Source organism: Lactuca virosa, chromosome 2 (genome assembly GCF_052849685.1).
Source record: "Lactuca virosa cultivar CGN04683 chromosome 2, Lactuca_virosa_CGN04683_v6, whole genome shotgun sequence".
Lineage (NCBI taxonomy): Eukaryota > Viridiplantae > Streptophyta > Magnoliopsida > Asterales > Asteraceae > Lactuca > Lactuca virosa.
This window is the reverse complement of record NC_136427.1, coordinates 12619212-12691300: the sequence shown is the minus strand read 5'-3', so window position 1 is coordinate 12691300 and position 72089 is coordinate 12619212.

Here is a 72089-nt window from a genome sequence, read left to right as displayed (position 1 = left end):
GATATCTCTCGTATTTAAGTTCCTCTATTTCTCTACGCATAATATCAATATGTTCATGTAGATTTTTGACATTGTCAATGCAAGTTTGAGAGCAAGAATTTTCAGTGACCGGAATGTTTGAGGAACTCATTGTTTAAAAATATGCCCTTTGACTTAAAACCTCAAAAGTCAACCTTAAAAGTCAAATTTAAAAAGTCAAACTTAAAAAGTCAAACTTAAAAGTCAAACCGAAAAGCTAAATTTGAAAATTTGAAAGTTTAATAAGAAAGTCAAAGTTTAAAGTGAAAGGTCAAACTTGAAAAGTCAAAGTCAAAATTTGAGTCAAAAGTCAAAAATTAAGTCAAAAATTAAAAACTAAATTTTTTTGTAGAAAATGGATTTTGAAAAAAAAAATTAATTTTTTAGGTTGAAAGTGTTAAAATGCGAAATTAGGATCGCATGGGAGTCCTTTTGAATTAAATTGCGAAGGATTGGAACAAGGTGCTTGCTAGTCCAACTGGTAAGACGCGTTGGCTGATGAGACGGGGCACCCGGGTTCGAATCCTGGCAGCTCCAAAAATCCCTCCTTTTTTTAATAAGCGCTGAACGAGAAAGAGGCTGCTGCTGATCGAGACCTAGACTGCTGATCGAAGACTCGCTGGGCGGGACACGTGCGAGGCTAGCCGCACACCGAGGACCGTGATCGTGTGAAGGCCGGTCGTGAACCTCGGACCGCAAACCCTCGCGGGCCGTAAAGAAACTTCGGACTCGGCGCCGTAAACCTCAGACCGCAAACCTTCTTGGGCCGTGAACCCTTCAAAGGTCATGAACCCTTCAAGGGCCGTAAACACTGCTTCAGATGCGAAGAAAAACGACAATTTTCACCCTTTTTGCTCCAAATCTCCTTTTTATGAAAAACACGAAGAACAAACCCCCCTTATTTTGCCAAGATATATCCAAAAATGCAGAAATCCTTCAAAAATAAGATCAAATACGCTCCAGATCTGACAAAATTGCTTGATACGATCCAAGCTCTGATACCACTTCTAAGTCCCCAATCTGCTCGTTTATCAATCGGCTTCGTTTAATGGTGCGGAATCCCAATCAAATGGATGATGTCGGATCCAATTAGAAGAGAAGGAGAAGAAGAATAATATGAATCTTGTTGAATTATGATATGAATGAAGTTCCCTTACAAGATTCACACACACTTACACACACTTATGCTCCTTTCTCTCTTTTCTCTTATGTCCTCTACTCTCAGCCGTAAACCCACATGCACTCGTCACCCTATATATATATATATATATATATATATATATATATATATATATATATATATATATATATATATATATATATATATGTATGAGACATATGTCGTGAACAGGTTCACGATCGTGAACTGTTTACGGCCGTAAACACAACCGTGAACACCACCTGGGCCGTCAACAGATTGAGACATATGTCGTGAACAGGTTCACGACCGTGAACTGTTTACGGCCATAAACACAACCGTGAACACCACCTGGGCCGTCAACAGATTTCGGTCCTAGACGGAAAATTACAATTGCCTAGAAAAGCAAAGTATAAACCAATATTTTAGACCCAACAGTTTGGTTTATTAATTTGTTATGAAAATAATATATTTTTAGGGTTTGGACCCTATTTAAGTACCATTATAGCCTCATGCAACCCCTTCCTCATCTCGAAACCCTAAAGTGTGTGAGTGAATTTTGAATCTTGAAGAACCGTTTTTGGTGTCATTTTAAAGCGTTTGGAGTAGTAGGAAGAACCTTTAGATTGTGGTGTTTCACTCAAGGCCTTGGATCTAACATGTACTTCCCTTGGTGCATCTTTTGGAGGTAAAAATTTTCAACCTTGATTTATATTTCTTATCGATTTAGTTGTAGCTCAAAGTTGCCACCTTTTTGTCCCAAACTTGGTCTTGGTGAATAGGAGTTACTCCAAGACATTTGAAGTGTTCTTCCAAAGGTTTTAGGGGGGTGTTAAGTCATAAAAATGTTTTCTTGGTCATTAGTTTCTTTCTATGCAAGAGCTAGTCTTTCTTAATGGGTAAAGAAGCTAGGATGTTTGAAGCTGAGATCTTAGTAACCATGCTAAACCATAAAGTTAGAAACTTTATGGTTAATGATATATTTTTGAACATAGACCTGTATTTTTAGATTTTAGTGCTTAAGGATTAAGCACTTGATAACTTAAGTGGTGAGCAGCCGCATACGCTAGGCATACCAAGGGTTACGTTATGCGTACATGGCATGACCGCTCATGTCCTGTTTGATTCGGGTGCTACCCGATCCTTTGTATTTCTTGTACTTAACAAGAAGTTTTGATTATAGGCTGGGAGGCTTGTGTCAAAATAAGATCACTCTCGGATGGGAAAGAGCTTAGAGTGGCAACTGGAAGGGGAGGAATCCTTGAAGTTGTATCCAAATTCGCTGAAGTATCAACCATCTCATCAAAAGTTGGAGGTGTCACTTTGAGAACACTACTAACTCCCTCCGTCTCCTTTGCAGGTTGTACAACATCATGGACATTGTCAAAGAAAACATCGAGATCCTCATTATTTAGCCTTAAACCATCATTCTGCTCAAAGTCGAAAAATAATTCATCGTCATCATATCCAGATAGATCACCACCTAGATCCATATCATATTCATCATCATCATCATCATCATCATCATTATTCACCTCCACATCAGTCATTTGAACATGTTCCTCAACAATGATAGCAACAGGAGGAACATGCTCTTCTTCATGCTCTGAGGCAGTAATAACATCATCTTCAACATCTTCATCATCAGATGAGCTTTCTAATTTTGATGCATCATTAATCTCCGCAAACTGGCCAAATTTCTCCAGTGGGTATTTTCCTTTGAATTCAAATTTTGTACCCTTGCGGTTCTATTTCATCAACCCAAAAGTATTTGCTCCCAAGGACTTCAAGTCCAAATTCTCTCCTTTTCTTTCCAACTCTGGATATTTACTATCAAAAATCATTTGAAGAAACCTTGGGAACATTAGAAACTTGTCCTTCCTCTTTCCTTCCAAGTTGCTCATCATTTCATTTAGAATGTATCTTGAGAAGTTGAAATCAAGACCCGTAGCAAGAGCAGCTATAGCACCAGTGTTTAGTAATGAGATCTCATCAGTACCAGCTCTCCTGCCTGAGATGCTCATAATGAAGGAGTGTGCAAAAAATCCCCAATAAGGAGGCAACAACTTCTTTATAGTAGGAGGAAACACTCCCTCATATCCCATTCTTTCGACAATTTCTTCTGTTTGTTCCATGGAAATCTCAGTAGGAAACTCAGGATGGTCATTGATCTGCAATGCTTCGCGAATGGCTTGCTCCGACACCACGATCTTCTTTCCATTTATGACTGATTCCATTGAATCTTCACTATCTTCTCTTTTTTGCACAGAAGCTTTGTTCCAGAATTGCTTTATCAAGTCTTGACAGATGATCGGATTTGTTCTAAAGGCATGTGCAAGACATCATTTATTGAGTCCACGAATCAAGGACTTGAATTCTTAGTGTGAACCTGGTGGATCAAACAGGAAAGCAGCTATGTTGTGGTTTTCAGAAAATTTCAAATCTGCCATTTGATCTACACCAAACAAGCCAAGTAAGAAAACTAATGATTTAATCAATTAAAATTAAGTTTTCTCATTTATCAATTTATTTGGCCTTAATGAAAAATGATTTAAATGAAAAAGAAATTTATGGCCAAAAAGAGGTTCACGGCCGTAAACGGGTTCACGAGCATAAACGGGGTTACGGCCGTAAACGATTTGCAGCCGTAAACGCTGTTCATCGCCAATAATCGTGTTCGCTTCAATTGACCCACAAAACGCAGTCGATTCAAGATAATTTTAGCATGGTGAGGATCGCCTTTGATGTACCTACAAGAATCACGGTTCAATTTATGATAATAGCAGCAAAAAGATAATGAATCGGAAATTCGAGAAAGAGAATCTGAGAAGTTTTTGCGGCCGAAAACGCGAAAATGGAGGGTGGAAGGGTTTACAGCCGGGAACCCTACCTTTAAACTCGGGACCATAGCCGGTCCATAACCCATGGAATGCAAACCCAAATGCCTCCAATCCAAGCCCAATACATCTAAATTTTTAAAAAAATATGAAAACATTTTTGAAAGATTTAAAAATAAAATTAAAATAAAATAAAATAAAATCTAAAAATTAAATTCAAACTAAAATTTTTTTAAAATTTTTAGAAAATAATATAAAAAATAAAAATAAAATAACACTCATTTCTTTTCACCATTGTTAATATTCCTTTGACGATTTTGGGATCAAAGTTTTTGGGACAACTTTAATCTTTTTTTTGGTACCTAGACCTTCATGACTAGATCTGGTCAATTGCCGGTATTGTGGTACACTTAAACACGAAAGATTGTGACGAATTTTGACATGTTACTAGTGACAAGACTTTTGAACTAGATATCTAAATAATACTCCTAGAGGACCATTTAACTGACGACGACCACATATATTGTAGTCCACCTAAATTTAGCAGCGAGATCTACAGACAACCTGATCAATGTTCAATTTTACATGTACTAGAATGTGTTTCTCATTTCCTGATATACCCCGGTAATCAAGAACTTCCAAAGTACTCCTTACTTTAGATGAGCAGACAATTATTAAGAGGGAAGTCAGATTTAGAAATGCATATGTCTTATTCCAAGGTCGGATATCTTCCAATCATGCAGAGGGATTGACATATGACTAACTGAATTAGAGAGATTGAGAAATAGAATGTTGCATATGCTGTGTTCCAGGTCGGATAAGAACTTATCACACAAATGAGACAACATATGACTAACAGACAGAAAGAATTGCATATAGAAGGAGATGCACAGAGATAGAGTTGCATATGTTGCAGTCCAGGTCAGATATCTTCCAATCACGGAGAGGAGGCAACATATGACTAACAGACAGAAAGCAAGAAAATAACCTTCTACAGACCTACTTTATCGGAATTTCTCAGTCGCCCAATCAGTATCGGAATTAAGGACATGCGTCCATACATCGAGGAAAAAGTATGCCATAGTTCTAGATACATAGTACTTTAGTGTAGCCTGCAGATTCCCATGTATATCTCACTGCTCAATCTACCCGAGCGTCGTATAGTCAGACCAAAGGAACTATCTAAGTCAATACTTGTCAAGTCCGTTTAAATGTCCATCTATACCTAGTCTGGTCCATTGAAATCTTTCGTGCCTACCAGCGCATTGAACACAGAGCCTAGACAGTTCAGCTTTGGTACCCTACACAAATTAAAATTGCCTGTTATCACTTGGTTGATATCACTTCCCAACACATCACCTGTAGACAACCTCCATTAAAATATATTTTTGGATTTTTTTTTGAATTTAATGATTTTTGTTTTGTTTTTATTTCTCCCCCTAAATTTGTGCATATGAGAGAAAGGAAATTAAATGCGCAAATTTAAACTAACCTAAAACAAAAATCATTCTTCAAAACGTATCATTTTGAGAAAGCCCACAAGCACATCGAATCGAGCTTTGTTGAACGGTTTGGTGAACAGATCCGCCACATTATTATCAATGTGAGTCTGCTCCAACCGATTGAGCGAACGCTCATAACAATATCTGATAAAATGAACTTTGATGTCGATGTGCTTGGTTTTGGAGTGTTGGACAGGATTTTTAGCGATTTGGATTGCAACATCATTATCACAAAATATAGGGGTTTCAAGAAAATTCAAACCGTAGTCCAACAGCTGATGTTGAATCCAAATTACTTGAGAGCAACAGGCAGAAGCAACAACGTATTCCACCTCCGCTGTTGAGGTTGAGACAGTTTGTTGTTTCTCGCACTGCCAAGACACCAGACGGTCGCCTAAAAATTTACATCCCTCAGAAGTTGATTTCCTGTCAAGTTCACAACCTCCATAATTGCTGTCAGCAAATGCATATAAATCAAAATCAGAATTTTAGGATACCAAAGACCCAGTTTTGGGCTACCTTTGAGGTACCTAAAGATTCTTTTGACATCAATTTAATGAGAGAGTTTAGGATTAGCCTGATAACGTGCACACTGACAGACTGTGAACATGATGTGGGGTCTGTTCGCAGTTAGATACATCAAGGATCCGATCATCGATCTGTACTCTGTTTGATCTACAGATTCACCATCAGGATCTGGAGACAACAAGGGTTGTTCAGCCATCGGCGTCAAGGCAGCTTTGGAGTCCTTAAACCCAAACTTCTCAAGCAAGTCTTCAACATATTTTCCTTGATGCAAAAGGATTCCGGTTGAATCTTGACGGACCTGTAACCCCAAAAACATGGTCATTTCTCCCAAGGAACTCATCTCAAATCTCTTTTTCATAACAGTCTCGAACTCTTTGCACAACTTCGAACTTGTCGACTCGAAAATGATGTCATCAACATATATTTGTACAAGAATTAGGTCGGCTTCCACATGCTTGATGAAGAGTGTCTGATCAATCGTGCCTCTGGTATAACCATGTTGAAGCAAATGATCTGTTAGAGTGACATACCAAGCTCGAGGAGCCTGATGCAACCCATACAGATCCTTGTCTAATTTGTAGACATAATTAGGAAATTTTGAGTTGACAAAACCAGGATGTTGATCAACATAAATTTCTTCTTTCACAGCTCCATATAGAAAGGCGGTCTTAACATCCATCTGATAAATGGTAAACCCCATGTAGGAGGCATAAGCCAGGAAGATACGGATAACTTCAAGGCGCGCTACAGGAGCATACACTTCACTGTAGTCAAGGCCTTTAATTTGCCGAAACCCACAAACAACCAGACGGGCTTTGTTTCGCACAATCACCCCACAATCGTCTTGCTTATTACGGAACACCCAGCGCGTGTCTAAAGACTTTTTGCCATTTGGCAGCTCAACCAGTGTCCATACCCCCAGTTTCTCGAATTGATTTAGTTCCTCGTGTATCGCATGAACCCAACTAGGCTCATTCAGTGCCATTTATACGTTATTTGGCTCGATATGAGAGATGAAACAAGAGTAAAGACATGTATTGACATCTCCACTCTAACTCCTTGTTTTAACTCCGTCGCCTAGTTGACCAATGACATTTTCGATCGGACGATCGCGTTGAAGTCTAGTGGGAACTTCATGGCTGATGTCACTGAGAGTGATAGGAAGGTTGTTGATGTTGATGAGTCCGTCATCTGCTGAATCATCCACCTCAGACGATCTGGAACCGTGAGAGGTGCTTGCCACGTACTCATTTTCGATTGGCTCAGGAAAGAGAAGCTCCATGAAATATTGAGTAGCAGCGGAAGTATCTCTGGTCATGAACTCTTTTAGGGTTTCAAAGCACTCCATGGATGATGACAATGGGCCCCGTGATGAAGTGTAGGTTAAAAGCCCAAGACTTGTCTTTTCCCTATAAATAGTCATGTATTATTCATTATTAGGGTTAAGAGTGAGGCAAAATGTAGCCGCCACGGTGTGAGGTTTCTTATGTAGTGTTAGATTCTTTAATCTATGCTTAAAGTGTAATTCATTCCTCATGTTTTCAATAAATAGAGTGATCATTCGACATAATCTTCATATTTGTGTTTGTTTTTATTTTCCGCATCTTGTTCATCAAATCTCAATTAGGGTTTTAATCCTAACAAGTGGTATCAGAGCGGGTCTTTGAAAATCTATTGATTTTTGAAGTATCAGTTCTTGATTTGATGTTTTTCTGAACAAATTATTGAAGATTTTTAGTGTTTTGGTGGTTTGGAATCAAGTTTTTTTTTTGATCTACTGTTCGTGGAGACTTATGTATGCAGTCATTGTTCATCTACTGTTCATCGGGGTAATTTTAGTTCAATCTGTTTCATGCTCGTATCTTTGATCTAATCTTGATCAATTGTTTTGTCCAAAATAAATTGGTTGCTTCGTGGATTAATTTTCATTTACTTTAGCCCATAAATTATTCTGTCACTGTTCATGGTCCGTATGTCTATTGTCGATCCAGTTTTTCTTTGTCCCTAATATTATACTCAAGTTCCTGTGTGCGTCATCTGCTTTATGTATCGCTGCTTATATCATTATCGACTAAAGGATATTGATTTGTCTTCATCAATTCTGATGAATCGATTTCTGTTTGATTTTGTCCAAGTTCATAATTTTCATCGTTTTTCTTGTTCCGTTCTTACTATTGATTTGGTTTCATTCGTTTCTTGTTGAACTTTAAAATTATTGATGATCTCTGAATGAAATCGATCTGGAGTATTGACTTATTGTTGGATGGAAATTTTGGAGTCCTGTGATGATCAATTGAGAAACAGTCGGTCAATGAATAAAAAGTCAAAATTAAAATAGTGGTTTCTTTTGATCGGTGATCTCATCTGCTCGCAACTCGCTGATTCACATTTCTAAATGTTCGCTGTGTAATGGGTCTCGGAATTGGAACCAATGAAATCAGAATACGGAATTAAAATGAATGGAGTCGGAATCGAAGTGTGATGGTGAATTGTTTGGCATACGGAACTTGAACAGGCTTCGAAATTGGAACTCTTATCCCCATCGCAATTGGGTTGCTGTTGATTCGCAATCGGTATTGTGATGTGAAATGGATTGATTCGGCACTGAAGCTAGAAGCTATGCAATCGAATTTGGCATTTAACTAGATGGTCTGTAGTTGGTGTAATGGTCCTGCAAACAGAATGGTTTTTGCGTAGCTGTTCGCTTTTGCAGGTCAATTCTCAAGGTCAAAATTGGTATTGCAAAGCAAACTCACTGAGAACGAAAGAAATCGAGCCTCAATTGGAAGAACACCAGTCAAGGAAAAAAGTCAAAATTGACTATCTGAAGCGAACCACGAACGGACCTGGAACGATTTAGTGTTCACATGTTTGTGCTAGAAACGAAAAACGAGCCAGTGCTTGAAATGCTGGGGCTTAAATCAGATGTATGGTCATATCTCAAAGTCAAAACTTGGAACGAATGAAGGAAGACATAAAGCGAACCTGGGGTTCGACTTGGCTAAGGTTTCACTTTTTGTTCGGATTGTGATGCTTGATTTTGCTTTTGTATCAATGGCTTTAGTATGTACCTGGAACGAAATTGAGTTCGGTTGGTAGCTCTTGGAACGAAAGCACTTGGAACAAAAGTAATGGAATGAAAGGGGGATGAACCGAACGCGAACCTGTGCTCGGACCGAACTTGGTTTCGGTTGCTTGTACTCGGAGCGAACCTATTGGAGTCGATGTTTATATGTGCCAATTTCAAGGGTTCGTGTCTAGTTTGAGTCATCGTTGAAAGATCAACTGGAGTATGATGCAGTGTTCGTTCAATCTCATCTAAATGGGGAAGATGACTAATGATTACACTTTTGGTCCCTGTTGTTTTCACAGTTTGGCATTTTTGGACCATTTCATGTTTTTGTTACAAATAAAGGGGTATATTGATGCAGAATTACCATTCCAACCCCTGAGTTTCTGGAAAGTGACAATTTATGCCCAATATTCAGAAAAGTTTACAACTTTGAGGGCCGGTGAACAGTTTTGGATTTTTCAACGTACATATTTTTTCGTGAACAGAAAATTATGGATTCCATCAAGTCTTGGCGGTTCGGAAAGTCAATTTTCATGATAACGTCAAATTTTTCACGACTTTTTCGGGTTTTATACTTCATTGTGTGTATCATTTTGTCGCGAGGGAGCTTAGTAAATTTTTATCCATTCAAGATCATTCTCATGACCATAAGAAGGCTTTATAATCACGTTTTCGATTATAAATCGGGAGAGAATTTGGTAAGGCCATTCGAAATTGGATTTGTGACTTTTCAAAGTTGAAGATTTTTGATACAGTGGAAATTCTTCATCGAGCTCTGCTAAAGCTTTTACAGAGAAGTATCCTTTACAGCGGAAGTTCTTTATCGAGCTCTGCTAAGGACTTGTTATATCTTCGACTTCTAGTATTTTCTCGACCAAGTGGCATTACGAATCTTAAAGTTTGGGTTGTTACATGATATGTTTTGATGGCTTATATAATTAGCTTATTTGAAGATCATTGTGACTTGGAGGGGAGCTCTTGAAAGACAAGAAGTGATTCGGTTTCTTTGTTCTGAAATGGGTTTTCAAGGCGGGTTTGGTTTTCATGAAGATTTTTTGGGATTACATTCGAAAATGAAGTTTAAATACATTACTTCAGTGCTTGATTTATATATCCTAGAGCCCGTGTTTGAAGACTATTGAATAATCAAGATTCGTGGATTGCTTCATCTATTCCTCGTTGCAAAATCTTTTTATTTGATAGATGCTTGTTTTGGAAGTTAAAGCATTGTCATCCATTCCATACTTTGAGGGGGAGATTGTAGGGTTTCAAAACACTCCATGGATGATGACAATGGGCCCCTTGATGAAGTGTTGGTTAAAAGCCCAAGACTTGTCTTTTCCCTATAAATAGTCATGTATTATTCATTATTAGGGTTAAGAGTGAGGCAAAATGTAGCCGCCACGGTGTGAGATTTCTTATGTAGTGTTAGATTCTTTAGTCTATGCTTAAAGTGTAATTCATTCCTCACGTTTTCAATAAATCGAATGATCATTCGACATAGTCTTCATATTTGTGTTTGTTCTTATTTTCCACATCTTGTTCATCAAATCTCAATTAGGGTTTTAACCCTAACAACTCTCTTTCAGCACGAGTGAGTGGAGTGGCTTCAACATCATGATTGATTATTTGACTTGGAGAATCTAAAGAAGTACTTGGAACAACTTCATCCATCCTAGGAGTCGTAGATGGCACCAAAGGTAGTCTGTACACAACATCTTCCTCTTCATCTTCAATGACAACCTTCGTACCTGAGCAAGAACCTGACACATCATCTAAAACCACATTAAATGAGTTAAATAAAGAAGAATAATCAAATTACCAGTCAGGACCGACTCAGACATCTGTCTCATTCTCTTCCAACTAGTGCACATCGAAAGATTCAACAATTTGCTTGGTTTTCTTGTTGTATACACGATAAGCAGTGCACGCGACGTAACCCACAAAGTAGTAGTCATCGGCCTTCGAGTTGAACTTGGGGTTGGACTCTAAGTGAAGGAGGGTGCAAGGATACTCAAATATTCGGAAGTGAGCAACTGATTGCTTGTGATTGTACATAATTTCATATGGGGTCTTCATTTGAGCATTGTTGATCAGGATACGGTTTTGGACGTAGCAGGAAGTGTTGATCGCCTCTGCCCAAAAGTAGACTGGTAGTTTAGAATCACACAGAATCGTCCTTGCAGAGTCTATCAGAGTACAATTGCGCCGTTCCGCAACACCATTTTGCTGAGGAGTTCGAACAGCACTGTACTAACGTAGTATACCCTTGTCGGCACAAAAATGATCCAGAACTGCGTTCTTGAATTCTGTGCCATTATCCGTTCTAAGCGCCTTCACTTTCTCATTCGTTTGATTCTCAATCATCATGCTGAACTTCTTGATCGGATCAACGATCCCGCTTTTGTTGGATAAGAAGAAAACCCATGTGAACTGCGAGTAGTCATCTATCACAACCAAGCAATAAGAGCCCTTGTTGATGATAAGAACGTTGACCGGACCAAATAAATCCATGTGTAATAATTGGAGAACTTTGCTGATTGAGTTGACAGTCTTTGTAAAATGGGGCTTGCGATGTTGTTTGCCTTGAGCACACGCCACACATTTTTCAAAAGTAATAAAGTCTTTGACAGGGAGGCCACACACTATCTTGTTTTTAGCAAGACAATTCAGGTTCTTGGCGTTCGCATGGCCGAGACGACGATGCCAAAGCATGGTATTGTGTTCAAAGAATTTAGAGAAGAGACATGTGACTTGCTCCAGGATATTATGATTCATGTATATGATGTATACATTTCCATCCCTCTTCGATTTCACCATGATCCAATCTTTAGGGATAACGATTCCAGACTTCAAGATAAGACACTCTTTGTCAGTGAAGTGTGTTGAATAGCCTTTGTCACAGATATGTGAGACACTCAATAAACTGTGCTTTGATTCAGGAGCATAGTTGATGTTCTCAAAGCTAAGCACTCCATTTGTGACAGTTCCTTTCTGTTATGTGCCTAGAACAACCACTCCCGCGAAGGAAACATAGCCCCCATTAAAATTCTGAATGTCATGCAGCTGGGAGATGTCTCCTGTCATGTGCCTAGAACAACCACTGTCGACATACCAGGGTCTGACGACATTCCTCCGTAGCTGTTCCTGCACAAAGCGTGGGATTAATTAGTTTTTGGATCCCAGGTCATTGAAACACTGGGTTTTCCCTTTTTAGCAATAGAAATTTCTTTTTCATTTTTTGAAATTGATTTATTACCAGACGCACATACAGAAGACTGAGATGACTGGACATTTCAATTCTTGGGCACCCATTGGTATTCAGGTTTAGAAACATTTACAGGTGATTTTGAAACATTTTTCTTTGGTTTTGATCATTTGGGTTTCCGTCTAAGATTAGCCGAAGACCCAAATGAAGAATTTGACGAACCCAACCTTGGCTTAGCCACGTTCGGTTTCGTGAAAGTACCTGTTGTATTTTCATGTAAAACCTGTTTATTCTTTTCAAGCTCAGCCCGTTTTCTATTTTTATTGACATTCCAATCATCATCATGAGAACGAGATCTCGAGAAACATCAGATTTATCAAACACATCACCACAAATAACATCTGAATCATCAAACTTTGACATAGAATCATCACAAACCAAAACATAAGTTTTAGAGCTAGAAATAAAAGCATCAGTATTTGAAACAGAAACATTGGATTTTGAAACACTATGATTATCAGACACACTCTCTTCTGCTGCCTGCTTGCCATGACTTAATGGTGAATCTGCATAGGAAGTAGAAATGTTAGTATCCTTTCCCGTAGCACTACTCTCCGTCACAGGTATATCAGGTTTTCCATACACAAGAAATTCCTCTCTGTCCATCTCTTCCTAGGTTATAAGGATAGCAGTGTAATTGTGATTAAATGGAGGAGGGACACTCTCATACCCTATACCTACCTGTTTCTTGGCTTGCCATCTCAGTTGTTTCTCTATCATGGTTGCAACTTTTTCACTTGACACATCATATTTTTTGAAATTAAAATCAGCATTTTCAAATCGAATTTTTAATGTGTCAAGCTCATCAGTCACAGTGGCAAGTTGTTTCTTGATAAAATTGTAGTTTTCACACTTGTTGCTATACTCTTCCTGTAATTTCCTAAAATCCTTAGTTTTGGCCTCTAGTTGTGTTTTTAAAGGTTTTGGGGCCTTCCTAAGTGTATATCCTTCATATTTTAGGTCCTCATTTTCTCTACCCAATAATTCTATTTGTTCATGTAAAAATTTAACAGTATCATTGCAGGTTTGAACACAGGAAGTTTGACTGACCTCTTTCTTCTCAGGCTCAGGGGTAGTGGATATAATGAATGCGAACTACAACTCCATCATCTCTTCTTCAGGATCCTCTTCAACTTTCTCCTCAGGGATGTCACTGATCTGGGCCAAATGAGCATTTTCAGGTCCTGAAATGTTTAGGGCCTGAATTTGATCCTCCTAATCAAATGACTGAGCTACTACCGCCAGATTTGCAGTCTCGTTGTTAGCTGCAGCTCCCCTTGTAGCATCCGGGATTTTCCAGGTATTATTATTATTCAACCATCTTGAAGTGTGGTGTGGTTTGGTTTGGGCTTTGACCTTTGGGCCTTGCTAGTGGGCTGAGGAAGCTGCGTACACAGGGCGTACGTTGCCGTGTACGCCCAGCGTACTCGTGGAAAGGAAGCGCGAAGGCCAAGCACGTACGCCCAGCGTACCAGGATTACGCCCAGCATACGTGTGCAGCTCTTTAAACCCTAAAATTTGGGGTTTACTCCCTACATAAAGAACATTACCCCTGTGGTTCAGCCTCCCTTCACCCTCATACAGGCTCCACGAAAACCCTAGCCTACTTTTGTGTGTTCTTGTGATTTGGGAGCTATTTGAGAGTTTTTGGTGTAGTTTTGGTGCTTTGGAAGAGGAAGGAACTTGAAGAAGGAGCAAGGATCCACCAAGAGCTTGTAGATCTAGAAGATTAGCACCATTTCTGACTTATTTGAGGTATCAAGTTCCAACCTTGGCCATTATATTCTTAGATTTGTTTATGGGGGGTGTTTAAAATTACTTTGGACTCCATTGTTGAGGCTTCTTGCATCTTAATGATATCAGACCATAATAGCTGTTCTTTTGGGCTCTTAGAGGCACTAAGAGTCATAAAAATCGAACCTTGGTGGTTAAGCCACAACCATGCAAGTGTTTGTTGGTCTTAAAGTTTGTTAAAAGGACCAAAATCATGTTTTGACCCCAACCTTGCATGCACGCACATAAAGTTCGTGACTTTATGGCTTAGGAGGTCTAAAAGGACTCGGATCTGCATTTTGGACGTAAAGATTTAACGGATTAAGTCATAAATGGAGTCCCAAAGAAATTGGCCAGTATGCTGGGCGTACTCTCTGGTACGCCACACGTACTGGGTCAAACTCCCCGTCTTTGTCAAGGCCAGCGTACGCTGGGCGTACGTGCCGGGTACGCCGCACTTACGTATGCAGATTGGGAAAATTGGGCTTTTGGACCCTAAGAGGATGGACCTAGACTTTTGGGCCCCATGGCCTACTGTGAAGTATCATTTTTTACTTAGGAATAAGGAACTTGAGTATTGGGCCTTTTTGAGCCAATATTGGGCCCTTGAGGATTATTATATTGGACTTGGGAAATTTTGGGCCCATTTGGGGAAAATACGGTCTAATTCAGAAATTGAACAATGAGTGGGCCCTTAGGGAATCCTTAGTGGGCCGTAAGAAAGCTGGGCTTGATAAGCTAGAATTGGGACTTAAGTATGTCCCAATTGGACCGAAGGGTAAAACTGTCATTTTACCCTGAGTAGTGTTATAGACTCTGATTGAGTGTTATGTGTCTCTGATAGCCGGAAGTCATCGGAGCACGGGGACAAGTTATGGACTCCATTAAAACACATAAAGATCATGAATTAAACATTTAAAAAAGTAATTCCTATGATCTATCAAGAACTCATAAGAACATGAATATTCATATCAACATTTCAAGAACATATGAACACATATAATCATGAAAAATTGATATTAGCCATTGTAAATGGATTAGAATAACCATTACACCATCTAAAACAAGTTTTATAACACCAAAACAGTTTAGGGTAATGTTTCTAGTCCATTTCCAGCAGCACAAATCGAATTTCTGCATTCTGCATGACCAACTCGTCGAGTACACGAACTGACTCGTCGAGTTGGTTGCTTTTTCACTTGGACTCGTCGAGTCCTCCCCATGGACTCGTCGAGTCCCCTGAGCAGACAGCAAAAAAACGATTTTCAACAATATTTTGCATCAAGTATTCAGAAACAAGCCTAGGCTCTGATACCACTGATGGGTTTTGAGCATTCTAACACTTCCTAAGTGTACATGCAACCCTAATAAACCTTGGATCTATGTTTGTCTAAATACATGCAAAATATGATTTCCAAGGTTCATAATCCTATCTAGCATACATGGGGAACTTTTATCCTAAAAGAATGGCTAGAATTACATACCTTGTAGTTGATTTTGATTCCTTGAAACCTTGTGAGCCTAGCACCCCAAGTGTGATGCCTCAAATGCTTCACACAACACCAAATGCTTCTGGAATGACTTTTGAGAGAATACTCACACTCTAAAAATCGGCCTTGCCCTCACTTGTACTTGTGTAGCCGATTTTGGTGGATAGTATGTTCCTTATATAGTGTTGACACATCTAGGGTTACACCATGTAAACCCTAATGTGTCATGGCTCTTCATTTCCATGACCCATGGGTTTGTAACTCCCATGGAGAATCCTATGGGTTTAACCCAACTTGATAATCCATGGAGCCTTTTAGCCCACTATACAAGTTATGGATGATTTACATAATCAACCCATATATTTAATTAGTTATCTTTTGACCACTTAATTAATTCCAAATTAATTCTTGATCAATACTAATTAAATAATACTATTAATATATTAGAACTTATAATATATTAATAAACCACGAGTGTTATTTCTCTCATTTAGTCTATCCAAATGCATGATGCCATGCAACCCAAATGGACCATGCCGGGTCGGGTCAAGTACATACCAAAAATAGTTATGTACTTAGACACCTTATCCAACACAAACCACATTACTATTTAACTATAATAGGTATAGTTAAGGGATTACTACTCGCAACTACTATTACAAAGATACATACAAGATTCAGTACATTTACGAGTTGCTACATGAGTACTACAGTAAGAAAGAATACATACTATACACTATACAAGAGAACATACTATACACTATACAGGAACACACTATATACTAGTAAAGAGAAAACATCACTACACTATGACATACTATACAACCTTTTGAATACTATAAACCGAATGTGACATACTACTTCTCGATACGACACTTCATCGTGGTATCACTTTGTAACCAGGGTCTCCTGGAGGGAGAGCGGGCATTGTGTGTATTGATCTATACGGGACAGACACTCCCACATCCCGATTGCTAGCTACAGTCCCAGCCAAAAGGCCAAGGGGTGACAGAATGTTACCTCACTATATATGACCTGGAGGGTCATCAGTTATTCAGCCGTCGATCAGCATGGTTACATACGAGTTCACATTCAAACCTTTAATTAACCAATTAAGAATTAAAGGCAAAACGGACTCCCCGAGGTGTATTGTACATTTAATACTACCTGGAGTCTGCATTTTTATCACTATTAGTCAGCAGTGATAATGCTAGGGTAAAACATTAATTTGCCCTATTACATTTATTTTGAAATCACCTTACATGAGTGAAGTCTAAAACTATATTTTCATACAGATAGTTTCATTGGGGAAAACCCTTACATTTACGAAAGAACAAACATACAAACAATTGGGTCTTGGTAGAAGACTACTCTTTACTGGAAAATATAGGGTTTTCTAGGGAATATACTATTTACAAACATTTGAAATCAGTTGCTACACTACATTGTAAAAAACATTTTTATATAAGCAATGACACTAATTACTTATGAACTCACCAACTTTATGTTGATAAACTCTTTCAAAATAACTTGTATTCTCAGGTCATCAGTAGACAGGTATAGATGAAGCTTTTGACAAGATGGAGCACATAAAAGACTCATCTTTTATTTTGATTATACATTTGGTGTCTTACAAACTATACAAAACACACTTGTATTACAAGTATTATATCAATGCAATGGATGTTGTTGCTTGTCTTTACTATTATGCTATTGTTATGATACTGTACATGACGTCCTCCACCCCAGAACATTTCCGCCATTTCGGTCTTGGGGTGTGACATTCAGGTCCTTGGTTTGTAATCCAGCGAGCCTTCACTAACGGGATAAGACTTTGTTTGGTTCTTTTGATTTCCCTATCCATGATTTCCATTATTTCTTCTACAAAGTGTAGACTTTTATTTAACTTGATTTCATCGAGTGAAATAACAAGTGTTTCATCAGATAGACACCTCTTTAGATTAGCTATGTGAAAGGTGGGATGAATGTTATTAAGTTTTTGTGGTAGTGTAAGTTTATAAGTACAAGACCGATTCTGGTAAGAATCTCAAATGGTCCTATGTACCTTGAACTTAGTTTTCCACGCTTTCTCAAGCGTATCTTGTCCTTCCGGGGTGAGACCTTCATATGACAAGGTCATCAACCTGGAATTCCAAGGGTTTTCTTTTATCGAAGTCGTAGCTTCTCTGATTAACTCTGGAAGCTTTATGTCGCTTCCTGATTCGTATTTTGTTTTTGGTAGTTTCTCAGATGAATTCCAGATCAGCGAAGGTGTTGTGTGGAAATTGGATCTCCAGCTAGTTGCGTATTACCTAATTTAGTCCAATGCAGATAAGATCTGCACTTGTGACCACAGAAGGTTTTGAATGGAGCAACTTGAATGCTAGCATGGTAAAGGACTCGACTAATTGATAAATGGGTATCCCATACTTTACCATAGTCGATCACATAGGCTCATGACTACTCTAGTTCCCAGATTTTGGAAGTGACTGCCTGAACTGGGAGATGATTCAATTATCTCAGCGGAGATAACAGATATTCGAATACCGTGCACTCACATGTTCTAGTTATCTTCTCTACTTGCCACATTTTCAGGTTTCAAAGCTTCTTGTTGAGCCTCCTTACTTTGTGTGGACAGATTTGAATGGGTTATCATAGTCAATGATTGGCTATACGACCTGGGTACTCTTTTCGACTTAGGGTGTCAGCTACTATATTGGCTTTGTTGAGATGATAACGAATTTCGAATTCATAGTCATTTAGTAGCTTGACCCATTGTCGTGGTCTCACATTGAATTCCTCCTGGTAGAATATATGATGAAGGCTTTTGCTCCGAATTTCATGATCAGACTCATACTTGGCTCATCCACCATCACCTCGTGTATACAAGTCGTATGTAATTTAGATTTCACAAAACGTTCGGATGGGTGACTCTGCCCCAGGTCCACAACCAAACAAGGAACAGGAGATAGGGCGGAATTACACATCCTTAATATTGTTAAGTCTAAATTTATATACCACTCTCGTGTATACACTTAGCAGCGATAGATTAACTTAATGAGTTCTTAGTCTCTATTCTTGAACTTGACCTGCGGTACAATGATTTTCCTATGAGATCTATTGGGGTACTTCGGTAGTTACTGACTTCTAAGACTACTTCGGTGCTTTTTCGTTTGAAGTTTCATGTCTACTGAGTAGGCTAGAATGGCGTGGTACCCTTCACATGGGTACTTCTGAAGTTTTGAAATGAGAGACATCCTAAGGGTTTTGCGTTATGGATTGGAAGAATTTCATCTTACGGCTGATTAAGGAAAAAGTTCTCTTATACAGCATAAGAATTTTCACATGGTAAGGGCCAGGCCAAACCATGTCGAATGAGGATGTCAGAATTTTCTCGACGAAATAGATATAAAGTCATTCTAGGAGGAATGATTACTAGGATGATATCCTATGCACCTAAGTTTTCAGCGCTTCTGGTTTTATTCTGTTATTATCGCTACGAACCCCTTTTTGATTCGAAATTGGCGAGTACTACCAATACGAGGGTTCTGATAATTTGAAATTATGAACTTTCATGAAATGATCCTTACTAGGTCTCTCTATAATCTCTTGGTGTATACAAGTCATGTATAATTAAGATTGGTGAGACGTTTGACTGAGCAACCCTGCCCTAAATCTACAACCAAACAAGGAACAGGAAATGAGGCGGGATTACTCACTCTAAGTCTACAAATCTTAATTATAAATAACCCTTATGTATACACTAAATCATCATAGCTTACCTGTTAGGGTTTCAAATTTTATATAATTGTTGTGATTTAATTTGAACGGGAGAGTAACCATAATTAAGCGTACCAAAATATAGCAGGGTTCTTTGATGCTTTCACATGTATTGGGGTCAAAGTCCTCCTGCTCCCCCGTCGTTCTTCTCTGTTGGACAGTCCCTCTTGTAATGTCCTATTTCACCACAAAGGTGACATATGGGAATGGTTCCAACATTGGTAGTTGAAGTGATGAACTCAACCGGAGTTCTACAGATGCGGGCGGTATGCCCCTTCAGGTTGCATCTATTGCAATGTAGCTCTCGGCAAACTCCATGATGATGGTAGTTGCACTTGCTGCAGTGTGGGAGGTTTGCAAAGTACGACGTGGTTGGTGCTAGAATAACAGGGCTGATGGGGGTATTGACTGCCCCGGTTCGTTGCCCACTGTTAGGTTCTTGAGTTGAACAACTCCCTTTCTTGTTTTCGAACTTTCGTTTCAGGATATTAGGTTTGAATTTTGAAGTGTCCTTACAAGTAGGTGCTCGTTGCTGTACTTGGCCATTACCACGGTCGGGGTTACCGATAGCATTAGTACTAACATTTGCATTGTTAGCATTAAGTTGTGCCATGACAGCTGCTACAGCTGCTGTGACCGTAGCTTGAAACGTAGCCGCATCTATTTGAAGGATTGGTGTTTTTCCGGTGGGTTGGCTATATTCCTTCGGAGGCATGATTCTGTTTCATGATAAGAAAATGAGTTCATGAGCGACTATCGTTGTCTCTAGATGTATTCTAACCATTTGTATCTATGTATAAATCTTTCGTTTTGTTATATTGTTCTCAATGATTCGACCTGCATCCCCATGATGTAGTCCTGGTAAGGTACATAAATAAGTTTCTAGAAAGGTTATGAACCGAGTATCATCCGAACTAAGTTACCTTCGTTTGGTGGATATCGTTTTCCAATTTTTGAAAATATTCGAAAACAATTCATAACAGTGTCTACATAAATAGACTTATGAATTTGAGAAGTAATCACTATCAATTAAGATTTCGTGATCTGATTTATTGTTATTAGCCGTGATAGGAAAAGAGGATAAGCTCAAAACCTAATGTGAGTAATGCACGAGTAAATTACCAAGTAATATACGTCTCTTAAAACAGTAAGAAAAGATAATTACATCCTGACCAAATATACATTCTGTTAGTTTTTACTTACAGTAAAAGCTACGTATTATGAAATCAAGTATGGTAAATATACTTGTACTTCTAGTTTTTGAACATTTAAAACTACAAGGCAGTATTATGGATAATATAATATTTCCAGGATTAATACTAATGTTTTTACTGTAGAACAGATATAACTAAGAATACTTTTACAAAGGAAACGGTTTATGGGATTAAACCACTTTTACAAAGGAAACGGTTTATGGAATTAAACTACTTTTACGAAGGAAACAGTTTATGGGATTAAACCACTTTTACAAATGAAACGGTTTATGAGATTAAACCACTTTTACAAATGAAACGGTTTATGGTATTCAACCACTTTTACAAATGGGAACTTAGTCATTCACTTTCTATAAACTAGTATAACTTAAAGGACCGTTAGTGGTTCATTCTATAATTCCTTAGTTTTTACATCAGAGTTATACATAAGTAATATCCGATTGACAGTGAAATGTGTGACTTCCGCCTTACTTCCTGTTCCTTGTTTGGTTGTGGGCTTAGGGCAGATACACCCATTTAACTGTCCGTTCGATATTGGATTATATATAATCAGTATAAACTAAGTAATTACAGAGGGAAACTAGTGAGGTTATCAATCTATTACCTCAGGAAATATACGATTTTCTGGAGGAACCAGTGAACTTTTCCAAAGAACTTAGAGTATACTTAACAGAACTAAAATACTTATGAACTCACCAGCTTAAATGCTGATATACTCTTTCCAAATAACTTGTATTCTCAGGAATCCAGTAGACAGGTACACTCCCAAAGCTTTTGAGAAGACTACCTAGTACCGTACCGCGACTCTTGTCTTCTACTGTACCTACTTTAGTGTTTGAATATGTAATGTTTAAACACTTATGTAAAACTTATACTTATTAATCCAATGGTTGTTTGTACTTTTATTACTATATTGCAGGTGTTGTGATACTTACCTGAAGTCCTCCGCCCCCGAACGTTTCCGCGGTTCTGGTTTGGGGGTGTGACAAATTGGTATCAGAGCAGTGTTTATAGTGAACTCAGTATATCAGTCATAAAAGATATACAACTATAAACCCATTGGGATAAAAACACTCTGACCAAGAGTTATACTTTAAAAATATAACAAAAGTATAAGTACATGCAGAATATATATACTAGAATGAGTATCACAAGAAGAACAAAACAAAAGTATTTGGATGTTGGACATTGCAGTTAAACCTAGACAGTGACGTAATCATATCTGGGATCAATATAGCCTGATCAACTATATTCATTCGAGATATGCCCAACATGTGTTTGGGGAGTGATTGTAGTGTTGCAACAGGTCTAAAACTTGCCTATGTACCAGAAGAATTCTAGAACCAAACATAAAGATTAAAATACTATAGGAGTATTTTAGGATGCTATAACAAGAAAACTGAAAACTTGTCAGGTTCTTATATCTAGAAGTCCAAGAATCAAACTCATAACTAAAATAACATGGAGGTATTTTACATACCTTTGGGGAAATGTTAAAAATATCTTTTCTGATAAGTCTATAATTACTAAGTGGATACGTTAAGGTTATATATAGCCGAGATTTTATAGACTTAGAATATATGATTTTCACTCTACTTCCTTTTCCTTCTTTGGATGTGTTTTAGAGTAGGATTACTTATTCAAAGGTCTATTTGATCTGGATTATATACAATCGGTACACACCATGTGATTATAGAAGGACCAAAAAGAATCACCTTCGTAAAAATTTAAATTTTCTCATAGATTCTTTAGACATTCCTATTCTCGTATAAACCCCTTAGATAGATGTAGTCACTCCAGGAATCAATAGAAGAGTCAAGAAGGATCCAACAGAATTTCATTAGGATAATTTCAAGAAAGAAACAGATAAACTATAGAACTCATTTAGTGCCCTTACCCTATTAAGGACACCAATGTGAGATTCACATGAACTTCCAAGATTCAAAATCTTCATTACAAAGTAATGGGGATCAGTGTCAGAATCGGAAGTAAGACAGCTCGGGAATTCAATATACCTACAGAGGAGAAGGACACCCTATAGATACCAGGAGAGAACAAATCATTACCACCCAGAATAGAACAGAGAACAAAAGAAAACCACGTGTGATTCATGTGAAGTGTTTGAGCGCCATTTCATCTAAGTAATAACTAGTAAATCGATTCAACCTAGTGAGTTAGTGATTTCATTACTCACATTAGGTTTTGAGCTTATCCTCTTTTCCTGTCACGACTAATAACAATAAATCAGATCACGAAATCTTAATTGAGAGTGATTACTTCTCAAATTCATAAGTCTATTTATGTAGACACTGTTATGAATTGTTTTCGAATATTTTCAAAAATTGGAAAACGATATCCACCAAACAAAGGTAACTTAGTTCGGATGATACTCGGTTCATAACCATTCTAGAAACTTATTTATGTACCTTACCAGGACTACATCATGGGGATGCAGGTCGAATCATTGAGAACAATATAACAAAACGAAAGATTTATACATAGATACAAATGGTTAGAATACATCTAGAGACAACGATAGTCGCTCATGAACTCATTTTCTTATCATGAAACAAAATCATGCCTCCGAAGGAATATAGCCAACCCACCGGAAAAACACCAATCCTTCAAATAGATACGGCTACGTTTCAAGCTGCGGTCACAGCAGCTGTAGCAGCTGTCATGGCACACCTTAATGCTAACAATGCAAATGTTAGTAGTAATGCTATCGGTAACCCCGACCGTGGTGATGGCCAAGTACAGCAACGAGCACCTACTTGTAAGGACACTTCAAAATTTAAGCCTACTATCCTGAAACGAAAGTTCGAAAACACGAAAGGGAGTTGTTCAACTCAAGAACCTAACAGAGGGTGTCACACCCCAAAACCTAAGAACGGCGGAAACGTTCTGGGGCGGAGGACGTCATGTAATGTATCACAACAATGTAAAGTAGTAAACAAGCAACAACATCATCCATTGCATTAATAGTATAATTTTTTCTTACAAGTGTGTTCTTTCATAGTATAAAACAACATAATGAATACTCAAAATAAAAGACGAGTCTTGACTGCTCCGTCTTCTCTAAACCTCGCATCGGTACCTGTCTATTTGTGACCTGAGAATACAAGTTATTTTGAAAGCGAGTATCAGCAATAAAGCTGGTGAATTCATAAGTATTTTAATGTCATTACATTGTAAAGTTGTTATGAAAGACTGGTGAAAGTTTAATGAAACATTTAGTATAAGTGTGAAAACCCTAGAAAATCCCATATTTCCTACTAGTATAAAAGAGTAGTCTTCTACCAAGACCCGAATGTTTTGAAAGTATGAACCTCTACTTAAGTAAAATTGTTTTGAAAGTAGTCTTCTAACGAGACTCGCTGAAAGTAAGTAAGTAAGCAAGTAAGTAGTCTTCTCACGAGACCCGCTGTAAGTAAGTAGTCTTCTCACGAGACGCGCTGTAAGTAAGTAGTCTTCTCACGAGACCCGCTGTAAGTAAGTAGCCTTCTCACGAGACCCGCTGAAAGTAAGTAATAATGTGATTGATGGTCCCCATACCAAAAGTTCTCCCTAGAAGAGATTTTGGAACCTAAAGGTGACTTCCGCAACGAATCGCTAGGTCGAAATCCACATTTTTCTTACGTAATCATATACATATCCACAACTATAACTATAATATCTTAGTAGAAATATATGAACGTATACCTTTGCTACCCAAAGGTACTGAACTGACTGATTAGAACTATTATGTCTATATATGTATACATAATATATAACTAATATTTAGACGACCTTCGGACGGATAACCGATACCCTAAAGCCACATCCCAACGAGGAAAAGGAAATGAGGCGAGCTAGCCTTCCTAAGTCCTTTAAACATTACTTATATAACTATACATATATAGGCATGCTTTTAACAAAGTATCCATGTAAAAGTATCCATGTAAAGGTATCCATGTAAAAGTATCCATGTAAAAGTATCCATGTAAAAGTATCCATGTAAAAGTATCCAGGTAAAAGTATCCATGTAAAAGTATCCATGTAAAAGTATCTATGTAATCGTATAGACTCATGAATGAACTGACTCTTATGTGATTCCTTGTACTCGGAATGGCAAGTAATATAACCTAACTATACCTATTATAGTTACTAGTATTATATGAAAGTATACCTTTGCTACCCCAAAGGTACCGAACTGACTGATGGAACTTTTATGACTATATATGTATACATAATATATAACTAATATTTAGACGACCTTCGGATGGATAACCGATACCCTAAAGCCACATCCCAACGAGGAAAAGGAAATAAGGCGAGCTAGCCTTCCTAAGTCCTTCAAACATTACTTATATAACTATACATATACAGGCATGCATTTGACAATATAAAAGTATAAAAGAAGTTTTGTAAAACCTTTGAAAAGTTTAATAACTAAGAAAAGATGACTTGATGTCAGTTTATAAAACGATTTGAAAACAGTTTGATAAGACGATTTAAGTGTAGGAAAACCTTTGTTGGAAACACAACTGTAACAAATTTTGAAAGGAAACATACAGTATATAAGACAGCTTTGATAAAGAGTTTTAAACAAGTAAAAACGTTTTGGAAAGTCATTTGAAGTACCATGTTTGGTAAAACAGCTAAAAGTGTGGTAAATCCATTTGTATGCTGGTTATTAATCACATGTGATTGATATGATAACTAGCATGATTCAACTTGTATACCCCCCATAAAAGCATTTAAAAACATTTAAAAGGTTAATTAAAGGGGTATGAACTCACCTGTAGTTGGTGGTTCGGATGTATTGAATGATGTAGGATGCTAAGTGTCAAGTGTAGACTTGTACACACACAAGGATCCTAGTTGACATATAATAACACATATATGTATCTAATTAGTCTTTAAACAACTAATTAACAAAGTTAAGACATCCTAGGACATGTAAAACACCTTATTTAAGTGCTACAAGTCATAAGGATGGCATCTATGTGTTGTAGGACATTGCTATTGAGTTTAGGGTTCAAGGGAACCCCTTACTTGAGTTTACGGTTCTATGACCATAACTCATTGAGTTTACGGTCGTAAACCCATGAGTTTACGGCCGTAAACTCATGCTTCTTTGACCATGTGATGTTTTGAAGCTCTACAAGTCCTCACAAGCATTTCCACTTGAAGTATAAGCCTATGGAAGTGATTAGGGCACCATTTCACTCCTAAATGGAGTTTACGGTCCTTGGACCATTTGCCTTTGGTTTTACGGCCGTAAACCCAAATGGTTTATGGTCTTTTGATGTTTTCATGATCTTAACTCATTAAGGAAAGGATCCATGCTAGTTCCCAAGGCTTAGAAGGATAAAGGGCATACTTTGACACCCTTTTTAGGGTTTACGATCCAAGAACATCTTGGACCGTAAACACCTTTGATATTGCCTTTCTTAGGTGATTTCTTAATATATGGAAGTGTAACAAGCCTTAAGATACTTTAGGATATAAGTACTTACAAGATAGAAGCTTGAAAAGGTGTAAAAAGTCCAAGAATACTAGTGTGTGTTCTTGGTGTTCTTGGTGAAACTTGAAGATCTAACCTTTTCGAATGATTTCACGGATGGAAGTGTGTTAAAACACTAGATTAAGTAATATCTCAACTTAAAAAGGGCTAGAAACACTTACAAGTTGAAGATCTTGAAGAAAAAGTCGAAGATACTTGAGAGAGAATTGAGTTTGGATCTTGAGTTTGTGAAAAATGGTAAATAATGACTAAGTGTCATATATATACCCCCATATTAGGGTTTACGGCCGTAAACACCCTTGTTTAGGCCGTAAACTCCAAACTCTTGGAGTTTTGGAATAATATTGTTGCACAATATACCCTAGGGCATCCTCTCTCCTGATATCTCCTGAAGTGCTAATCCTAAAATTCTCAAACTTATTCCAAAAAGCTTGAAATTTAGCGGAAACTTTTCAGACTTCCATTGAATTGAAAGGTTGTACAGAAAAGAAAATTTCGGGTTGTCACATCATCCCCCCGTTAGATGGAATTTCATCCCGAAATTAGTTTTCTAAGCATTACTAATGGGGTTGCGCTCTTCTGATTGGCAGAATACCCACTCGTAGACTTGGCAACTTTGCCCTTCTGTTCATGATAGGATTCGTACTTGGTCCATCTATCATTACCTCGTGTATACAAGTCGTATATAATTAGGGTTAGTGAGACGGTCGGATGTGCGACTCTGCCCCAGGTCCACAACCAAACGAGGAATAGGAGATAGGGCGGAAACACACATACTAAATCTGAGTAATCATAATAATATACCACCCTCGCATGTACACTGAATAGTAATAGGTGGGTTGTATTCGTCCTTAGCCTCTGTGCTCGAACTTGGTCTGCTGGACGAGCGGTATTTTGTGACGGTCTGCGGATATCTGACGATAAAGCTTCGGAGGACAAAGTACTCTTCGCATGAGTACTTCGGAGTTCTGAAACGACGGTTTCGCTGGAAAGACGTTTACGGAGAAAGAGGTGTGCGCACGAAACTGGTATTGTGAGGATCGAATGGACTCTGGTTGTATGATAAAATCGGAATCACTTTGGAAGTAAAGGCACTAGATGTGATCATAAAGGCGTTACGGACAAAACACAACAGTGTAACTTTTAACAGAGTTATAGTACTATAGGTTTACTACAAGACTATTGCTGCGAACTAGGTATACTACAAAAGACAAGTATGCGCAGCACGAGGGTCCCTTAACTGACGGGGCCTCGCAAAAGATAAGACTCGAGTTGCACTGGTTTTAGACAGTTTTGAAAGTATACAAGATACTGTCGATTGGAAGCGCTCCTATACTATAGTAGGGTCCTTTGATGTCTTTTGTTGTTCGGCTGACTATTTCCAGATAACGACATGATTCTGTTATACGGAGAGAAAAGGGGTTCATGAGCTGATATGATTGAACCTATATTATTTTGATTCTGACTAAGAGAGGAGTTATTATTCATGAAAACTTAGCTTATACACATTATGATATAATCAAGATTAGGCGGATAGTAAAATGTGTGATTCTACTTTAGTTTCACATCCCAACGAGGAAAACAAACTAAGTTAGAAATCTCACATTCTATTGTCTACCAGGTCTTCGTTATATATAACTTGGGAATGTATAAGCGAGGAAATCATAATAATAACCTTCTTACGAATCCTTCTTCATGAACTAGAATTCCCAGTAAAGGCTATTATTGAACCTAGATGTATTTCGATCGTTCAACTAAAGAGTAGAAGTATGTTCTCGAAGGTTTGACCTACATCCCTATGATGCAGTCCTAGTACGGAGTAGAAGTAAGTTCACGGAATGGTCTCAAGACGTTCGTCGTTCAAACCCGGGGTACCATTGGTTGGTGAACAACATGATCCAACCTTTGAAAGAGAATTGGGAATGATCCCGGAGCTAAATTACCCTGGTCCAATCACTTGACTAGAGTGGGTTTTAGATAGACTCTAATGATAATACGGTGAAAGTATTTGATCAAAGGGTGACACAGAAATCAGCCGACTGTCAATATCCTTGATGTTCATGATGTAATATATTCGGGAAAAATTCACCTTGTAGAAGGTCTTACATCATATCAGGAGTAGAAGGGTTTTGGCCGCATAAAGGCCTAACTAAAAGTACTTACAGTACACGATAGTTACATAGAAAGATGCCACGTAGGACATAGATAGGAAAACGATTCCCCTTTAATAGGGAAAGAAAGTAAGACATCTACTACTGGGATGGAATCCAGCCATGATATCTACGCGAGAAAAAGGATAATAAGAACTAACTAAATAGACGAATTAAATAAGATAATTATAAGATGATCTTTATCAGTTGCTCCAACACTTGTTTAGTGCCTACCAGTTATATGTATTTAGCATAGGATAGACCCTCGAATAAGTGACCCTAACCCTAAGCCCCCAACCCAATGAGGACAGGACATAAAGCAAAGATTCACAGATTCTAAGTCTATGACATCCTAGTACATATAACCTTAGTGTATCCACTAAACAACTATTGACATACTAATAAAAATCTATTTAGTTCTCAGATAAGTAATTACAGTAACACCAAATACCCCTATGGTATTTCATTGTGGAAATGTTGGTAAGTTTTTAGACTTGTTGCCACATCACAACCATTCTTGGGCATATGCTAATCACTCCTGGGACAAGCATAGTTAATCAGGCTATGCCACTCCCAGGATTGACCATACATACCCAAGCTTACTTGTGATATTCAACGATCGTAATACTTTTGTTCTTGTCATTGTGACACTGATTTTAGTATGAATGCAGGCACGTATACTTAATTAAATATTTTATTATTTAAAAGTATAAACTCTTGGTCGGAGTGTTTTAATCCCATTGTATTTATAGTTACTATATCTTTTATGGGTTGATATACTCAATTCACTATAAACAATGCTCTGATACCAATCTGTCACACCCCAAAACCTAAGAACGGCGGAAACGTTCTGGGGCGGAGGACGTCATGTAATGTATCACAACAATGTAAAGTAGTAAACAAGCAACAACATCATCCATTGCATTAATAGTATAATTTTTGCTTACAAGTGTGTTCTTTCATAGTATAAAACAACATAATGAATACTCAAAATAAAAGACGAGTCTTGACTGCTCCGTCTTCTCTAAACCTCGCATCGATACCTGTCTATTTGTGACCTGAGAATACAAGTTATTTTGAAAGTGAGTATCTGCAATAAAGCTGGTGAATTCATAAGTATTTTAATGTCATTACTTTGTAAATTTGTTATGAAAGACTGGTGAATGTTTAATGAAACATTTAGTATAAGTGTGAAAACCCTAGAAAATCCCATATATCTTACTAGTATAAAAGAGTAGTCTTCTACCAAGACCCGAATGTTTTGAAAGTATGAACCTCTACTTAAGTAAAACTATTTTGAAAGTAGTCTTCTAACGAGTCTCGCTGAAAGTAAGTAAGTAAGCAAGTAAGTAGTCTTCTCACGAGACCCGTTGTAAGTAAGTAGTCTTCTCACGAGACCCGCTGTAAGTAAGTAGTCTTCTCACGAGACCCGCTGTAAGTAAGTAGCCTTCTCACGAGACCCGCTGAAAGTAAGTAATAATGTGATTGATGGTCCCCATACCAAAAGTTCTCCCTAGAAGAGATTTTGGAACCTAAAGGTGACTTCCGCAACGAATCGCTAGGTCGAAATCCACATTTATCCTACGTAATCATATACATATCCACAACTATAACTATAATAGCTTAGTAGAAATATATGAACGTATACCTTTGCTACCCAAAGGTACTGAACTAACTGATTAGAACTATTATGTCTCTATGTATACATAATATATAACTAATATTTAGACGACCTTCAGACGGATAACCGATACCCTAAAGCCACATCCCAATGAGGAAAAGGAAATGATGCGAGCTAGCCTTCCTAAGTCCTTTAAACATTACTTATATAACTATACATATATAGGCATGCTTTTAACAAAGTATCCATGTAAAAGTATCCATGTAAAGGTATCCATGTAAAAGTATCCATGTAAAAGTATCCATGTAAAAGTATCCATGTAAAAGTATCCATGTAAAAGTATCTATGTAATCGTATAGACTCATGAATGAACTGACTCTTATGTGATTCCTTGTACTAGGAATGGCAAGTAATATCTCTTAACTATACCTATTATAGTTACTAGTAATATATGAAAGTATACCTTTGCTACCCCAAAGGTACTGAACTGACTGATGGAACTTTTATGACTATATATGTATACATAATATATAACTAATATTTAGACGACCTTCGGACGGATAACCGATACCCTAAAGCCACATCCCAACGAGGAAAAGGAAATAAGGCGAGCTAGCCTTCCTAAGTCCTTCAAACATTACTTATATAACTATACATATACAGGCATGCATTTGACAATATAAAAGTATAAAAGAAGTTTTGTAAAACCTTTGAAAAGTTTAATAACTAAGAAAAGATGACTTGATGTCAGTTTATAAAACGATTTGAAAACAGTTTGATAAGATGATTTAAGTGTAAGAAAACCTTTGTTGGAAACACAACTGTAACAAATTTTGAAAGGAAACATACAGTATATAAGACAGCTTTGATAAAGAGTTTTAAACAAGTAAAAACATTTTGGAAAGTCATTTGAAGTACCATGTTTGGTAAAACAGCTAAAAGTGTGGTAAATGCATTTGTATGCTGGTTATTAATCACATGTGATTGATATGATAACTAGCATGATTCAACTTGTATACCCCCCATAAAAGCATTTAAAAACATTTAAAAGGTTAATTAAAGGGGTATGAACTCACCTGTAGTTGGTGGTTTGGATGTATTGAATGATGTAGGATGCTAAGTGTCAAGTGTAGACTTGTACACACACAAGGATCGTAGTTGACATATAATAACACATATATGTATCTAATTAGTCTTTAAACAACTAATTAACAAAGTTAAGACATCCTAGGACATGTAAAACACCTTATTTAAGTGCTACAAGTCATAAGGATGGCATCTATGTGTTGTAGGACATTGCTATTGAGTTTAGGGTTCAAGGGAACCCCTTACTTGAGTTTACGGTTCTATGACCATAACTCATTGAGTTTACGGTCGTAAACCCATGAGTTTACGGCCGTAAACTCATGCTTCTTTGACCATGTGATGTTTTGAAGCTCTACAAGTCCTCACAAGCATTTCCACTTGAAGTATAAGCCTATGGAAGTGATTAGGGCACCATTTCACTCCTAAATGGAGTTTACGGTCCTTGGACCATTTGCCTTTGGTTTTACGGCCGTAAACCCAAATGGTTTATGGTCTTTTGATGTTTTCATGATCTTAACTCATTAAGGAAAGGATCCATGCTAGTTCCCAAGGCTTAGAAGGATAAAGGGCATACTTTGACACCCTTTTTAGGGTTTACGATCCAAGAACATCTTGGACCGTAAACACCTTTGATATTGCCTTTCTTAGGTGATTTCTTAATATATGGAAGTGTAACAAGCCTTAAGATACTTTAGGATATAAGTACTTACAAGATAGAAGCTTGAAAAGGTGTAAAAAGTCCAAGAATACTAGTGTGTGTTCTTGGTGTTCTTGGTGAAACTTGAAGATCTAACCTTTTCGAATGATTTCACGGATGGAAGTGTGTTAAAACACTAGATTAAGTAATATCTCAACTTAAAAAGGGCTAGAAACACTTACAAGTTGAAGATCTTGAAGAAAAAGTCGAAGATACTTGAGAGAGAATTGAGTTTGGATCTTGAGTTTGTGAAAAATGGTAAATAATGACTAAGTGTCATATATATACCCCCATATTAGGGTTTACGGCCGTAAACACCCTTGTTTAGGCCGTAAACTCCAAACTCTTGGAGTTTTGGAATAATATTGTTGCACAATATACCCTAGGGCATCCTCTCTCCTGATATCTCCTGAAGTGCTAATCCTAAAATTCTCAAACTTATTCCAAAAAGCTTGAAATTTAGCGGAAACTTTTCTGACTTCCATTGAATTAAAAGGTTGTACAGAAAAGAAAATTTCGGGTTGTCACAGAGGGCAACGAACCGGGGCAGTCTATACCCCCATCAGCCCCGTTATTCTAGCACCGACCACGTCGTACTTAGGAAACCTCCCACACTGCAGCAAGTACAACTACCATCATCATGGAGTTTGCCGAGAGCTGCATTGCAATAGATGCAACCTGAAGGGGCATACCGCCCGCATCTGTAGAACTCCGGTTGAGTTCATCACTTCAACTACCAATGTTGGAACCATTCCCATATGTCACCTTTGTGGTGAAATAGGACATTACAAGAGGGACTGTCCAACATAGAAGAACGACGGGGGAGCAGGAGGAGTTTGACCCCAATACATGTGAAAGCATCAAAGAACCCCGCTATATTTTGGTACGCTTAATTATGGTTACTCTCCCGTTCAAATTAAATCACAACAATTATATAAAATTTGAAACCCTAACAGGTAAGCTATGATGATTTAGTGTATACATAAGGGTTATTTATAATTAAGATTTGTAGACTTAGAGTGAGTAATCCCGCCTCATTTCCTGTTCCTTGTTTGGTTGTAGATTTAGGGCAGGGTTGCTCAGTCAAAGGTCTCACCAATCTTAATTAAACATGACTTGTATACACCAAGAGATTATAGAGAGACCTAGTAAGGATCGTTTCATGAAAGTTCATAATTTCAAATTATCAGAACCCTCGTATTGGTAGTACTCGCCAATTTCGAATCAAAAAGGGGTTCATAGCGATAATAACAGAATAAAACCAGAAGCGCTGAAAACTTAGGTGCATAGGATATCATCCTAGTAATCATTCCTCCCAGAATGACTTTATATCTATTTCGTCGAGAAAATTCTGACATCCTCATTCGACATGGTTTGGCCTGGCCCTTACCATGTGAAAATTCTTATGCTGTATAAGAGAACTTTTTCCTTAATCAGCCGTAAGATGAAATTCTTCCAATCCATAACGCAAAACCCTTAGGATGTCTCTCATTTCAAAACTTCAGAAGTACCCATGTGAAGGGTACCACACCATTCTAGCCTACTCAATAGACATGAAACTTCAAACGAAAAAGCACCGAAGTAGTCTTAGAAGTCAGTAACTACCGAAGTACCCCAATAGATCTCATAGGAAAATCATTGTACCGCAGGTCAAGTTCAAGAATAGAGACTAAGAACTCATTAAGTTAATCTATCGCTGCTAAGTGTATACACGAGAGTGGTATATAAATTTAGACTTAACAATATTAAGGATGTGTAATTCCGCCCTATCTCCTGTTCCTTGTTTGGTTGTGGACCTGGGGCAGAGTCACCCATCCAAACGTTTTGTGAAATCTAAATTATATACGACTTGTATACACGAGGTGATGGTGGATGAGCCAAGTATGAGTCTGATCATGAACTTCGGAGCAAAAGCCATCATCATATATTCTACCAGGAGGAATTCAACATGAGACCACGACAATGGGTCAAGCTACTAAATGACTATGAATTCGAAATTCGTTATCATCTCGACAAAGCCAATATAGTAGCTGACACCCTAAGTCGAAAAGAGTACCCAGGTCGTAGAGCCAATCATTGGCTATGATAACCCATTCAAATCTGTCCACACAAAGTAAGGAGGCTCAACAAGAAGCCTTGAAACCTGAAAATGTGGCAAGTAGAGAAGATAACTAGAACGTGTGAGTGCACGGTATTCCAATATCTGTTATCTCCGCTGAGATAATTGAATCATCTCCCAGTTCAGGCAGTCACTTCCAAAATCTGGGAACTAGAGTAGTCATGAGCCTATGTGATCGACTATGGTAAAGTATGGGATACCCATTTATCAATTAGTCGAGTCCTTTACCAAGCTAGCATTCAAGTTGCTCCATTCAAAACCTTCTATGGTCATAAGTGCAGATCCTATCTGCACTGGACTAAATTAGGTAATACGCAACTAGCTAGAGATCCAATTCCCACACAACACCTTCGCTGATCTGGAATTCATCTTAGAAACTACCAAAAACAAAATACGAATCAGGAAGCGACATAAAGCTTCTAGAGTTAATCAGAGAAGCTACGACTTCGATAAAAGAAAACCCTTGGAATTCCAGGTTGATGACCTTGTCATATGAAGGTCTCACCCCGGAAGGACCAGATACGCTTGAGAAAGCGTGGAAAACTAAGTTCAAGGTACATAGGACCATTTGAGATTCTTACCAGAATCGGTCTTGTACTTATAAACTTACACTACCACAAAAACTTAATAACATTCATCCCACCTTTCACATAGCTAATCTAAAGAGGTGTCTATCCGATGAAACACTTGTTATTTCACTCGATGAAATCAAGTTAAATAAAAGTCTACACTTTGTAGAAGAACAAATGGAAATCATGGATAGGGAAATCAAAAGAACCAAACAAAGTCTTATCCCGTTAGTGAAGGCTCGCTGGATTACAAACCAAGGACCTGAATGTCACACCCCAAGACCGAAACGGCGGAAATGTTCTGGGGTGGAGGACGTCATGTACAGTATCATAACAATAGCATAATAGTAAAGACAAGCAACAACATCCATTGCATTGATATAATAATTGTAATACAAGCGTGTTCTGTATAGTTTGTAAGACACTAAATGTATAATCAAAATAAAAGATGAGTCTTGTATGTGCTCCATCTTGTCAAAAGCTTCATCTGTACCTGTCTACTGATGACCTGAGAATACAAATTATTTTGAAAAAGTTTATCAACATAAAGCTGGTGAGTTCATAAGTAATTAGTGTCATTGCTTGTATAAAAATGTTTGTAACAATGTAGTGTAGCAACTGATTTCAAATGTTTGTAAATAATATATTCCCTAGAAAACCCTATATTTTCCAGTAAAAAGTAGTCTTCTACCAAGACCCAATTGTTTGTATGTTTGTTCTTTCGTAAATGTAAGGGTTTTCCCCAGTGAAACTATCTATATGAAAATATAGTTTTAGACTTCACTCATGTAAGGTGATTTCAAAATAAATGTAATAGGGGAAATTAATGTTTTACCCTAGCAGTATCACTGCTGACTAATAGTGATAAAAATGCAGACTCCAGGTAGTATTAAATGTACAATACACCTCGGGGAGTCCGTTTTGCCTTTAATTCTTAATTGGTTAATTAAAGGTTTGAATGTGAACTCGTATGTAACCATGCTGATCGACGGTTGAATAACTGATGACCCTCCAGGTCATATATAGTGAGGTAACATTCTGTCACCCCTTCGCCTTTCGGCTGGGACTGTAGCTAGCAGTCGGGATGTGGGAGTGTCTGTCCAGTATAGATCTATACACACAATGCCCGATCTCCCTCCAGGAGACCCTGGTTACAAAGTGATACCACGATGAAGTGTCGTATCGAGAAGTAGTATGTCACATTCGGTTTATAGTATTCAAAAGGTTGTATAGTATGTCATAATGTAGTGATGTTTTCTCTTTACTAGTATATAGTGTGTTCCTGTATAGTGTATAGTATGTTCTCTTGTATAGTGTATAGTATGTATTCTTTCTTACTGTAGTACTCATGTAGCAACTCGTAAATGTACTGAATCTTGTATGTATCTTTGTAATAGTAGTAGCGAGTAGTAATCCCTTAACTATACCTATTATAGTTAAATAGTAATGTGGTTTGTGTTGGATAAGGTGTCTAAGTCCATAACTATTTCTGGTATGTACATGACCTGACCCGGCATGGTCCATTTAGGTTGCATGGCATCATGCATTTGTATAGACTAAATGAGAGAAATAACACTTGTGGTTTATTAATATATTATAAGTTCTAATATATTAATAGTATTATTTAATTAGTATTGAACAAGAATTAATTTGGAATTAATTAAGTGATCAAAAGATAACTAATTAAATATATGGGTTGATTATGTTAATCATCCATAACTTGTATAGTGGGCAAAAAGGCTCCATGGATTATCAAGTTGGGTTAAACCCATAGGATGCTCCATGGGAGTTACAAACCCATGGGTCATGGAAATGAAGAGTCATGACAAATTAGGGTTTACATGGTGTAACCCTAGATGTGTCAACACTATATAAGGAACATACTATCCACCAAAATCGGCTACAGAAGTACAAGTGAGGGCAAGGCCGATTTTTAGAGTGTGAGTATTCTCTCAAAAGTCATTCCAAAAGCATTTGGTGTTGTGTGAAGCATTTGAGGCATCACACCTGGGGTGCTAGGCTCACAAGATTTCAAAGAATCAAAATCAACTACAAGGTATGTAATTCTATGTCACACCCCAAATTCGGAACGGCGGAAACGTTCGGGGGTGGAGGACGTCATGTTTAGTATCACGAGATATGTATATGGTAAGCAAGTAATGAACAACCATTTCATTTCGAAAGAAAGTGTTTACAATGTGTGTGTTCACAAAACATAGAATTCATACACAAATAACAAAACAAGACTTGAAGCTATAAATGCTTCATCTTCTGAATCCCCAGCACGAGCACCTGTCTAATAGTCTCCTGAGAATACAAGTTATTTGAAAGAGTTGATCAGCAATTAAGCTGGTGAGTTCATAAGAGTTTAGTGATGTGAGTAAGCTGTAAAATGAGGTTGAAAATGTATATGTAAAAGTGGTATAAGTTGTAAGTTCTGTTTTGAAAAGTTCGCCTGTTCCTCTAGAAAATCATATATTTCCTACTTTGATGGAAGTTTAAGTAGAATGACACTACAAGCCTTTCCATGGGTACTAAGTGGGTACAAGTTATATAAGACTCAGAGTAAACAAACAATCGATTGTGCGCATCTACCCCAAGCTCACAACCCAACGAAGAACAGAAGTTAAGGCGGATAGCACACATCCCATTGGTTGTTAGATCATTGTCATATATAACCCTGGTGTATTCACTTGTTACTCATGGAGTTAATTGTAATGGTTCCTTTATATCTAATGAGAATTTCTTGAAGAAAACCTATATTTCTTATAGTAAAAATGGTGACCACAGTGACTACTTTTATAATAGCTTAGTTTATACTGCTATATATAATCTAATATCGGATAGAAAGTTAATTGAGTGAATCTGCCCTAAGCCCACAACCCAACAAGGAACAGGAAGTAAGGCGGAAAACACACATCTAACTACCTATTGGGTATTAGTTTTATATATAAACATGGTGTATAAACTAAGGTATTATAGAGTTACTCACCTAAAGTCTTTAAAATTGAACTGGTTTAATAAAATGGATTAAACCCTTTAGTGGGAAATTTCTAGTTTTGTATACCAAAACTACTGAAAGTATGTTTTGTACTAGAAAAACTGTGCTTGACTCTGTGTCCTATAACCTGACCCATACCTGGTACCCTTATGATGACTTAATGTATACTAAGCATACATATATATAGAATCGGGTAGATAATAGATTGGGTGAATCTGTTCCAAGCCCACAACCAAACGAGGAACAGGAAATGAAGCGGAGAGCACACATCCTATTAGCTGTCGGACCCTATTGGTATATATGTATCCTGTGATATATTCATTAAGGAATCAGAAGACTAGCATTATGGTCCTACTTTTAATCGTATCCTTCTACCAAGGCATCTTCTGTTATGTGCTAGACTCGACTGTTCCATTTGTCGATTTGTAAAAAGTATATTTTCCCTAGTTTATAACTCTAACATAGTTTGAGTCCGACTTTCAAGTGGTACTGTCATTTTATGAAAGTAATGGGAATTTTAAGTACACAGTTGTCGTTTATAATGACATGCGGACGTACAAATAACCTAAAAACATAAGTGTTTTATTACGGTTATAATGTGAAAGCTAGAACCCTTACTATACGCTCTCCCTGTCAAGAGATTAGGGGAACTAAACACGACCTCTGCAAATTCTTACAAGCCATGTAATTCACATTAAAGTATATGATCATGTATACCCAATATAACTATCACCTTTTGTTTAAAACAATGAGTTAGTGATTCACTGGTATAATTAGATCCTGTATGTGTGTTCTCATGCTATAGCAACCTAACTTGTTTGTTCTGTATGGTATTGTTCTGTATGGTATTGTTTGATTCTCTTCACTATATGTTCTGTAGGGTATTGTTTGATTCTCTTCACTATATGTTCTGTATGGTATTGTTTGATTCTCTTCACTATATGTTCTGTATGGTATTGACTCTTTGTGTGCTTCATTGTACTAGAAGTAATGAATACCATTCTTCTAAATTATACCTATTATAGCTTACTAATGTTCTACTTGGACTGTTACTGAAAAGACTCATTTATCTACTAAGTTATGCTTGTACTTTAAAATCAGAGTTTTGTATAACTAAAAAGTAACATAACTTTAAAAGGGTTTTGAAATGTTTTGACAACTTATAAATGACATAAGTAACATTTTGAAAGATGTTTATAACAAACATTTACACAATTATCATTGTGTTCAACTTGTATTCCCCCCTTAAAACAGTTAAATTAGTTAAAAGATTCATTACGGGGTATGAACTCACCTGATGTGGGTGATTCAAACTGGTATGCGTGTAAGGATGAGAAGTTCCACGAATGAAGTCCCGAGACACAATAAGTCCTAAATGACATATAAGGACACATATTGACATGAATATAGTGTTTATAAACAACTATGTGAAAGGAAACGCCTTCCTGGACTAGGAAACACCTTGATCAAGTGTTGGAATCACATGTGATTCATCAAAGGGAAGTGAAATGGCATCTAAAGGTGTTTATGGTCATGAGACCAACTCCATTGGAGTTTACGGTCGTAAACCCATGAGTTTACGGCCGTAAACTCATGGTACTCCTACCATTTTGTGATTTGAAGTCCTAAAAGTCATAATGAAGCATCCTAACTGATGGGTTTTGAGCATTCTAACACTCCTAAGTGTACATGCAACACTAAATACCTTGGATCTATGTTTTCTCTATTATACATGCAAATATGATTATCCAAGGTATTATCCTAACTAGCATAGCAAAACATTGATACTAGGATACTAAAATAGATAGAATACATACCTTGTTGTTGTTGCTTGACTCCATGAAGCTTGAGAGCCTAGTGCCCCAAGTGTGACACCTCAAATGGTTCACACAACATCACGAACTCTTGGAATAACCATGAGAAGAAGACATACGTGTTCAAATCGGCTAGCCCTCAAAATATGTATCACTAGTGCCAATTTCTTGAACTAAAGGGGTTCTTATATAGTGTGGCTATTAGGGTTACACCATGTAACTCATGACTTTACCCATTCCTTATGCTCCATGGGTTTTAACCTCCATGGAGTATCCATGGATCACCACATGGGTTAAACCCAACATAAAGGAATCTTGGATCATAAGCCCACATATATAAGAATGAATGATTTACACAATCAATCCCCATATATTTAATTAGTCTCTTTTTGATCACTAAATTAAGTCCAAATTAATTCTTGATCAATACTAATTAAATAACATGATTTCATATTAATATATTAGAACTTATAATATATTAATATGTCACAAAATGTCTTTTCCTCATAAACGGTCTATCCAAATCTTCCGATGCCATGCAACCCAAATGGACCATGCCGAGTCGGGTCAAGTACATACCAATTATAGTTATGGACTTAGACACTAATCCAACAGTCTCCCACTTGGATAAGTCTAAAACTATTATTGCGTATGACTTCAGGAACCAACTGGCAATCGTAGCTCTCAAAAGCCGCTGTCGAACTCTGACCTTGTAGATGAACTCTGACCTTTGTCAATGACTTGTCCATTAGATAAGGGATCATATATTCCTCCATTCTAGATATCATATGGACTGAGACATGGATTATAATCATTCTCTCTGTCCATTTGTTGTTTCCCGATTTCCGATTTATGACGACTGACTAATTGAACAAATCAAATCAGTCCTGGCTCGGCCGAGCACTTCCATTTGTCATCATCAAATCATCGAGGGGCCCACAGATATCGCTTTTATCCCGAAGGTAAAATGAATGGATAAACTTCGACTCATATGGCTTGTTCTACTACTTGTTGAATCATACACAAAGGCACGTTTTATAACACCGAGTTACCGAATGCGTTTTTGTGCAATCAATGTACAACCAACTCATAGTAACAACTCATATCTCTAGGTTTGAAGAATATAAGATATTATCGTCTCATGATCACTCGTGATAAAATCCATGAAGTGATTCCAATGAGCGCGGGTTGAATCCAATACTCAGAACTTATGAGCACTCATGAGTGTTGTAGCCCCTTGTCCAACATCTTAGACCTCTACAAGCCAACCCATGACATTCTTGATTCATATCTACTTCCAACATATGACCGACTGTGGATAGTTTGAATAACTTAGTCAATCAGGAAGAACGACCTAGTTATTCTGGAAGTCAAAACATGCAAAATGAAACACAATAATAATAGAATCTAATATGGTATCAAAACCTATGAACATAAATAAAACACCTTTTATTTATCACCATATGATTACACATTATTCATTGTATACTGTTTCAGCTATCAACTTTATTCTTGAATTTAAAACAATAGTTGTCCCATGCTCCAAGCATGTACACTATGTTTTCTAAACACTAGTCATGCCATACACCAAGTATGCATACTATGTTTGTCTATGATCTTCACTTTGTGAATTAGATCAATTGAACATAACTCCAATGATCCTCTTTCACAGTCCCAAATCCTTACTGCAAATGCAAGAATTCCAAATTCATGTCATTTACTGAAATCTGTTAGATTCTAAACTTATATGCATTGATCCTCCTGTAATGATTATGCACAGAGTCAGAAAGACTTGACAACAACCATTACAGAGCATTCCAAGGAGATCAACTCCTTGGAAACATCCTTCTTGCATTAAGTTTCCTAATCTTACACAGATTGAATAATTTCCAACTTTGAAACATTTCCATATTCCATTTTGACTATCACTTCTGAACAAGAGTTGCCTCCTTACAGATTATGTCAATATGGTCCTTCCAGAATTAACACTATACTTCCAACTGTCCTTGAGCAACCAATCTTTGGTAAACCTTAGATTGTCCTCGACAATTGCTTAATCCTTTTAGTCATATCCAGTTCTAGACCTTTTCCCTTCTTAATGCCCCAGGCATTTGGAAAATTTTAGAAAGGATAAATATAGCACATGTAATCGATCCTATATCCGAAGCATATGGGACACGAGTCATGATGTCTCACATAAAGACTAAACCAGTCTTTTGCTATAACATTTCCATTTCTATTTGCCAAGTTCTCATAATTCAGATTATGAAAAGGGATGCCGTAATCATAATCGAATTTTAGAACGCAAATAATGGACCCATATATAGAATTTCCTTATGTTGAGTCATTCCAACATGAAATTCATATATATATATATATATATATATATATATATATATATATATATATATATATATATATATATATATATCCTTGACTAAATACGACTTAATACCTCAATCTAAGCTTTTAGAATTGAAATGAAGTATAATTTCCTCTCCCTTAATTATAGCAAAACAACTTTTTCAACCCCTGCAGCCTCACGAATTGAAACTTTTGTTTTCTATAATTAACATTGCTAACTTGCAATCTTTATCATAATTATCATGCTCCCACTAACATGATGATTATTAGCATAACACTCATGCTCCCAATAGCTTTGACATGTAATCAGAAATCAGCTGGACTTCTAGAAATCAATACTTTATTGACTTTCTTACCAAAGTTCAGATTTCTGATACTAGATTGCTTTGATAAAACTTTAACAATATCATACACCTTATCTTAGATAGCTCACAGGTGTGTCTAAACAATTTTAAGAACTATGAAAAGGGATGCCGTAATCATAGTCTCGATTGTTTATACCTTTACCACTTCTCACAAGTCCATGTTAGTGTGCTGGTTAACCACACACGCTCCACTAACGACTTTGAGAATGCAAATATCACAATTGCTATCTAGCTAAAATCTACTTAGTGAAAGTGTTTCCTCACCATCATTTTCATGAATCGGAGAGAAACCTTATGACAATTAGATTTTATGGTGTATGAGTTCCTATCCATATGAATTTTGTCAAAACCATAATCACAAGACAATGTTACTGACAAATCCACACTTATATGGATTAAACTTGTGTAATCTTAAAATCTTGCCATTTGGCAGCTCAAGAGCCTGCCATTGCTTCCAAGTAGCTGTGCAACCAATTGAGAACTCTCAGAACTCCTATGCAAAGCCAACTTGAATAGGCACAGACATGTCGACACGATAGGTTATAAACCTCAAGTCGTGTGCTAGTGAAGAACTTCAGGTTTTATTCTTGATTAGTTCTTGAGACTTTCAAGACCTTTAAGACTCCCACTGTCCTCTTGACATATAAGACTTTCTTGTCAGATATTCAAGAGATAGTGTGGATTCTAATCAAGACAAACACTTCACACAATTGGCCTTAGTTGGTCTTTGTTTTATCCAAAACATCACAACTTACCAATTTCAAATGTACAAGAGTAGAAAACTTTTACTCTTACATTTGACAAGTGTTTTAAACCTTCTTTAAGACATGTCACTCAAGTTACAATCTTAGAGTATAACTCTAAGAATTGTTTTTGGAATGAAGTATAAATCATCTTCTTGATTTAACCACTTCAACAATTCATAGCTCCTCTTCTTAGCTACCAGAATGCACTTAGAGGATGAATTGTGATAAGGTCTCTTAATCATTAAGATGATTATATAACATGATACTAAAGTACTCTCCCATCTTTTCAGATTTAAGAAACTTTTATCTTTCTGCCTAAGTTGATTCTTCTTATTCGCTCTGCCATACATTGAAACCTTTTCCAATGTCTCAGAATTACACTTAAGCTTGTAAGTATAACCATATTTACTGAATTTTAGTAAATAATGACGAATAGTCTTAACGATTATTTGTGGTGGGCTTGATCAGTGCACAAGAATGTGTACTCGATCCTTTACTTGACTCACACATCCATGTGAACAAGTAGTTAGTCTTAATTTTTCCAATGCTTGAAAGTTCTTATTCATCATGCTATACAACTTGCATGATTCCAAGTTACTATCCAACTGAAACTTAGGTGATGAGAATCTTTCCTTATTTGGTAAATTTAGACACTACCACAAATGAAAGAATCAAATTCATATTTCCACTCTCGCCTTCTAATGGAATCTTATAAGCAACAAAAGTTTTCACAAATGCCATTGTAAGGATATTTTAAAATAAATATAATAAAAAAAAAATTTCTTTTATTTTAAAACTTTGTGGAAAAACTATCCTTACAATGCAAAAGCACATGAAAACTTTGTTGTTATTTATTCCTAAGCAATATATCATAATTCTTAAGAAGTAGCTCAAGAATCCGATCTTCAAACTATGCGATAGAAATTCATCTATGCCATCAGATTCAGCATATTATTTCTTTAAGTTTCTTCACTTTTTCTTTGATTCTTAAAACATCAACATGTGACCCAGTCACATCATGTATCAAGAATCTCAGAATAGAAACTTAGCAGAGTTAGATAATGGACTTTACCCGAAGTAGAGTCAAACTTATTGACTTTAATATCCTTAGGTAAATTTAACAGCTTCGCAACCAATGCCCCTTTCTTTGGCAATAGACCCTTGATAATGGGATTATCTCAGACTTAGCCGTTCTCTTTACCATTTGGTCAACCGAGTTGACTATGGCCGATCCCTTTCCATTGGGAAGAGAGAGCTTTATTGGATATCCAATGTCATCATTGTCAATGTCCATAAAGTTTTAGGAAGTTGATCTTAGCAAATAGATAAGATCATTAAGGGTCTTGTCATAGTCTGTTTCATAGGAGTCCCAAAGGAACTCACTATGTGACTTAGAAAATAGTTGAGTCACCAACTTTCTCAAGACTTTGACACCCAACTCTCCCGGCTTGTCAATATCTGACTACATCTCCAAGATGTGATCACATATAGACCTTTGCTTGAGTGACCTTAAACTTTTCAGGAACTTGTGGGTTAGGGAGAATAATTGGAGGAGGTGAAAGAAGTATGATTTCCATGGGACATCATCTTCATTTAGGAAAGCTTGTTTCAAGAGATTTGGGAAGATCATCTTTTGGGAGATATTCAAGAGAGTTGATTTAAACTCCTTAATATAACACCCAATATGAAATATTAAGGCTAGGACCCAACAACCTATTTATAACTGGAAGAGGGATGCCGTAATCCAAGTTATAAAATAGTTGAAGGTAGGTAAATGACGATTTACCAATTTCCACATTGAAAAACGAAATATAATTAAGTTTTAATTGGATTTGAAACTCCTAGATCTTTTGAGATACATTGAACTTTCAATGGCATGTTTGAATCTCGATTGTGCCCTCTCAAGTTTGTGACTGGGATGCCGAGGATCACAAACAAGGTGTGAATAACCATGCAAATTGACTTGGTACCCTTAACTTTATCACCTAATCGATGTGCCGGTTAACCACACACGCTCCACCGATCTATAATAGAGTCAAGTTACCCTTTGCCACTCTTACTAGTCCTTATTAGTGTGCCGGTTAACCACACACGCTCCACTAATGACTTGGTAAGGTACAAAGTGTAATTTCATGGGTTAGCACCTTTTCACATTTTCCTAAGTAACTAAGATTGGGAATGTACAAGTGTTTAGTTACTTAGTATTTATCATTAATACTTTTAATGAAGGGAGAATTATAGTCCTTTCCTACCCGTTCGGCTAACGACCCTCCACCAGTCAAGGAAGCGGTGAGTGAGAGTGGACACCCATTAAACTGCCATTTTATAGGCAGTAACCTTATACCCCCCTTATAGACCGGCTTCGTGAATGAGGCCTACTAACGGTAAGATTGACTTTATCTTATACATATCTATATAATTAAAATTATAATAATAGTATAAGGGTTTGAATTTTAACTTTTAAAATTCTAAGGGCTAACTTGGAATTAAAGTATTCATAAGAGAAAACTTTTCAAATTCTAAAACTTGAGGGCAAGTTTTGAAACTATTCAAAACTAATTAATTCCATAACTTATGTGTTTAAATTAATTTTAATTAAAAAACTCTTCAAGTTCCATAACTTGAGGACAAGTTATGGAAGACTTTAAACTAATAAAAGAATGTAACTTTTCTTTATTTTGTAATTTATGGAATTAATTAAGGTTACGCATTTTATTACTTAATGAAGTGACTCTTGAACCTCCATAACTTGAGGACAAGACTCTTCATTTTTGTAACCATTACCAACTTTTATGAGTTTTATGAAACTTAAATGTGACTTTTCATATAACTTGAGGACAAGTTACAAAAACACATTTTAGAATCAACTCTTAGATTAAAATGGATTGAAAACACATAATCAATTAACTTTTCTATTAATCTAAGCAACTCATAAGAACAAGATAATTTAATCAAACTTTTTCATGTAATTAGCCTAATCACTAAACTAATACAAAACATGAATCTATTGACAATTATCTTTGAAATTGGATTACTATGAACATTACCACATCAAAAACAGGATTATAGGTTCAAAAACAGCTTATGGTAATGTTCCTAGCCCATTTCTAGCCAAAAAACTCGAAGATATGCTGTCAGGGGCTCCTACTCGTCGAGTGTATCAACCTACTCGCCGAGTAGGATGATTTTCTTCATGGACTCGGCGAGTTCATCAGTGGACTCGGCGAGTCCAGTGCCCAGAATGCCCGAAATTCGACTTTTTCAGCATTTTTCAGCAATTTGCATCAAGTATAATTGAAAACAAACCTGGGCTCTGATACCACTGATGGGTTTTGAGCATTCTAACACTCCTCAGTGTACATGCAACCCTAAATACCTTGGATCTATGTTTTCTCTATTATACATGCAAATATGATTATCCAAGGTATTATCCTAACTAGCATACCAAAACATTGATACTAGGATACTAAAATAGATAGAATACATACCTTGTTGTTGTTGCTTGATTCCATGAAGCTTGAGAGCCTAGTGCCCCAAGTGTGACACCTTAAATGGTTCACACAACATCATGAACTCTTGGAATAACCATGAGAAGAAGACATACATGTTCAAATCGGCTAGCCCTCAAAATATGTATCACTAATGCCAATTTCTTGAACTAAAGGGGTTCTTATATAGTGTGGCTATTAGGGTTACACCATGTAACTCATGACTTTACCCATTCCTTATGCTCCATGGGTTTTAACCTCCATGGAGTATCCATGGATCACCACATGGGTTAAACCCAACATAAAGGAATCTTGGATCATAAGCCCACATATATAAGAATGAATGATTTACACAATCAATCCCCATATATTTAATTAGTCTCTTTTTGATCACTAAATTAAGTCCAAATTAATTCTTGATCAATACTAATTAAATAACATGATTTCATATTAATATATTAGAACTTATAATATATTAATATGTCACAAAATGTCTTTTCCTCATAAGCGGTCTATCCAAATGTTCCGATGCCATGCAACCCAAATGGACCATGCCGAGTCGGGTCAAGTACATACCAATTATAGTTATGGACTTAGACACTAATCCAACACTAACTTCAAGTCTAAGCCTTAGGAAGTGTTTGTGGCATCAATACACTCCTAAATGGAGTTTACGGCCCATGGACCACTTCTCCATGTGTTTTCGGCCGTAAACCCGTATGGATGATGGTCTTTTGATGTTTTCAAGTACTTAGCACATCAAGGTAAGGGTCTAGGCTAGTTTCCAAGCATAAGGAAGGAAATTAGGGCAACATTGCACCCTAAAAGGGAGTTTACGGCCTTGGGTGATCCTTGGACGTAAACTCTCTTCCAACCCATGTTTCTTATTTTTTTGATACCTAAACATGTTAAATCTAGTACATAACAAGTTAGAACAAGAGTACTTATGATCTAGGAGCTTGAACTAGTCGATTTGGCCAAGAACACTAGTGTGTGTTCTCGGTGTTCTTGGTGTTTCTTGAAGATCTAAACAAACATGATTTTTATGGATGAAATCATGAGTGAATGCTAGATTAAGAGGTGTATTAACTAATAAAGGAAGAATATTTACTAGTTTTGAAGATCTAAGGTGAATTTGGTATGATAGTTGAGAGGATTTGAAGGAAAATCGGCCAAGGAAAGGAAAAATGAGAAAAATGGCCAAGTATCATCTTTATACCCTTGAGTTTATGGCCACATGAGTTTACGGCCGTAAACTCATGGTCTTGTGGCCGTAAACTTATTTCAATGAGGTTAGGGATTGCTTTGCTATACTGTGGTTCTAGCAGGTACTTCCTAACAATTATTCCTTAAGTGTATTAGGCTCAAAACCCTTAGAATGACCTTTAACCAGGCTAGAACTTCGTACTAATGAATTTGACACTCAGTTGAGTTAATTGACTGGGTCTTAAAACCAAAAAATTTTCGGGTTGTCACATCATCCCCCCGTTAGATGGAATTTCGTCCCGAAATTAGCTTTCTTAGCACTACTACTGGGGTTGCGCTCTTCTGATTGGTAGAATACCCACTCGTAGACTTGGCAACTTTGCCCTTCTGTTCATGATAGGATTCATACTTGGTCCATCTATCATTACCTTGTGTATACAAGTTATATATAATTAGGTTTAGTAAGACGGTCGGATGTGCGTCTCTGCCCCAGGTCCACAACCAAACGAGGAACAGGAGATAGGGCGGAAACACACATACTAAATCTGCGTAATCATAATCATATACCACCCTCGCGTATACACTGAATAGTAATAGGTGGGCTGTATTCGTCCATAGCCTCTGTGCTCGAACTTGGTCTGCTGGACGAGTGGTATTTCATGGCGGTCTGCAGACATCTGACGATAAAGCTGCGGAGTTCAAAGTACTCTTCGCACGAGTACTACGGGGTTTAGAATATGAAAGATAAAATTTGGGTTTAGGTCGGACCTTCTATACGAATGATGAAGGTTTCGAGAACTTGCCGATCGAGGCGATAGAAACATATGAACTCAGTATGGTGAGGACCACGCCAACTCATGACGAATGAAAACAACGGACTCTTTACTGAACAAAGTTTTGGTCAAATGAATGAAACGTCTGATAAACGACGATGTATCCCTGGTATGCTCGATACTGTACTCCTAGTATGTTCGACAATGTACTCTTTGTAAATGTTCCCGTTTCCTATTTTCTCTATGATGTTAACGCTCCTACGTATCGTACCGCTATGTGCGCATACATACGAACAAAAGTGCTCTATTAACTGTGGGGATACTTTATACCATAATCCTCCCTGGTACCACTACTATCGCCCGTCATATACAAGTTATGAATATTTAAGATGAACCAGGAAGTCGACTGAGTATCTCTGCCTCAAATCCTTAACCAATTAAGGAAAGGGGACATAAGCGGAGTCACTCACTCTAACTCTGCACCGTCTTAGTTGCGCACAACCTTGATGTATATGGTGAGCCATAATAGCTTCTCTAAGGGATGTTTTAGTTCTCTTGAATACTGTGACCTATTTCAACATGTGAGTTGTTATAGTTACTTTTAAGTGTTATCCCTAAATTTTAATCTTATATGAATATAATTTAATTTTAAAAGTAATTACTATTTTGAAAACGTACCACTACTCGTCGACGACTCTGGGGTAGATTCTCCTGCGGTGATCATCAGAATGCGTCCATCCGCTCCTGAGTTCCTTACTATTGGGCAGTCCCTCTGACGGTCTCCAGTCTCACCACAGCCATAACAGGCTTGGTTTTCTTCAGCTCCGAGGACTTGGGAGATCGGTTGAGCCGGTGCCCTGCAGTAACGGACTGTGTGTCCCTTTTTGTGGCAGTTCAGACACTGCATTTCCCGGCATACTCCGGTGTGGTGAAAGTTGCACTTTCCACACTTCGGAAGGTTTCCAGCATATCGACTGGCAGGTGCTGGAACAGTAGGCGTCGTAGCGGCTTACATAGTACTCGCTCGTTGCTCCTGCGGGGTGTCTTGCGTTGCTTGCTTCTTCTTCCTCTTGTTCCCCGACTTCTGATTATAGTCTTCTTCCCTCGGTGGCTCGGGAATAGGGACTTTTACACCATGGCGGACTCCGTGGTCGATGAGTCGCTGAGCCAGGCGTTTAGCACTATCGAACATGGCTGGGTTAGAAGACACCACATTTCCTTGGGTCGGAGCAGTCAGACCCCAAATGTATCTTTCTATCTTCTTGCTCTCCGAGGTAATCATCTCGGGGCATAGAGCTGCTAGTTCACTGAACCGGTCAGTGTAGGTCACTATATCAGAGCCGACCATAGTGAGATCCCACAGCTCTTGTTCCAGTTTTTGAATCTCGCCTAACGGGCAGTATTCCTCCCGCATTAACTCTTTTAGGTTTTCCCAACCTATTGAGTTGGCCACTGATAGGGTCAGTGACTTAACATGGCTGTTCCACCATGTTAGGGCCTTGCCAGAGAAGGTGCATGCAACAAACTTCACTTTGCTTCCTTCTGGGCATAAACAGATTTCGAAGATCGACTCTGTTTTCTCGAACCATTGCATGAGGGCAATGACTCCTTCAGTCTCATTAAAGGACAATGGTTGGCATTTGGTGAAATCCTTGTAGGAGAACTCTCTCGAGCGCACGAGGACCTCACCTCGAGTAGAATCAATAGGCGTTTCACCTCCGCTGGTACTGATGGTGTGATATTGAGCCATGGCTGTTGCGACAGCCGCAGCCACTGCAACGTTTATAGCTGCCACATCGATTTGCGAAGGAGGCGGCGTTGGAGTTATCAGAGTAGTGCGTCTTTTAGATCTGCGAGGAGGCATCTTTGCTAGAAGAATACAAAGATGAGACAGAATAAGTCTAAAGCAATGGACACAAGCCGAAAGCTGAAAAGACAAGGTTATCCTAGTTCTGGATATATCGGGTCCTGACTTCCACAGGGTTCTAGAAACAATTCATAAAAGAGTCTATACCTAATAAACTCTATGAATTTGAAATAACTATCCTCGAATGAATATCTATTTCCTGAATAACTGTTACTAGTTACATGTAAGAAAATAACTTAACATATAATGTGAGCAGTGTTTCCACTCGCTCAATAAATTAACAAGATTATTATTTATTAGTGTGACGTGTAAGACATTTTGGTTACTTCGGCTGATCCCTGTTTTCAAACTTCTCATGAACTTTTTCTTGTTCCTCTTGGACTCTTCTGCTGTCTACTATGAGGAAGTGGTTACATCTATCTGGGCTTGTCGTGCGAGAATGAAAGTCACTAAAGAATCTATGAGCTTTAAGGTATCTTTATGGGGTGATCCTTACGGAGTCCTCCTATAATTGTACAAGGTACACAAGTTTGTATATATTTGAAGATTAAATAGACCTTCGAATAAATGATCCTACCCCAACACTACACCCTTAAGAGGAGTGGATAGCGAAGTGTAGACCACATATTCTAAGTCTATAAGATCTTGATTATATATATAAAACTTTAGGAATATACCTTGCAAGATTATAGACCTATCCGTAAGGGTCTTTTAAGTTCTCACATAAGTTATTTATCTAGACTAAAATACTCCTATAGTATTCTAACTCTGAATGTACTTGTTCTGGTGTTCTCTTGACTGGTGATCAGGTAAGTTTTAACACTGTTGCAACACCACATCATTCCCAAACACATGTCGGTCACATATTGAATGAATATAGTTGATCAGGCTATATTGATCCTAGCTATGATTACATAACTGTTTAGGTTGACGACAGTGCCCAACCTTTAAATACTTTAGTTCTGTTCTCCTCATGACACTAGTTCTATTATGTACACGTATAAGCAAGTAGGTATATTTTTATAACTTGTAGTTATATTCTAAAATATATCATTATGCAGAGCACTTAAGCCCCATTGTATTTATAGTTGTATATCTTTTATCGGTTGATATACTTAATTCACTATAAACAATGCTCTGATACCAATCTGTCACACCCTAAAACCGGAACGGCGGAAACGTTCGGGGGTGGAGGACGTCATGTTTAGTATCACGAGATATGTATATGGTAAGCAAGTAATGAACAACCATATCATTTCGAAAGAAAGTGTTTACAATGTGTGTGTTCACAAAACATAGAATTCATACACAAATAACAAAACAAGACTTGAAGCTATAAATGCTTCATCTTCTGAATCCCCAACACGAGCATTTGTCTAATAGTCTCCTGAGAATACAAGTTATTTGAAAGAGTTGATCAGCAATTAAGCTGGTGAGTTCATAAGAGTTTAGTGATGTGAGTAAGCTGTAAAATGAGGTTGAAAATGTATATGTAAAAGTGGTATAAGTTGTAAGTTCTGTTTTGAAAAGTTCGCCTGTTCCTCTAGAAAATCATATATTTCCTACTTTGATGGAAGTTTAAGTAAAATGACACAACAAGCCTTTCCATGGGTACTAAGTGGGTACAAGTTATATAAGACTCAGAGTAAACAAACAATCGATTGTGCGCATCTGCCCCAAGCTCACAACCCAACGAGGAACAGAAGTTAAGGCGGATAGCACACATCCCATTGGTTGTTAGATCAGTGTCATATATAACCCTGGTGTATTCACTTGTTACTCCTGGAGTTAATTGTAATGGTTCCTTTATATCTAATGAAAAGTTCTTTAAGAAAACCTATATTTCTTATAGTAAAAATGGTGACCACAGTGACTACTTTTATAATAGCTTACTTTATACTGCTATATATAATCTAATATCGGATAGAAAGTTAACTGAGTGAATCTACCCTAAGCCCACAACCCAACAAGGAACAGGAAGTAAGGCGTAAAACACACATCTAACTACCTATTGGGTATTAGTTTTATATATAAACATGGTGTATAAACTAAGGTATTATAGAGTTACTCACCTAAAGTCTTTAAAATTGAACTGGTTTAATAAAATGGATTAAACCCTTTATTGGGAAATTTCTAGTTTTGTATACCAAAAGTACTGAAAGTATGTTTTGTACTAGAAAAACTGTGCTTGACTCTGTGTCCTATAACCTGACCCATACCTGGTACCCTTATGATGACTTAATGTATACTAAGCATACATATATATATAGAATCGGGTAGATAATAGATTGGGTGAATCTGTTCCAAGCCCACAACCAAACGAGGAACAGGAAATGAAGCGGAGAGCACACATCCTATTAGCTATCGGACCCTATTGGTATATATGTATCCTATGGTGTATTCATTAAGGAATCATAAGACTAGCATTATGGTCCTACTTTTAATCGTATCCTTCTACCAAGGCATCTTCTGTTATGTGCTAGACTCGACTGTTTCATTTGTCGATTTGTAAAAAGTATATTTTCCCTAGTTTATAACTCTAACATAGTTTGAGTCCGACTTTCAAGTGGTACTGTCACTTTATGAAAGTAATGGGAATTTTAAGTACACAGTTGTCGTTTATAATGACATGCGGATGTACTAATAACCTAAAAACATAAGTGTTTTATTACGGTTATAATGTGAAAGCTAGAACCCTTACTATACGCTCTCCCTGTCAAGAGATTAGGGGAACTAAACACGACCTCTGCAAATTCTTGCAAGCCATGTAATTCACATTAAAGTATATGATCATGTATACCCAATATAACTATGACCTTTTGTTTAAAACAATGAGTTAGTGATTCATTGGTATAATTAGATCCTGTATGTGTGTTCTCATGCTATAGCAACCTAACTTGTTTGTTCTGTATGGTATTGTTCTGTATGGTATTGTTTGATTCTCTTCACTATATGTTTTGTACAGTATTGTTTGATTCTCTTCACTATATGTTATGTATGGTATTGTTTGATTCTCTTCACTATATGTTCTGTATGGTATTGACTCTTTGTGTGCTTCATTGTACTAGAAGTAATGAATACCATTCTTCTAAAGTATACCTATTATAGCTTACTAATGTTCTACTTGGACTGTTACTGAAAAGACTCATTTATCTACTAAGTTATGCTTGTACTTTAAAAACAGAGTTTTGTATAACTAAAAAGTAACATAACTTTAAAAGAGTTTTGAAATGTTTTGACAACTTATAAATGACATAAGTAACATTTTGAAAGATGTTTATAACAAACATTTACACAATTATCATTGTGTTCAACTTCTATCCCCCCCCTTAAAACAATTAAATTAGTTAAAAGATTCATTACGGGGTATGAACTCACCTGATGTGGGTGATTCAAACGGGTATGCGTGTAAGGATGAGAAGTTCCACGAATGAAGTCCCGAGACACAATAAGTCCTAAATGACATATAAGGACACATATTGACATGAATATAGTGTTTATAAACAACTATATGAAAGGAAGCGCCTTCCGGGACTAGGAAACACCTTGATCAAGTGTTGGAATCACATGTGATTCATCAAAGGGAAGTGAAATGGCATCTAAAGGTGTTTATGGTCATGAGACCAACTCCATTGGAGTTTACGGTCGTAAACCCATGAGTTTACGGCTGTAAACTCATGGTACTCCTACCATTTTGTGATTTGAAGTCCTAAAAGTCATAATGAAGCATCCTAACTTCAAGTCTAAGCCTTAGGAAGTGTTTGTGGCATGAATACACTCCTAAATGGAGTTTACGGCCCATGGACCACTTTTCCATGTCTTTGCGGCCGTAAACCCATATGGATGATGGTCTTTTGATGTTTTCAAGTACTTAGCACATCAAGGTAAGGGTCTAGGCTAGTTTCCAAGCATAAGGAAGGAAATTAGGGCAACATTGCACCCTAAAAGGGAGTTTACGGCCTTAGGTGATCCTTGGCCGTAAACTCTCTTCCAACCCATGTTTCTTGATGTTTTTGATACCTAAACATGTTAAATCTAGTACATAACAAGTTATAATAAGAGTACTTACGATCTAGGAGCTTGAACTAGTCGATTTGGCCAAGAACACCAGTGTGTGTTCTTGGTGTTCTTGGTGTTTCTTGAAGATCTAAACAAACATGATTTTTATGGATGAAATCATGAGAGAATGCTAGATTAAGAGGTGTATCAACTAATCAAGGAAGAATACTTACTAGTTTTGAAGATCTAAGGTGAATTTTGTATGATAGTTGAGAGGATTTGAAGGAAAATCGGCCAAGGTAAGGAAAAATGAGAAAAATGGCCAAGTATCATCTTTATACCCTTGAGTTTATGGCCACATGAGTTTACGGCCGTAAACTCATGGTCTTGTGGCCGTAAACTCATTTCAATGAGGTTAGGGATTGCTTTGCTATACTGTGGTTCTAGCAGGTACTTCCTAACAATTATTCCTTAAGTGTATTAGGCTCAAAACCCTTAGAATGACCTTTAACAGGGCTAGAACTTCGTACTAATGAATTTGACACTCAGTTGAGTTAATTGACTGGGTCTTAAAACCAAAAAATTTTCGGGTTGTCACATTCTAGCCATTCTTTTAGGATAAAAGTTCCCCATGTATGCTAGATAGGATTATGAACCTTGGAAATCATAGTTTGCATGCATTTAGACAAACATAGATCCAAGGTTTATTAGGGTTGCATGTACACTTAGGAAGTGTTAGAATGCTCAAAACCCATCAGTGGTATCAGAGCCTAGGCTTGTTTGTGAATACTTGATGCAAAATAGTGTTGAAAATCGTTTTTTGCTGTCTGCTCAGGGGACTCGACGAGTCCATGGGGAGGACTCGACGAGTCCAAGTGAAAAAGCAACCAACTCGGCGAGTCAGTTCGTGTACTCGACGAGTTGGTCATGCAAAATGCAGAAATTCGATTTGTGCTGCTGGAAATGGACTAGAAACTTTACCCTAAACTGTTTTGGTGTTATAAAACTTGTTTTAGATGGTGTAATGGTTATTCTAATCCATTTACAATGGCTAATATCAATTTTTCATGATTATATGTGTTCATATGTTCTTGAAATGTTGATATGAATATTCATGTTCTTATGAGTTCTTGATAGATCATAGGAATTACTTGTTTAAATGTTTAATTCATGATCTTTATGTGTTTTAATGGAGTCCATAAGTTGTCCTCATGTTATGGATAACCAAAAGTCTCTTTGTGTTAAAAACCATTAAAAGAACACATAAGTTATAAAATGAAGAGTCTTCATTTTAATAACTCATAAGTTATGAATATGAAAGGTTTTGTAAAGTTACAAAACTTGCCCTCAAGTTTTGGAACAAGTAAAGTCATGATTAAAACTTTAGTTCCAACCCTTAGATTTTTAAAAAGTTAAAAATCAACCCTTATACTTTATAATATTATAAGTTAATAATATATATAGGTATAAGATCAAGTCGTCTTACCGCTAGTACGCCTCATTCACGAAGTCGGTCTATAAGGGGGGTATAAGGTTGTTGCCTATAAAATGGCAACTTAATGGGTGTCCACTCTCACCCACTCTCACCCACCGTTTCCCAATCTTAGTTACTTTAGGAAAAATGTGAATAAGGTGCTAATCCATGAAATTACACTTTACACTTTGTTTAAGTCGTTGGTGGAGCGTGTGTGGTTAACCGGCACACTAACTTGGACTTAACAAGGTAGGTAAAGGGTAATTTAAGGTTTATCATAGTATCGGTGGAGCGTGAGTGGTTAACCGGCACATCGATTGAGTGATGAACTTTAAGGGTACCAAGTGATTTGCATGGTTACTTCACACCTCGTTTTGTGATCCTCGGTATCCCAGTCACAAAACTTGGAGGGCACACTCGAGATTGAAACATGCCTTTGAAAATTTCATTGAATCTCAAAAGAATCTAGGAATTTCTAAGAACCAATTAAAAACCTAATATTTATATTTCATTTTTCATGGTGGGAATTGGTGAATCGTCATTCACCTACCTTTCAAATATGTTATAGCTTGGATTACGGCATACCTCTTCTAAGTTATAATATATTGTGATTGGATCCTAGCCTTAATATTACACTTGGGTGTTTTATTAAGGACCCTTTTAATATCTAAACTAATCTTGTTCTCTTCTTTCAGATGTCTTCCAACAACACTGCCTCTGGCTCTAATCCTAATGGCTCCTTTACCCTTATGAACTTGTGTGGGAAAGTCACTTTTGATGGATCTAACTTCAATGAATGGATCAGAAACATCAGGATGATTACCCGCTATGAGGACAAAGAATATGTCCTCGATAACGAGCTTAAGGAGATTGATGAGACCACTGCAACTCCCCAGGAGATCCCTGACTTCCGGGCACATGAAAGGGATGCTACCAAAGTGGCATGCATCATGTTGGCCACCATGACAGCAGAACTCCAAAAGTCCTATGAGGACTTCTACCCTTTTGAAATGCACCAAGATTTGATGGAAAGATACCATCAAAGTGCACGACAAGAGAGGTATGAAATCATCTGCTCCATGATAACAACCAGGATGAAGGACGGAGACTCCGTCGCGAGCCACATGCAGAAAATGCAAAGGTATGTGGATCGTTTGCTGAAGCTTAATGTGAACTTCCCTGAGGAGCTTGCAATAGATATCATTTTGCACTCCCTACCCTCGTGCTATGATCAATTCCGCATGACAGACCACATGAATAAGGAAGAGGTCACACTCAGCAAACTTTAGGGACTCCTCAAGACCGCCCCTGTCTTGGCAATCGGGAAAGGTAGAGGGAAGAAAAGGAAGAGCTCTTCGAAGGGTACCAAGGCTAGGACCCTTGATGGCTCTTCTTCAAGTGGAACCAAGAAAGGTTTCGTCACTCCTTCTTCTGACCCAAAAGAGGCTGAATGCTTCTATTGCCATGAAAAGTCGCACTGGAAGCGGAACTGCCCAAAGTACCAGCAAGATGTGAAGGATGAGAAAGTTAAACCCAACCATGCAGGTATTTACACTATCTTATCTAATAACTCACCCTATTCTAACTCTTGGGTCCTTGATACCGGTTACGGTATTCATATCTGTTCTGATTTGCAGGGACTAAGAAGAAGTGAGAATGTGGAGCAAGGAAGAATAAACTTAATCATGGGGAATAGGAAAGCTTTACCTTTCACCAAGATTGGAGTTTATACTTTATTGTGACAACCCAAAATTTTCATTTGTATAATTTCTACAGTCAAACACGTCAAATTTTAGTCAAAAATATTTCAGTACATTTTTAGCCGGTTTAAAGTCCGTCTAATTATTCTTAATAATTATTCTTGAAACGAACGGATAAAAGGGAGTATTCTCTCGGGTCTCGGAGTAGCAAACACACACGTAACACCTTAATAAGGAGTTCACGGCCAAACTTGCGGAGTTTGGGCCGTAAACTCCCTTAGGGCCGCAAACTCATGCATAAAGCATGAGTTTACTCTCCATCCTTTCATTCTCCAACTTCCAACCTCAAGTTTACTCCCCATTCTCTCTCAACTATCATCCCGTTCTTCACCCGATCTTCCGAAAAAGTAAGTATTTCTCGACTTGATATGTTGTTATAACCTAACATCTAGTAGTTATACATCATTTCATCCATCCATTCTTGCATTTTATCTAGATCTTCAAGTGTTCTTCAAAGCACCAAGAACACCAAGAACACACACTAGTGTTCTTGGGCCTTAAACACCCAATCAAGCTTCTATCTTGTAAGTACACTTGCCCTAGCTTCTTGTGTGCTTAATATGAACTTGTTTACACTTGAAAATCACCAAGAACCACATGATGAATGGAGTTTACGGCCAAGGGATGTTCTTGGGCCGTAAACTCCTCTAAAGGGGGTTAAATGGACCTTTAGGCCCTCCCTAAGCCTTGGATGTTAGCCTTGATCCTTCCTAGAAGTGTTTAAGACCTTAAACAACAATCAAAACACTTTCCCATAAGAGGTTACGGTCGCAAACACATAGGATATGGTCCTTAGGCCGTAAACCCTACAAGGTGGTGTTATTGTGCCCCTAACACCTTCTAATGCTTGGAAATGAGGCTAGAAACTTGCATGCATGAATTAGGAACCACAAAACACGAAAGGAATGAAGTGGCCTAGAGTTTACGGCCGTAAACTCAAGGATTTACGACCGTGAACTCCCAAGGAGTGAGCCAAGGACCGCAAACTCCAAAAAGTGTGCCATTTCGACCCCTAACCACTTCCTAAGCCTTTGAATTAACCCTAGGACACTTCTTTGTGAAGCATGAGACCTTGAAACACTCAAATGCACCATTCCCATGAGTTTACGGCCGTAAACTCATGGGGGGAATGGTCCTTCAACCGTGAACTCATATAAGGGTGACTATTTGAGGAGTAAACTCCAATATGAGGCCATACCCTCCTTAGATGCAACCCTTAGCACTCCTAGCACTTGAAACAAAGTGTTTTCATGCATTAGAGTGTCTTTACTTACTTAATTAGTGATTAAATAACTAATTAGATACATTTATGTATCACTACATGTTACATAGGAGCCGTGTGTGTGTTCAAGTCCTCACTTGACACCTAGCATCCTACCAGGCACTTCCATCAAATCCGCTCACTACAGGTGAGTTCATACCCCTTGATCAACCTTTTAAATGTTTTTAAATGCTTTTATGGGGGGGGGGGGGAACACAAGTTGAATCAAACAAGTTATAGTATCAATCACATGTGATTTGTAACTTGCAATCAAAAAGATTTTCTATATTTTTAACTGCTTTGCCAACAAAACTGCTTCAAAATGTTTATCAAACTCATTTTCATGCTAGATTGTTATAAAACTATTTCCAAACTCTTTTAAACTACTTTTATTTTCCAAACCATATCTGCACCAATATATTTATATAAGTAAGACTTGAAGGACTTAGTACGGATAGCTCACCTTACTTCGTGTTCCTCGTTTGGTTGTGGACTTAGGGTATTCTGTTATTCGTCCGACTGTCGTTGAATTCTTAGTTATATATCATATATATTTGCGTTAGATATAAAAGTCTTCACTTCTGTTCAATACCTTTGTGTAACAAAGGTATGCAACCAACCTTACTATTTAACTATAATAGGTATAGTTAAGGATTACTACTCGTTTTTACTATTACAATGGTACCTACCAGAGTCGGTACAGTTATGAGTCAATATATGCTAAATACTATACAAAGAGAATACTATATACTATACAGGAGAACACTCTATACATTATACCAAGAAAGTACATTATACATAATACAAGAGAACATACTAAAATAGAATGTGACACACTATTCCTCGATACGACACTTCATTGTGCTATCACTGGAGGGAGAGCGGGCATTATATGTATAGATCTATACGGGACAGACACTCCCACATCCCGACTGCTAGCTACAGTCCGAGCCGACTAGGCCCAGGGGTGACGAAATGTCACCATACTACGTGTGACCTGGAGGGTCATCAGTTATTCGATCGTCAATCAGCATTCTTACATACGAGTTGACATTCAGACCTTTAATTAAAACATTAGGGATTAAAGGCAAAACAGACTCCCCGAGGTGTATTGTACATTTAATACCACCTGGAGTCTGTATTTTTATTACATTAGTCGGCAGTGATACTGCTGGGATAAAACAGTATTTTCCAAGTACTTTACATAAACAAAGTTTAAACTATACTTTTATACTGATAGTTTCACTGGGAAAACTCTTACGTTTTCAAAGGATCAAACATGCAAACAACCGGGTCTTGGTAGAAGACCACTTTTACTGGAAAACATAGGGTTTTCTAGGGATTATACTATTTTTCAAACATCGAAAGCAGATATTTACTATATTGTTGTGAACATTTATATACAAGCAATGACACTAAAAACTTATGAACTCACCAGCTTTATGCTGATACTCGCTTGCAAAATAACTTGTGTTCTCAGGTCATCAGTAGACAGGTACAGATGCAGCTTTTGAGAAGATGGAGCACATACAAGACTCCTCTTTATTTTGATTATATTTTTGGTGTCTAACAAACTGTACAGAACATGCTTGTATTATAATTATTATATTAATGCAATGGATGTTGTTGCTTGTATTTACTATTATGCATTGTTATGATACTGTACATGATGTCCTCCACCCCAGAACGTATTCCGCCGTTCTCGGTTTTAGGGTGTGACATTTATCGCTAAGTAGTGGGTTTAATTTAGATTTGAATAAATGTTGTTACTCGCCAGAAATGGCAAGAAATATTATTTCCTTTCATGCATTGTATAAACAAGGTTTCACCTTTTCATTTGATAATGAAGTTGGTTCGATTAATGCTTTATTTAATAATGTTCTTTATTTTAAAGCATTTCCTTGTGATGGTGTGTATGAAACTGTATCTGTGGTTGATAACTTAGGAAATAATGTATTGTGTATTGATTCTGTTAATGATAATAACTTGGATAAAGCATCATTATTGAATTGTCGTCTTGGACATATAAGCAAGAAACACATAGGCCAACTCCAAAAGGATGGAGTCTTGGAGTCATTTGACCTAAAGTCAGATGATAGTTGCAAATCATGCTTACTTGGAAAAATGACAAAGTCTCCCTTCACTGGTTCTTGTGAGAGGGGTGAAGGTTTGTTGGATCTCATACACACGGATGTGTGTGGACCCTTCAAACATGCCACAAGGGATGCTATTCATTATTATTTGACTTTTACTGATGATTACAGTAGATATCGATATGTCTACTTAATCAAGCATAAGTTAGAGACTTTTTAAAGGTTTAAAGAATTTAAAAAGGAAGTCGAGAATCAATTGGGCAGGAACATTAAGATGCTTCGATCCGATCGACGTGGTGAGTATCTTAGTTCAGAGTTCCTCGACTATCTTTGGGAATGTGGGATTGTCTCACAATTGACACCTCCCAGGACACCGCAGTTGAATGGTGTGGCTGACAGGCGTAATCGAACCTTGTTGGATATGGTTCGTTCCATGATGAGTCGAGCTTCGCTACCAATCTCATTTAGGGGGTATGCCTTAGAGACTGCCACCCATATCCTTAATCTAGTCCCTACAAAGAAAGTTGCCAAAACTCCTCATGAGATATGGACTGGTAAAGTACCCAAACTAGACCACATCAAGATTTGGGGTTGCGAGGCTTTTGTGAGACGCAAGACTCATGATAAGCTTGAACCTCGAAGTGAGAGGTGTATTTTCATCGGCTACCCACATAAATCCTTTGGTTACCTCTTCTACAGACCTAGTGAAAATGTGGTCTTTGTAGCAAGGAGGGCTGTCTTTCGAGAGAGAGAGTTCATAAGCCAAGGAGACAGTGGGAGGCAAATTGACCTTGAATAAATTCAAGAGTCAAGTGGTGAAGGAACTTCAAACCCTAGAACTCAACCTGAGGAGGAAACTCCTGTTGAGGCAATTGACAAGTCTGTGCCTCTGAGGCGTTCCACGAGAGTTAGGAATGCACCTGAGCATTACTATGGATTCCAAATTACTGCTGAAGGTGATACACCTATCAGTGATGAGACACTGATAGGTCTGGATGAACCTAACAGTTACGCGGATGCCATGGCAGGTCCCGAGTCTGCCAAGTGGAAAGAGGCAATGGACAGCGAGATACAGTCCATGTATGACAATTAAGTTTGGAACTTGGTTGACAATATACCAGGTCGTAAGACAGTTGGGTGCAAGTGGATCTTCAAGAAGAAGACCGACATGGATGGTAATGTACACACTTATAAGGCACGACTGGTTGCAAAGGGCTTCTCTCAAACTCCTGGAGTTGATTATAATGAGACCTTTTCTCCAGTGTCCAAGATTAAGTATATTAGGGTTCTGTTAGCCATAGCTGCATTTCATGACTATAAAATACGGCAAATGGATGTCAAAACCGCTTTCCTTAATGGAAAGTTGGCTGAGGATGTTTACATGAGTCAGCTAGAGGGTTTTGTCAATATAGAGTACCCTAATAGAGTGTGTAAGCTTGAGAAATCCATTTATGGATTAAAGCAAGCACCTGGCAGATGGAATCTTTGCTTTGATGAGAAGGTCAAAGAATTTGGCTTTTCTAGGAGTGAATATGAATCTTGTGTATATGTCAAGGCTAGTGGGAGAATAGTTAGCTTTTTGGTACTGTATGTGGATGACATACTACTCATAGGAAATGACATCCCAACTCTGCAGGAAGTTAAGTCCTGGCTTGGGAAGTGTTTCTCTATGAAGGACCTAGGATAAGCTGCCTATATTCTAGGGATAAGGATCTTGAGAGACCGGAGTAAAAGACTAATTGGACTTAGTCAGAGTACCTACTTGGATAAGGTACTGAAGAGGTTCAGCATGCAAGACTCCAAGAAAGGAGAGTTACCCATCCAGAGTAACGCCAGATTGAGTAAGACACAAAGCCCAAGTTCTGAGGCTGAGTTAGCAGAAATGAGTCGAGTACCTTATGCTTCGGCTGTAGGATCGATCATGTATACTATGACGTGTACTCGACCTGATGTAGCTTTTGCTTTAAGCATGGTTAGCAGGTATCAGGGGAACCCTGGCAAGGCACACTGGACTGCGGTAAAGAATATACTCAAGTACCTACGGAGGACTAAGGACTGGGTCCTTACCCTCGGTGGGAGTGATGACTTGAGAGTTTTAGGGTATAGTGATGCTAGCTTTCAGACTGATAGGGATAATTTCCGCTCTCAGTCAGGCTAGGTCTTTACCTTAAACGGGGGAGCAATTTCTTGGAAGAGTTCCAAGCAAGAGACAGTGGCTGATTCAACTTGCGAATCAGAGTATATAGCAGCTTGCGAGGCAGCAAAGGAGACGATATGGTTGAAGAACTTCATTGGAGACCTTAGAGTTGTACCAGCTATAAAGGAGCCAATGGAAATTTTCTGTGATAGTGAAAGTGCAGTTGCCTTAGCCAAGGAACCAAGGGATCACGGGAGATCCAGACACATCGACAGAAAATACCATTTCATCAGACATCGAATAGAAGAAGGACTCCTCGGGGAAAAGAGGGTATCATCGGATGAGAATCCAGCAGATCCCCTCACGAAGGGACTGACTCGGGTTAAGCATCTCCAGCATGCTCGGAGCATAGGGCTGAAGGATGATATTAGTTTTAGTAGTTAGATAATTTTGAAATTTGTAAAGTGTAATTGATATTTGATGATGAATAAAAGTTGTGTTTATTTATAAGTAAAGTGTTGCTATCTCATGTTAATCGTTTACTATATTTCTTTTGCATGTTTTTACTTCCAGAATAATTATGTTTGGTATATCATATTATTCGAACCTCCACAGTCGGTCATATGTCGGAAGTAGGTATGAATCAAGACTGTCATGATTGGTTGCAGAGGTCTAAGTTGTTGGACATGGCTACAACATTCATGAGTGCTCATAAGTTCTGAGCATTGGACTCAACCCACGCTCACTGGTATCACTTCATGGAATTTATCTCGAGTGATCGTGAGACGGTAACATCATATAAGTCTTCAAACCTAGAGATATGATTTGTTGCCTATGAGTTGGTTATGCATTGATTACACGAAAATGCATTGGTAACTCGATGTTATAAAACGTGCTTTTGTGTATAATTCAATAAGTAGTAGAGCAAACATATTAGTCGAAGTTTATCTATTCCTTCTTGGATTAGAAGCTGATATCTGGGCCCCTAGATGATATTTTTTGACCTATGTATCGGGCCCGGTCAGAACTAAGTTGATGTGTTCAATTAAGTTCTCTGTCAAACAAATCGAAAATCGGGAAACAAACTGTTGGACAATAAGTAAGACATTGTTCCATGTATTTATCCGGCTGATATCTAGAACAGAGGATTATATGATCACTTATCTAAATGGCGTATCATCATCTTCTCAGTTCCGAGAGACCTTGAAAGAGCTACGATTGCTGATCGGTTCCTGAAGTCATACTTGCAGTTATAGTTATTAGACTTATCCAAGTGGGAGACTGTTGGATAAGGTGTCTAAGTCCATAACTATTTCTGGTATGTACTTGACCCGACCCGACATGGTCTATTTGGGTTGCATGGCATCATGCATTTGGATAGACTAAATGAGAGAAATAACACTTGTGGTTTATTAATATATTATAAGTTCTAATATATTAATAGTATTATTTAATTAGTATTGATCAAGAATTAATTTGAAATTAATTAAGTGATCAAAAGATAACTAATTAAATATATGGGTTGATTAAGTAAATCATCCATAACTTGTATAGTGGGCTAAAAGGCTCCATGGATTATCAAGTTGGGTTAAACCCATAGGATGCTCCATGGATGCTCCATGGGAGTTACAAACCCATGGGTCATGGAAATGAAGAGTCATGACACATTAGGGTTTACATGGTGTAACCCTAGATGTGGCAACACTATATAAGGAACATACTATCCACTAAAATCGGCTACACAAGTACAAGTGAGGGCAAGGCCGATTTTTAGAGTGTGAGTATTCTCTCAAAAGTCATTCCAAAAGCATTTGGTGTTGTGTGAAGCATTTGAGGCATCACACTTGGGGTGCTAGGCTCACAAGGTTTCAAGGAATCAAAAATCAACTACAAGGTATGTAATTCTAGCCATTCTTTTAGGATAAAAGTTCCCCATGTATGCTAGATAGGATTATGAACCTTGGAAATCATATTTTGCATGTATGTCACACCCCAAAACCGAGAACGGCGGAATACGTTCTGGGGTGGAGGACATCATGTACAGTATCATAACAATGCATAATAGTAAAGACAAGCAACAACATCCATTGCATTAATATAATAATTGTAATACAAGCGTGTTCTGTATAGTTTGTTAGACACCAAAAATATAATCAAAATAAAGAAGAGTCTTGTATGTGCTCCATCTTCTCAAAAGCTGCATCTGTACCTGTCTACTGATAACCTGAGAATACAAGTTATTTTGAAAGCGAGTATTAGCATAAAGCTGGTGAGTTCATAAGTATTTAGTGTCTTTGCTTGTATAAAAATGTTTACAACAATGTAGTTTGATAGCTGATCTCAATGTTTGAAAATAGTATGCTCCTTAGAAAACCCTATGTTTTCTAGTAAAAGTAGTCTTCTACCAAGACCTGGTTGTTTGCCTGTTTGATCCTTTGAAAATGTAAGAGTTTTCCCAGTTAAACTATTTATATGAAAAATATAGTTTAAGACTTAATTTATGTAAAGTATTTGGGAAAAATAATGTTCTACCCCAGCAGTATCACTGCCGGCTAATGTACTGAAGATGCAGAATCCAGGTGGTATTAAATGTACAATACACCTCGGGGAGTCTGTTTTACCTTTAATTCTTTAAGTGTTAATTAAAGGTCTAAATGTGAACTCGTATGTAACCATGCTGATTGACGATCGAATAACTGATGACCCTCCAGGTCACACGTAGGATGGTGACATTTTGTCACCCCTGGGCCTAGTCGGCTCGGACTGTAGCTAGCAGTCGGGATGTGGGAGTGTTTGTCCCGTATAGATCTATACACAATATGCCCGCTCTCCCTCCAGGAGACTCTGGTTACACGGTGATAGCACAATGAAGTGTCGTATCGAGAAATAGTATGTCACATTCTATTTTTGTATGTTATCTTGTATAATGTATAATGTACTTTCTGATATAATGCGTAGAGTGTTCTCTTGTATAGTATATAGTATTCTCTTTGTATAGTTTGTAGTATTCTCTCGTATAGTATATAGCATGTATTGAATCATATTGTACTTACTCTGATAGATGTCATGGTAATAGTAGTAATGAGTAGTAATCCTTAACTATACCTATTATAGTTAAATAGTAATATTGGTAGCATGCCTTTGATACACAAACGTACTGAACTGAAGTGAAGACTTTTTTATCCACACAAATATATATGATATATAACTAAGAATTCAACGACAGTCGGATAGATAACAATATACCCTAAGTCCATAATCAAACAAGAACAGGAAGTAAGGTGAGCTATCAGTCCTAAGTCCTTCAAGTCTTACTTATATAAATATATTGGTGTAGATATGGTTTGGGAACAAGAGGAGTTTAAAAGAGTTTTATAACAATTTAACATGAAAATGAGTTTGATAAACATTTAAAGCAGTTTTGTTGGTAAAGCAGTTAAAAGTATAGAAAATCCTTTTGGTTGCAAGTTATAAATCACATGTGATTGATACTATAACTTGATTGATTCAACTTGTATCCCCCCCATAAAAGCATTTAAAATCATTTAAAAGGTTGATTAATGGGTATGAGCTCACCTGCAGTGAGTGGATTGGATGGAAGTGCCAGGTAGGATGCTAGGTGTCAAGTGAGGACTTGAACACACACATGGATCCTATGTAACATGTAGTGATACATATATGCATCTAATTAGTTATTTAATCACTAATTAAGTAAGTAAAGGCACTCTAATGTATGTAAACACTTTGCTTCAAGTGCTAGGAGTGCTAAGGGTTGCTTTTAAGGAGTGTATGGCTTCACTATGGAGTTTACACTTCAAATGGTCACCCTAATATGAGTTTACGGTTGAGAGACCATTTCCCCCATGAGTTTACGGCCGTAAACTCATGGGAATGGTGGGTTTGTGTGTTTAAAGGTCTCATGCATCACAAGGAAGGGTTCTAAGATCAAATCAAAGGCATAAGAAGTGATTAGGGTTCAAAAGGGTACTCCCTTGGAGTTTGCGGTCCTTGGACCACACCTTGGGAGTTTACGGTCGTAAACCCTAGAGTTTACGGCCGTAAACCCTTGGCCACTTCATCCTTTTCGTGTTTTTTGGTTCTTAGTTCAAGCATAAAGTTCCTAGTTCAATAGCCAAGCATTGGAAGGAGTTTGGGGCATCAAAACCCCTTTTTGGGGTGTTTACAGTTTTGGGAGATCCCCAAACCGTAAACACATGTTCTTGAGGGTTTTTGGTGTTTGATCCATGGATTAATAAGTACACTAAGCAAACAACTAGCTAGGAGGAGTATACTTACTTATATGAAGCTTGTAGGAGTGTTTAGGACCCAAAAACACTAGTGTGTGTTCTTGGTGTTCTTGGTGTTTTGAAGAACAGTTGAAGATCTATGTAAAAATCGAAAACCCATGGATGAAAGGATGTAAAAACACTAGATTAAGTGTTTTATGAAAGAATCTAGGAAGGAAATACTTACATTTTGGCGGATTTGAATAAATGGACTTATGATGCTTGAGAGAAAAGCCTTGTGTTCTTGAGGTGGGAAGTGGAAAGTGAGGGTAAGGAGTGTAAACTCATGCTATATGCATGGGTCTTCGAAAATTTGGGGTTTACGGCCCAAACACCAATTGTTTGGCCGCAAACTCTTAGTTAATGTGTTGATTGTTCGGTTTGTTACACCTCACTAATAACGACACTTTATTTTATTAAATCGTTTAACGAAAAATAAAATAAAATCACCAAACGGACTTAAATCCAGCCAAAATATACTGAAATGTTTTTGACTAGTATTTGAAGTGTTTGACTGTGGAAATTATACAAATGAAAATTTCAGGTTGTCACATCATCCCCCCGTTAGAGGGAATTTCGTCCCGAAATTAGAGTTCAAGTAGCTAAGTTATTCCAACATAACTAAGCGAAAAGATGAGGATATTTAAGTTTCATTTGATCCTCGCGCTCCCAAGTGAACTCCGGTCCTCGCTTGGCGTTCCAGCGAACCTTCACAATTGGGATGCGGCTTTGTTTCGTTCGTTTGACCTCTCGGTCCATAATCTCCACAGGTTCTTCCACGAAGTTGAGGCCCTCGTTGATCTCGATCTCGTCGAGTGGGATTACAAGAGTCTCGTCGGAGCACTTTTTCAAGTTCGAGACGTGGAAGGTAGGATGTACGTTACTAAGCTCGCGTGGTAGATTGAGTTTGTAAGCTACGGGGCCGATTCTAGAGAGAACCTCGAAAGGCCCTATGTATCTTGGATTCAGCTTTCCACGCTTACCGAAGCGTATCAAGCCTTTCCAGGGTGAGACTTTCAAAAGGACTCGGTCTCCCACCTGGAACTACAAAGGTTTCCTTCATTTGTCTGTGTAGATTTTCTGTCGGTCTCTAGAGGCTTTCAATCGTTCACGAATCTGAACGATCTTCTCTGTCGTTTACTGAATGATCTCCGGACCCGTGAGAGTGCTGTCAGGAACTCGTCCTTTAGCTAACTGAGTGTCACCCACCTCAGCCCAGCACAGAGGCGACCTGCACTTTCGGCCGTAGAGGGCTTCAAATGGAGCAGCCTTGATGCTCGTGTGATAACTGTTGTTGTAGGGAAACTCGACAAGGGGTAAGTGGGTATCCCATGCCTTACCAAAGTCGATCACACAGGCTCGCAACATATCTTCCAGAGTTTGGATAGTTCTCTCACTTTGTCCGTCGGTCTGCGGATGGTAGGCTGTACTTATGTCCAGCCTCGTTCCAAGGGAGCTTTGTAGTGACTACCAGAACCTCGAAGTGAATCTGCTATCTCTATCGGAGATAATAGATATAGGAACACCATGCAGTCGTACAATATCCCTAATGTATGTTCTCGTGAGCTTCTCCATCTTGTCGGTTTCCTTGATGGGTAGGAAGTGTGTGGACTTGGTCAATCTATCGACGATGACCCATATGGTATCAAGTCCACTCGTTGTCTTGGGTAGCTTGGTTATGAAGTCCATAGTGATTCGCTCCCACTTCCACTCAGGTATCTCCAGTTGCTGGAGAAGACCTGAGGGTTTCTGGTATTCGACCTTGACCTTAGCGCAAGTAAGGCATTTACTCACAAAGGTAGCAATCTCAGCTTTCATGTTAGGCCACCAGTATGACTTTTTGAGGTCCAGATACATCTTATCTGAACCTGGGTGGACGGCATATCTAGTGTTATGCGCTTCCTTCATGACCAGGTCTCTGAAGCCACCGTGTTTCGGTATCCAGATCCTATCCATGAGATATAAGGCTTCGTCACCCTTGACCTCCAAGTTTTTATCCATTCCTCGCAGGGACTCTCCCGCTACATTTTCAGGTTTCAAAACTTCGAGCTGAGCCTCCTTAATTTGTGCGGATAGATGCGAATCGATAGTCGTGGTCAATGACTTGACTCTTCGACCAGAATATTCTTTCCGACTTAGGGCGTCTGCTACCACATTGGCTTTACCCGGATGATAACGAATTTCGCATTCGTAGTCATTGAGTAGCTCGACCCACCGTCGTTGTCTCATGTTGAGCTCCTTCTGGTTGAAGATGTGTTGGAGGCTTTTGTGGTCGGTAAAGATAGTACTCTTCGTGCCGTACAGGTAGTGTCTTTAGATCTTTAGGGCGAACAGAACCGCTCCTAATTCGAGGTCGTGTGTGGTGTAGTTGACCTCGTGTGTCTTCAGCTGTCTTGAGGCATAGGCGATGACCTTACCTCGTTGCATCAGAACACAGCCGAGCCCTTGGTTTGACGCATCGCAATAGACCACGAAGTTTTCTATCCCTTCGGGGAGGGATAGGATCGGTGCGGTGCATAAGGCTCGCTTCAGGGTTTGGAATGCCTTCTCCTGTTTCTCTTCCCAGTCAAAGGCCACACCTTTCTGGGTCAATGTAGTGAGGGGTTTTGCGATTCGAGAGAAGTTTTGAATGAACCTGCGGTAGTAGCCAGCGAGGCCTAGAAATTGACGAATTTATGTAGGCGTCTTCGGTGCTGACCAGTTCTCAATAGCTTTAATCTTGGATGGGTCCACGTGGATTCCTTCTTCGCTGACCACGTGTCCTAAGAATTCGACTCTTCGGATCCAAAATTCGCACTTAGAGAACTTCGCGTATAGCTTCTCCGATCGTAGGGTTTCCAGGACTTGTTGCAGATGATCGCTATGCTCCTCCTTACTTCGAGAGTAGATAAGTATATCATCAATGAAGACGATGACGAACTGATCCAAGTAAGGACGGCATACTCTATTCATCAAGTGCATGAATACTACGGGCGCATTGGTCAGTCCGAATGACATCACTACGAACTCGTAGTGTCCGTAACGAGTCCGGAAGGCTGTCTTCGGGACATCTTCCTCAAGCACTCGTAATTGATGATTCCCGGACCTCAGATCAATTTTGGAAAAGTAGCTTGCCCCTTGCAGTTGGTCAAATAAATCGTCTATACGAGGAAGAGGGTAACGATTTTTGACCGTCAGCTTGTTGAGTTCCCTATAATCGATGCACATACGGAAAGATCTGTCTTTCTTCTTCACGATCAAGACCGGTGCTCCCCAGGGTGAGAAGCTGGGTCTTATAAAGCCCTTGCTGAGCAGTTCGTTAAGTTGACCGGACAGTTCTTGCATCTCAGCAGGCGCTAGACGATAGCGCGATTTGGCTACGGGGGTAGCTCCTAGAATTAAGTCGATTCGGAATTCGACTTGACGTTGTGGAGGTAAACCCGGTAGTTCTTCGGGAAAGACGTCGGGGAAATCGCGTACTACAGGAAGGTCCTTCGGGTCTTTTGTTTTCTGGATCGTATCTACAACATGCGCCAGGAATGCACGATATTCCTTACGCAAGTACTTCTGGGCTTGAATACTCGAGATGATACGAAGGCTCGTACTGGGTTTGTCTCCCTAGATCATCAAGGTTTCGTTGTTGGGTAGATTTAGACGGATGGCTTTGTCAAAACACAGGATATCGATACGATGGAGACTCAACCAGTCCATGCCTATGATGACATCGAAGCTCTTGATTGCTACTGGTATGAGGTCCATAGGAAACGAATGATTTTCTAGTGTGAGGGAACAACCTATGTAAATCTCGTTAGATCTCTCTGTCTTGCCGTTAGCCATTTCTACGACGAAGGTTTCTTTTAGTGGTTGCGGTGATTGTTTAAGTAAGTGTTTAAATTTCTGGTTTGCGAAGCTTCTCTCTGCCCCACTATCAAATAGGATACAAGCATAAGAGTTATCGAGAAGGAACGTACCCGTGACTACGGTGGGGTCGGCCACGGCCTCATTGTGACCAATAGCAAGTAGTCTGCCTGCTCCTCCCGCGTTTCCAGCCTTCAGACAGTTTCTTTTCAAATGCCCTACTTCGCCACAGCCATAGCAGGCCTGGCTTACTCCCGAACTGGGGACCTGGGAAATCGGTTTGGGCGGTGTTCGGCAAAACCGGGCGGTATGGCCCTTCCGATCACAGTTGGTGCAGTGCAATTCCCGACAGGGGCCGTTGTGATGGAAAGAGCACTTGGTGCACTTGGGTAGGTTTCCTGCGTAAGTTTTGGCCGGTACCGGGGCAGTAGGAGTAGTGGCAGCATGGACAGCCACTGTTTGCTGGTTATTGGAAGAGGATTTGGCTGATTTACCCTTCTTTCGATCGCACTGCTTTCTTTTGTTGTCGGAGGTGTGGGTTGATGTAGGGGTAGTGGTTGCAGGTACTGATGGAGTAGAGGGAATTTCATGATCAATGAGCCTTTGGGCCAATTCCTTGGCACTTTCAAAGGTGGCGGGGTGTGATGCTAGAACGTTCACACGGTATAGGGGCACTAGACCCCAGATGTATCGCTTAATCTTTTTGGTTTCCGAGGGAACCATGTTAGGGCATAGGGCTACCAGTTCGCAGTACCTGGTTGTGTAGGTCACTATGTCGGAACCCTGCATTTTTAGGTTCCAGAGCTACTCTTCCATTTTCTGAATTTCGCCCCTCGGGCAGTACTCCATCATCATCAGGTCTTTCAGTGTATCCCAACCCATGGCGTTAGCGGCTACCAGTGAGAGTGCTTTGACATGGCCATTCCACCACGTTAGGGCCCTTTCGAGGAAGATTCAAGCAGCGAATCTTATCTTGCTTCCTTCAGGGCATGAGCACATCTCGAAGATGGCTTCAGTTCTCTCAATCCATTCGGACAGTGCAAGGATCCCTCCGGTTCCATTGAAGTAAGTAGGTTTGCAGCTGATGAAATATTTATAGGTGCACTCTCGTGCACGTGGGTGGATTTCACCATGGCTGGAGTTTGTGCCAGTCCCCGTTCCACTAACACCACCAGAATTGACTTGTGCCAACGCAGCGGTCACAGTTGTTTGAAACAACACCGGATCGAACTGTGGTGGGGGTGGT